A 60,948-nucleotide genomic window follows, 5' to 3' on the forward strand; every position below is an offset into this window, starting at 1 on the left:
ACCTATGTAATTAAAAAATTAAATAATATCAGTGGAGCTCTTCTATGTCATGGAGACGAACATGTGCCGGTCCATTATGTAAAGGATGGTGTGTGCTTCAGAAACCTTAACAGAAAGGTATCAATAGCTACTTGGGAGGTGCCGCATAAAAAACACAAGCGTGTGTATTTTTAAATTATTATAAAAAGAGTGAATATCCTTCATCTCATAGAATACTTCCAAAAGTTTCGAGATCTAAAAACCTAAATCGCTTCTAAACCTTAATTAAAGACAAGTTGACCCTAGAAGCTATGCAATAATTACAATGTACAAAAACTCAAAATCCAAAAACACCACTCAAATGTTAGCTGTTTTTTCTTTTCTTTTCTTTTTTTATTTTTTTGCATGAATGGCTTTTTTTTTCTGTATTTTAAAAATATTTTAAAAAAATTTTTTTTGAAATTTCTTTATTAACTTTAAATTAATATATTTTTTAGTATTTTCAAATTATTTTAATGTGCTAATATCAAAAATAATTTAAAAAAAATAAAAAACATCATTGACATGTATTTTGACATAAAAAGTTATTTAAAAAGCAACTACAACTACACTGCCAAATAAGCTCGCTTTTATTAGGCAGGAGCTGCTTCTAAGAAACCAATTTGTTACGGTATAACATGGCCGTTTGTTTTTATATTTTAAAAGATTTTTTTTAAAAAAGATTTTTTTTAATTTTAAATTAATATTTTTTATTATTTTTAAATTATTTAAAAACGCTGATTTTAAAAAATTTTTAAAAAAAAAAAATATTATTTTAATATACTTTTAAATAAAAAATACTTTTAAAAAACAATAAAAAACACAATTCCAAATAAACAAAGAAAAAGGAACCATTCTAATTGCTTTTGCGTTTTGCTCTTCAATGACAGAAGATAATAACTGTGGCTCAATATGAGACAACTCTTCCGCCATTACAATGCATCCAAAGAACCTTTAGGCCTACCCATCAGCCACCATCACTATCTGTAATTCCTCACCTTGATACAGACCTCAATGCAGGTCATCCATCCTGACTCCACTTTTACAGGACTCACATTTATGCACTTGGGAGTTTTGCACGGTTTAGACAGTTGCAAATCCGATTTCTTTTCCTCAAGTAATCAAGGGATAAACGCAAAATCATAGCGGGGCAAGGCGTAATTAGAGAAGCATAAATCATGATTTGAAATTATTAGGAGGACCTTTTGAAATGAAATTTCCTTGTCATAGATTGACCTTTCACTAGCCAAACAAATAATCAATGATGAAGAACTGAATTACAAGTGAATTAATACAATAAGTAATTAAGCTACAAGTTGCTCTTCTCAATTGGGATTGAACAATTTTGTGTTCAACGCAACTAATTTCATGAAAAGAAACCTATGACAGAGAGAGAACAGCGGAAGCAGAGTGAGAAAACAAATTAGACTTCCACTTGTACCTCCACGTCTCCTTCACCACCAACATACTCCTTCACAGCATCCCTCATATCCTCAAAACAATCACACCTGTCAAAGAAAGTAGCCAGCTTCCCCAACTCTAGATCTCCAAGATCATCAAGAAAGGGCTTCACTGGAATTGCATTTTCAGGCTGATAAATGTAGCAACTAGGATTATCATCAACAATTACCACCCTCTTCAAGTCCCTCCCCATTTCAGACAAGTCCTTGACAAACTTCCCATCAACTTGCTTGCAAGAATCCCGATAAAGCCTGTGCGAAATCACCCCCTTTGGATCAATCCTATCAAGAACCAGCGTAGCGTATTCCTTTAAACCGGCGGTGAACACCACGACCTCGTATTTAGTCCCCAAAGCCTCCAAGAAAGCATCAACTCCCGGTCGCTTCAACACGTAAAAAATCATCATTTCTCCATCAATCTTGGGCCTCACAACAAAATCAAACTCTTGGGGTGGTGGGCCTGCTTTAGAATGCACTAAGGTCTCATCAAGATCAAGAAAAACAGTCCTCTTATCAGGAGAAATCATGGGAGGTAACCGTTCGTTGAAGAAAAGCGCTCTACAAACGGTATCCTTCTCACCTTCTAGGTCATGATATTTGGACCCAGTTTTCAAGATTTTGTAGTCTTTGTAGCGGCTATTTGGGGTGCTAATGCGGGTCAATTTAGAGAAAAGCTTGGAGAGGCGGCGCTTGCAAGTGAAGATAGTTTTGTTGATGGTTGAGATGATGGAAGAGGTGGTTTTGACCGGAGATTTCCTCCTGTTGCGGCGGCGGGGGCGGGGGCGGGGGCGGTGGCTCCTAAGATCCTTCATGGATTTCGCTGGGCTTCTTTTGAGGGACATGGACACCATTTTTAATCTGTTTCAAAAATAGAGAGGTGTGTGTACAATCTTTCTTTGAGCATTTTGCCCTTTTGGGGACTTTTGGGGGGAGACATTTTGAATTTTGGTTCGGTGTAACGGGAATGAATTCTGGCTCGGAGCCGAAGCTACTGGAGAACAATTGAGTCATGACTCATGAGTGGACATGTTGAGGTGATTTTTTTTTCATGGAAGGAGATGTGTTTAATTTGGGTGTTAATTAATAATTTAACTTTGAATTTTGGTTAAAATTGGAAGAGTGTGCGAGAGAGAGGAAACAACCGTTGTCAGTTCGAGTTCAGCCCCTTTTTTATTTTATTTTAATTTTTTTAAAAAAAAAAATTGTATTCAAAATTGATATTTAAAAATATGGTAATGATTATTTTTTAAAATATAAAATAATAAAAATAATATATTTTTTTTAAAAAATTATTTTTAACATTAAGCCATCAAAATGATCTAAAAATTAAAAAAATAGATTAATTTTTTTTTAAAAAAAAATTTAGAAAACATCTTTCCAAACACATTTACCTAAATTGATATCATTTTCTTTGAATTTAGTGAGCGTTTGAAAACATGATTGTACTTGTGTTTTCCAAATAATTTAATTATTTTTTATTAAAAAATAATTATTTTATATATTTTGAATCGTTTTGATGCGCTAATCTTCAAAAATAATTTAAAATAAAATAAAAAAATATATAATTTTAATGTATTTCAACATGAAAAACATTTTAAAAAATAATCATAACCACATTCTACTATGTCATGTTCTTATCCAAGCAATTCATACTTGGCTTGATGTATTTATGCTACTGTTTTTTCATGCAATTTTAAACATTAATGTATAATTACATAGATATGAAAATAAAGAGATTATAATGAGATATTCTCACAACTCATTTCAATTACATCTAACTTTTTATAAGGGTTTTTTTTGGCATTTTATTCCCTTATTTGAGACATTATATATCTAACTCTATATTTTTTTTTCAAGGTAATTGTGGTTGCAGTTATTTTTCAAAGTGTTTTTTATTTAAAAAATATATTAAAATAATATATTTTTAAAATTATTTTGATATCAGCACATCAAATTAATCTAAAAACATCAAAAAATATTAATTTGAAGTAAAGAAAAAAAAATTAAATTCACCTTTTTTAAAAATGCTTTTAAAATTAAAAAAACAAACAATCACTAAATCATTAGGAAAACCACTGTAGACAAAAACACAGTCTATTGCATGGTGAATTTTCTCATTTATACTATCTACTTCTCTTCTCTTTAATCTATTTTTTTTTTTTAAGAAACAAAATGAAATGGAAAAAGAACACGGAATAAATCATAAATAAAATTTAAATATATGAATTATGACTTTGTCTTTGTCTTATCTACTTCTCTTTTGTTAATCTATTTAAGAAAAAATTAAACAAAAGAAAATCGAAAAGGAACACGAAAATGATGGAAGGACTAAATCATAAATAAAATTAAAAAAATATGAATTATGACTTTGTCTCTATCTTATCTACTTCTCTCTTCGTTAATCTATTTTAAAAAAATTAAACAAAATGAAATCGAAAAGGAACACGAAATTGGTGGAAGGATCTAAGTCATAAATACAATTTAAAAATATGAATTAGATACATAATTTTTGAGATATGAGGATTAATTAATTATTTTTCTTAAACTATGGGGGCTAAACTATACTTTACTCAAATTATGACCTTTAAACAATTTTTTGATAATATAAGCGACAAGAACTATTTAAACGAGTTTAATAATGCTAAAAGCTTTCATTTGGATGATTAAATGGCATAAGATCCATAAAAAAAAGAAAAATCTTTTATTGATGCAAGAAATATACTATTTGTTTTCGATTATTCATAGAATTAAGTAAAAATTCATCGTAAGCTGTTTTCTTGCTAAAGCTAATTAAAATTAAGCTTTCTAGTTTAATATTAAACTATTATTTTGCAAATATATTTATATATGATTTTCTATTTTAAATTGATAGTCCAAAATTAATAAGTTTGTGACAGCTGGACTCTGGGAGCATTTTTTATACCAAATTAGTATTTTTTTTTTAAGTTACAATATTTAATTTTTTCTAATCAATTTTTTCATTACAATTAAAAGAAAAACTAAAAGGTATTGATTTTTCATGATAGCATGTGAGAGAATGCATTGTTGATTCACACAATCTGATTATTTAACATTTAAATTTTTTATAAATAAGCTTGATAATATCCTTTCGGTTAACTTTGTTAGGATTTCTCATGATATTAAAAAAAAAGGTATAGCATTAAAATGATATTCGATTTGGTAGAATTAAATTTAACTTTCTTGATTAAACATAATTAAGTTTCCTTTCCTTTTTTTTTAAAAAAAAAAAACGTAGCTAAGGCGTGTTTTACCTTTTCTTTATATATATATATAAAACATATGATGCATTTTATTCACTACACGACGATGTATTATACATTGGTTATGCTTTTGCCGTCTCATATAATCAAAAAGCATCACACTTGAGGGTCTAGTCCATTGGTCAACAGCAAAGCTTGTCTTTGCGAAGGTCCTGGGTTCGATCCTCAAGAGTACCAGCCTGTCACTCCGCGGTGCCTTACCTGCCTACTGGGCTTGCAGGATGTTCAAATAGTTGTGGTGCGCGTAAGCTGGCCCGGCACACCCGGGTTACCAAAAAAAAAAAAAAAAAGCATCGAAAAATCAGATAAAATTCTTTAAACCTAAAACTTGTTTGAAAAAAAACTTAAAAAATTAACAACCCCCTTACAAACCTCAATTAACCAATATCTAACCTAAAAAACCCTTTAATTTTTTAGAAGATTGAAAATTCATCTTGTTTAAAAAAATCGAGTCCCGGTCTACTATTTTAGCAAGATAAAGAATCAAAAACACCTCAATAAAGCTTGTCTTACCAAATAAAATTCATTAACACCAAAAAACTATTTTTTGTTTGTTTGTTGGAATATAGCCAACAAACCACTTTTTCTCCCCCCCTTTTTTTCCAACAACTCTCATTCTTATTTTTTAAGCTTAGAGATTGAAATGTGAATAAAATTAAGTTTTGGGTTAAAAAGAAAAAAAAAAAAAACTTTGAGGACCAAAATTTTGAAAAACACACCTCATGAATTAAAAAAATGCATTTTTGTATTAGAGTTAAATTCATTCAATTTTTTTAGTGATAAAATTTAATATTATCTTGTCAAATTAAACATCAATTTAATGCCAATTTGTTTTTTTTTTTTAAAGAGAACTGCACATCAAGCTAATCCAAAAAATATTTTAAACTCCAATAGCTATTATAAGTTAATAAAAAGGTAATTTTAAAAATAAAATTTTGAAAATTAATTACTCATAATATATTAGTCCTAAAATTAATATAATGAATCTAACATATATAAATAATTGATGATCTGAAAATTAACTCTCACCTTTGTGTTTGTCTAATTTATACATGATCTAGGAGCATTTCTATTTTAGCCTCTTTTCTGTTGGTTTGGGATTGAATTGCCTTCAAATTTTAATAAAATCACAAAGGAGGACGATTAGAAGTGGTCAAAGGGCAATTATTAAGCGGGGAATTTTTTATTTTTTTTATTTTTTTGTGTAGGGACCTCTCATGTTAGATCAAGAAATTGAGGGAAATTGCCCCCTTCCTTAATATATGGTTGTTGGTTGTTGGGGAGAGGAAGAGGGATGACTGTGCGGTGGCTATGGATTGTTGATGTGGAGGATATGGAAGTTGAATTTGACGAGAATTCAGAAAAGAAAGATGGTCGGCTGTGGCTGCTGGGTTTGGGTTTATTTGCGTCAATAAAATTTTTTTATTTATGGTTTAGAGACCGTTTAGAAACGCAGTTTAATTTGTATTTTTAAAAAAATTTAAATATTTTTTTTTTTTTATTAAAAATTAATTTTATTTTATATTTTTAAATTATTTTGTTGTACTGATCTTAAAAATAATTTTAAAATATATATTATTTTAATGTATTTCTCAACAAAAAAACATTTTAAATCAACAGTTATAACCACAATCCCAAATACACCCTTAAATAAGAAGAAAAGGAAGATCCCATATTTGTTAACTCCCTTTTTTGTGATATGATTACAAAACTCGTTTTTGTGTTGATTCAAAGTAGCGTTGATTTTTTATTATTATTGTATTTTGATCTTATTAAATTCATATTTGCACGTTTAATTTGAGTTTTTTTTAGAGTTTCAAGCCCCCATTTCAATAAAATAAAAAAGAGTAACAATGAGTATAGGCTGAGAGGATTCCATTTCCACACACATGAAAAGAGAAAAACAAATTGCATCTAACAAATTGGTTGAGAAAAAAAATTATCTATGCTTTCTTGGTTTTGATTTTCTTGTGAGATCTTTGTTTTTTATTGCCCTCGTTTCTTTTATTAATATTGTATTATTTCTCTTCTGGATTTGATTTAGAAATGTGTCCTGAGAAGATTTGTTATTTTTTGACCCTATCTAAAGTGCTATGAACATTCAATAGCGTTCAATATATATATATATATATATATATTTTAATTTATGAAACAACACAGACAAACTGTAAAACAGAGTAAACTATATATAGAATATCAGGGTAATTTTTCTAAAATAAAATATAAAGAGAAACTTACTGCAATAAAGTAATTCTTAGACTTAAATTTAGGTCTAATTAAACAATCGAAGCTCAAATTTAATTTGTTATAATTCACTTAAATACTTTACAGAAATACATTAACTGATCACAGGCGATGCATGTGTCACAAACACTAGTAGAGACCAAAAAAGAAAAGAAAAGAAAAAATACAAAAAGCTGATGAGGAAAACATATATAGCTCTCCTCGGCCAAAGCAAGGGTCACAACTCACAAGAGTCTTTGCCTGCCACTAACAATAAAGATTTCTAGCGGTCAACCTTCGATCTTTAAGCATGCTAGCAAGCAAGAGTAAACTATAAGTTTTGTTTCTATGTTGAAAGTGGAAAACTAAATATTGATGGGGAATAAAAGATTATTTCTTTTAGATTAACATGAATGTTCAGGTCAGCTTAAGAATACCTTGATTAATTTTCAAGTTATAAAGTTAACAATCATGCAAGATTCCAGTAGCCTCTAGGTTTCTGAGACTCAAACTGATAATTTTTGAAAAGCAAATTGAGAATCTGACTAGTTGAATTACACCCCTAGAATGAGAAATAAAAGATTATTGTAGAAGCTAGTGAAATCCATAGTCAACAACATGAGCAGGTAGCATTACTGGGAGTGGTAAATTTCCATGGATCGATCATAAAAGCATCGAGGACACGATCAAGATTCCAATAATAACATGGTCCAGCAATCAACGGGCGATTAGTAATGGGGCATTAGTGATATGAACAGGTGCTGATCAGGATATATATGAGAGCAACCATGAGTTCAAGATCGAGCAAGCTTAGTAATAATTAAGTAATTATTATATATATGTAGTGGGATTTCTTGTCTTCATTTCAATGGAGGGAGAGTAGTGGGGGGTTGGATCTTTGCATGCGTGTCTTACATGGTTTGCTGGCTCGTTTAATCTGTTCAGTTTCTACTCTGAAGTGGATATTGCAGCATGCTGCTGTGGCCATGGTGTTTTCTTCTAGTCTCAAGTTTTTTTTCTGGAAAATGTCGTAGTTGCCAGGAGGAACAGGCAAATGGCAACGCACAAAAGTATGAAAGAATCTAAATTGGGTGACTCTGAAGAACGCAGGGAGTGGAAAATAGTGGCAAAGTGCCACGCCTTGGTGAAATCATCCTCCATGTACTTGAATAAGGTCTGTCTCCATGAAATTTTTACCAAAATTAAATTAAAAAAAATGTTGAGAGACTTAATTTATATAGTTTGTAAAGTTCGTGGACTAAAGTAAATATTTTGTGTGAACTATGAAATCATCATCTATTTGATTTTTTTTTTATTTTAATTTTTAATTTTTTAATTTTATCCTTCGTAAATAAATTTAATATATTAATGAGATGATAGATGTTGTTGTGATAATGACGGTTGAAATTTGAAATAGTTAAATGATGATGCTAGAGACTTTTTTATGAGTGGTAATGTTTTAAAAGTTATTATCTATTTTTAACTTTGATTTTAAACTTCTCCTGCTAAAAAAAAAAAAAAAAAAAACAGAGCAATTCTACCGCTAAATCAGACAAATTTCTCAGAGATGCATGAAATGCTCGCTTCCATTTTCCAGCAAATCCAGGAGGATATAGTGAAATATTCTTCCACTGGCTATTCATTGAATACACTTTCAACTTGTAAAGCTACAAATACTTAAATTTATTGAGTTAAATAACTTAGGAATTGTAATCAAACTTGAAATTAAAATGATTAATTATGAGTTGAACTAACTAAACAAACAGTGAGATTCTAGGGTTTGTGATTAGAGAACGTTTTTTAAAAATTTTGAATTATACACCAGCAATTGATCATATAGGTTTGTTTTGGAGTGTAGTTACTTTTCAAAATACTTTTCATGCTGAAATGCATCATAATAATATATATTTTTTTATTTTTTAAAAATTATTTTTAAAATCAGTGCATCAAAACGATCAAAAACAAAAAAAAAATTAACAAATAAAAATTAATTTTTTTTTTAAGAAAAGTGTCTAATAAACCATGGTTTCAGAGTTTGATGTAGATCAAACTTTACTTTTGAATCAACATTTTTTTTTATTAAAATAACATTGCTTTTTATTTGAAAACAAAACTTGCACCAACGATTTTAAAAGTTTTTTTATATGATTGGGTTGACCTGTCTCTCAAAATAATTTATCAAACTCACAACTTAACTTCAAATCAACTTCATTCTGTCCATACTGTAAAAGCATTTTTAATGGCAAAACTCATTTAGAATAGTCAAATTATTGATATGGTTTTTTTTAATAGTGTAAATATAATTTTTTTATATGCACTCTAATGGAAGAAAAAAAATTAGCAATCTATTTGCATTTTAATATATTTAATATTAATTCTTGAGATTTTTTTGAGAAAAAAGTTTAATTGAAAAGAGAATGATCTTTAAATTATCTATATTTTAATATTTGGTTTTTATATATATATAGATATTGACTTTTCTTTGATAAAAAAAGAAAAACTATTTTAGCTCTTCATTTAACTACAAAGTCACAGAAGAAAAGCTAAAAAAATAGTTTCTCTCTCTCTCTCTCTCTCTAATGTTGAAGATGCCCTTGGACCTTATAATGATCGTGATGTTCATTTCATGCCTTCTCTGTATTTCCGGTGGGTTGTTGAAGGAGCTTTCAATGCAAAGGTCGCATTTTTCAACGTCACATACACCTCCAAAGAAAATTGATGTACAGTGATCTTGAGCGAAATAATCCTTCAAGTAGAGCATAAAGGGCCGAAATTACGTGTAGAAAGAGCTGTCATGGTCAATCTTTTTTTTTTTTTTTTTTTTATTATAAAAACATAGTAAAGAAAATAGGAGTTAACAATTGTTTCTCTCCCTTGCTTCTGTATCTTTATAAGCCTCTGTAACTTCAAAATTTCTAGTAGCTTGAACTTGCTATATATATACTCCATAGGAGAAGAACAAAGCTACCACAAAGACAAAATCCTTGCGCATCTTTGTCACTTCTTGTATCTCTTTCTTGTTCTTATCTTTCCTCCCTTTTCATTCTTAGCTGTCTTTCTAGGGGTAAGTATTTGTGGTCATGGCTGAGATCGATGGGACTAATGGCAATGGAAACCATGGAGGAGTTGTTTTGGATATTAAAGATAATTATCCTTCATCTAGCTCCATCAAGGAAGTTTCTCTCTTGAACTTCTCTGTGCCTTTCATGCAAAAGGTGCTGTAACATTTATCTTCTTTCTGTGCCTGTGATCAAGCCCTGAACAAGAATGTTTGCCCTTTTCTTTAATACCCATATTTCCTATTATTATTTGATTTTCAAGATCACGCCATTTGCATACCCTCAATTTGCTTCCTCTTAATTAATTTACTCTACATCAAGAATAAGGAATCAACGTGTTCTTGGCATACATTTCCGACTAGAAAGATCATCATGCATCATGTCTTGGAATTTGTCAGACAAATGGTGTTTCCTTTTTTTTTTTATTTGAGATTGATGTTGAGGAGCTAACGTGTGCAGTTGGTAGCTGAGATAGTCGGAACATACTTCTTGATATTTGCCGGTTGCTCGTCGGTGGCCGTGAATTTGAACTTTGACAAGGTTGTGACACATCCAGGAATATCAATAACTTGGGGGCTGGCTGTGATGGTCTTGGTTTACTCTGTTGGTCATATCTCCGGTGCCCATTTCAACCCTGCTGTCACCCTTGCCTTTGCCACTTGCAAGAGATTTCCATGGAAACAGGTAAAACTATTGTATCTACCTCGTTGAAATTAGGTACACTACACGTAACAAACCTAGAGGTGTAAGAAATCTTGACGTTAACAATGGTTTTCTCTCTTTATTTTCCCTTTAAAAAAAAAAAACCTAGCTGTTTTGGTAACTGTAGCTACCTAGAACGAGAACCGTACCAAAAGGTCCTGTTTGTCTCAATATCCAAGTTTTGTCACAAACTGATTACTGGGTTGTTGAGCTGTTGATTACTAAGAAATGATTGTTAACTCGGTTTAATGGATCATAACCATCCTCTCAATAAAAAAAATGTTACATTACCCAGTTTTCCAAGTTCGTTGAGCCATTATTTTGTTTTCTTAAGGTTCCGGCTTACGTAGCCTGTCAAGTCATCGGAGCAACTCTAGCAGCCGGAACAATCCGATTAGTTTTTCAGGGCGATCAAAATCACTTCACAGGAACAATGCCAGCGGGATCCAATCTGCAGTCCTTTGTTGTTGAGTTTATAATCACATTCTACCTCATGTTCATCATTTCCGGCGTCGCCACTGATAACAGAGCTGTAAGTTCCTATTCTTATCCCAATCGTTGATTCTAAATTCAGGTCATAGAAAGCAACAACCGTATGATTGGGAAAATAGGGTTCGCAGCCGAACCTCTGGTATTCTATTATATGATTAATCAAGCTGCGTTGTGTGTCTCACGACGACATTTAAATTATATGATACCGTTTGTGCTGACAGTGATTTGGAATAATTTTTTGTTGTCATCCCCGTATTTGTCTTGTTGTTTATGCAGATTGGCGAACTGGCTGGGCTTGCTGTCGGTTCCACCGTGCTGCTTAATGTGATGTTTGCAGGGTATTAATCTAATCCATTTATCTCTATCAAGAATAATTCACAGGATTAATTGTCATTGTTGTCTAAATCATATCATGGTGATGAAATAGATGACATAATTCAGCTGAATATTCAACAAGAACACAATATTTTATACTGGGACTTGTCGTAAACAATTTGTCAAAAAATATACAACGGAGGAAGCGTGATTTCATTTTCTTACTAAATCCAAAATCCCCATTTGTGGCTTTAACTACAGAGGATTTTCAAATATTTTTCGTCAACTGTTTTATAGGCCAATTTCAGGGGCGTCCATGAATCCTGCAAGAAGCTTGGGGCCTGCAATTGTGTCCCATCAATACAAGGGCCTGTGGATTTACATCGTGTCGCCCATCCTTGGAGCTCAGGCCGGCGCGTGGGTGTATAATTTGATCAGGTACACCGATAAGCCTCTGCGGGAGATCACCAAGAGTGCGTCGTTCCTGAATGCCAAAGAACGTTCTTGAGATTGAGACTCTGGAATTTGATGTTTTTATTCCTTTCTTTTATATGGCTACTCTGTTTTCCAAGTGATGGCATGTAACTCAAAAACTTAAACAGGGAATTCTTTTTTTTTTTTTTTTTAATTAAGCTTAATGAGAAGGAAAAAGTTTCATTAATTTTGTGTCTTTTTTTCTTTTTCGTCTGTGAATGGATCCAATCTTCCAAACCTGGCTTGCATTAATCATGTCACAAAATGTAGAGGGTAATTTCTCCAAATTTAGTTCACCGTCTATAGAAATCCAGGATGCAATTATGTACCCAATTTCCATTTCTTTTGAGAATTTGGATTCCATTTTGATTTAAAAAAAAAAAAATTTGTGTTGGATCAAATTTTGAGTTAAGATTTTACATTTATAAAAGTTTTGAGAGGGCCCGATTGGTTTTCTAGATTTTGCTTTCATGTGACCGGATGTGAAAGTAACGTTTGATCAAAATTATATTTGTTTATTGAATTTTAAAAAATTAGCATGATAATACTTAATATTCTAAAAAGAACTATAAATACTATTTAATTTTTTACAGGTTTACTACTATTTTTTAATTAATGTCTAAAAAACAGTTGAAGCTAAAATATAATGAAAATACAATATATTCAAATAAAAACTCTAAAAGCAATACGAGTGGTAATTTAACTGGTTAGATTTTTAGTTTTCTTTTTAATAATTACGAGTTCGAGTTTTTTAAAACTAATAAAGACTTACATAATTATTAACTTTAAAGTTCATAAAATTAGTTAAGGTATGCGTAAGCTGATCCGAACATTCACGTTAATTAAAAAAAAAAAAAAAAACTCAAAAAGCTAAGTACCAATTATTGCTAAATCTCATCATTAAGCTAATACAAAAATCTAAAATAGAAAGCAAGCTAATACAAAAATCAATTCATGTATTATCCTCTAATCCCTCAACATAATGCTCCCTCAACTCCAGAATTCCTTAGATCTATGAGAACTGGACTCAAATCCTAGCCCCATCTCCACCGATCAAGAACCAACAGCAGCGGCCAAACAGATCAGCTTCGTCCCGCCACAAATCTGCTTCGCTAACCACCACAAAAGATCCCGTAAAAATCAAGAACCTCATCTCACAGTATTTATCTTGCAAAAATCAAGCATTAGCCTTGGCTTTCGCCTTCGCTTCCACCACTGTTGAAATTGAAACTTCCAGTGAGTGTTGTTTTTGTCAACGAGAACCGAAGAAGGTGGTGGCGAGTCTTTAAGCAACATGTGAAACCAAAATAAAGAAATAAATAAATAAAAGTTAATAAGGAAAAGAATAAATAGTTATTCATAAGATAAGATTGGAGACCATGAGAGACGTGCCTCCTTGGTATAATCCTATGGCGCAGGAGGTAGAGAAAGGAAATGCCACATCCTCTGCAAATGGATAAGAACCATGCTATCCGATCACAAGATTCTTGATTTCTAAACTTAATACTTTTACACGAAATAGATGTTTAATTGTTCTTGTTATCCGAACACATGATTCTTGTTTACTTTTAGACGTCAGAAATATTTCACGTTTAATCGTCAATATATGGCACGAGGCTTGTTTTACGACGGTTGGCTTACAAGAGGTGATCTCTTGGGCCGCCGCCTGCCGTCATGGACAGTCAAGCATCCATATTTTGAACCCTATCCACGAGGACAAATAATGGCTCCAATCAGACACCTGCCCGATATTATTCAACTAAATGAATAATATTACATTAACAAAAACTAAATGACAGTTCATTCATTTTTCCTACCGATATTATTCAACTTTGATTTTTTTTTTAAATTTTTAATATTATGTTTAATAAAAATTAAGTTTTATAATTTTTTTTATTATATTATTTTTTTAATTTCACAATCTAAATTGTAAATTTGACATGTTAACTCAAGTTGATTCAAATTTTTTTTTTTAATTTTATTTTTTAATATTAAATTTATTAAAGATTGGACATGTTTTTGACAAATTAACTTAAAGTTGACTTAGTTTATTTTTTTTAATTGAGTTTTTTTTTAATTTTATGAGTTAATTGAAAATTAAGTTTCATTATATTTTTTTTACAAGGTTATCACATCCTCATAACTCTAATATATTTAATAAATTAATTCATGTCAATCCAATTTATTTTTATCTTAATATTTTTTAAGAATATATTTTTAAAATTTATTTTAGTCAAACTATATTTTTAGTAATCATTTCATCTTTATATTACCAAGTTGGTCAAGTTTATTTAAAATTAACCAGTACAACGATGCTTTGCTTTTATAAGAATTGTTTTATATATATATATATATATATATGATACAAGCAGCTCGGTACTGCAGTAGGAGTTCTCCATATTCCCTAATGAAAGCATCTATAAATTTGAAGATTAAATTCTAGAGAAGGATATTGGCTGAGATGCTCATATAAGATGCTTTTGTTTACGAATCAGTAAGCAGCTAGCCAAGTGGTCTTGAAACAATCATGCACTGACCAAATGCAACTCTCCAGCAGCAGTTTCTGGGTTCCCTAAACCTCAAGAACATAGCATAGCTGCAAAGCTTGGCACCGAGACAATCATGCATTCTTAATTTTAATCCTTAAGAAAGCTGTTTAAAAGATGGTTATCAGATCAGGAACTAAAATCAGCATGCCATGCGAAGAACACGAACACTGGGCAACCAGATGTCGTCCAGACCACAATTCGCCGAGGAAAGAGCAAGATCTCTATGCTCACACTAATCTATGGAGGCCATTTAATCAGGATGGCCAGAGAAACTGACGTTCACATCATGATAAATGCCTGTCAGTTTATTTTCAGGCAGAGTGCTCGAATCAGAATTCTAAAATTTTCAAGCAGGCACGTCACCTTCCCTAAAACCTTTTGTCTTCTACGCCAAAGTCTGGGATTCAGAAACGTAGCCAGCAGCAAGAGGTAAAACCTTAAGAAAATCCAATAAAATGCGGATAGGCTCGCTTTTGGATTTTAAAATGCATGGATGGATGGCTTTTGGTGGCAAGGGTTTTCCCATCAACAGAGAGGAAGTCTACACAGACACAGATATGCAAATGAACAATGAAGCAAGTCAGAACAAGCACCCTGAAAGATTAAAGAAAATCATATCTGCCTTTTAACTACAGGCCATGATTAGGAACAATTTATGCAGCATTTCTACAAACAGAACACGGTAGACTCTGTAATGTGTATCAGGATCAAACCTCATTATTCCAAGATTCTGTTACAAGATAGCCTCTTCTTATTAGAGGTCCTGCCAGAATGGAAAGGGGCTCCAAAAAGACAAGGTGAAAATAAATATCACCAAGTCCTCTGCCAAAATGGAGGGTACGTTGCTGCCACCTTCACTTTCATATATTGTTAGCAAGGGCTTTCATGCTAACGAGAGACAACCAAAATTCCTCGACAGTCTTCTCCAAGTTAATTTGCTTAATATTATCCCCCCAAGTTCTCAAATGGCAGTATCAGTTAGAAAACATATTTCAAACAAAACTGGTAAAGCTTAAAGCATTCTAATGCAGGACAGTTTCACACAAAAAAAAATGTTACTAACACTGCAGCTTCCTTGCTTAATGAAACAAAAAGTACCTGAAAGACCCCAAGATTCCGGTAATAATCAATTAATAATTAATGAATGTAATTTCAGGTTTCCAAACATTGAGGATGCAAGAACAATAACATCGACCTTTAAATCGTTGATGAAAATTTCAGTGTTTCAATGAAGCGAAGTTTCCAAACATTCTAAATGGAAATCACAGGTCGATACATTATTTTCAATGTTTAAGGTTTATATTAACTTAAATGTTTTTTTTTATGTTGATTTGGGTTGTTTATTAAAATTATTGAAAATTTTCTTTTATAAACTTTTACTTCAAAGGAAAAATTGAATAGAAAGAGCTGATAATAATGTTGCAATTAGGATTTGGGAGAATTACGCTGAAATTAGATAAGATCAAATTCAGGATAATTTCTTTTTATTCAAAATATTAAAATTTTATTTTTCATTTACTAATAGATAATTAATTTGTACCATATAGCTAGGTTGTATGATTTTTGGTACGAAACACAATATAAAGTAAAAAAAATATGCAAAAAAAAAGGAGCTTCCATGCTAGAATGATGTGAGGGTTTAGAAGGATTTTAGATTGTTGTATGTCTCAGAGGCTATATGGACATAATACATTCAGAACGTGACATCCATGCATTTCACCCGACGATTATTGTCCAATTCAGAGAACCTGAACTGACATGTTAACGGTTCCATTACCACACACACTTGTGGCTCTATTATGTTTGTTTCGCATGCGAAGTGGATTGTAAGATTTTTTTTATTACATCCATATTTTTTATTAGTTGTTTTTTATAAATATATTTAACTAACAATATTTTTTTTATTGTATGGCTACAATTCTTGGACATGAGCCAAGTTTGATGAAGTTTTTTATTGAAACACATGTGCGGAGTGATGACCGCCAAAAAAAGTTATAGCAGTTCATTAATAGCTCAACACTTTGTGGTATGTTGGTTTTCAATCATTTTTTTCTTAAGTTATTATTTCTTTAAATTTAATAAATTTATTTTTTTGTTCCAAGATACATATAACATTCGATTGAAGGAGAGATACATGAACGATCATTTGACACATCCGGATATCAATTTGGATTTATGGTTGGAGTTAGGATTGTCTAGTAACCCTAAAAGAAATTAAGTGTACGAACTCTCTTAACACTACAACCAAGAACTTGCAAATGACCCGTAATGCTTCGATCCTTGGATGCTCGCAATCAATTCTAAACATTTAAATTCTAGAGTTTAAGTCGATGTTAGACCAACGGGTATAAGATCAGACGACCCATCTTAATGATAAATATGAATGACTCATTGTTGATCATGAAGAACTTCGCCAATTGGTAATGAAGATGAAATCATAAGTGGGTGGTTCATGTGTACCTTCTAATTGGCCTCACAGTCCCGACGACAATCAATTTGTTCCTTCTTCAGCGCTATCTCTATTTTAGATTTACTATATTTGAACGTATAACTATTCAAATTTGAAATAAATGTGATAAAAATCAGAATATTTGATTTTTATACTAATTTATTTGATTTTAATTATTTTTCTATTTATGTTCAATATTTTTTTTTAAATATTACATATGGGATTACCAATGACACAACTTCGTCGATATATTCCAGAGAATTGAAAAAGAATTACTGCAAATACCACTATTATTGATGGGATTACCGACGGAACTAGACCGTCGATATATTTTAGAGAGTTGAAAAAGAATTACTACAAATACAATTGTTATTGTTAACGCACCGATGAAATTATAAATAATATTCTATTGGTGATATGTTATATTTATTGATGAATATATTGATGGAATAAAACTGGTAATTTTTTTGGTGTGCTTTGTCTGATTATAAACCCATCAATATATTTATTATTAATGTACTCATTGACAGTTTATAAATTATCAACGAGAGTTTTTTTTATGGATTTTTTTTATCAATGAATCTGTCAATAACATATATATTCGATGGATGGACTGCTAATATAAATACTAAGAAAAATTTCCGTAAGCAAAATTATTAAATCCGGTAATGCTAGAGCTCTCACTTTGTTGTTTTCTATCATTTTAAATCCTTGTTAATGATATAATTGCCTTGGTTTCAGGCTCTAATATCAATTTGTCCAGAACTAATCTTAGAAGTATAGAAAATAGAATTGAGAAATAGAAGAAATGAGAAGAAGAAGAAGAGAAATTCTGCAATACCGAAAGCTCATTCAATTTTCAAGAAAGTGTTCTTTACAGCATTGTTCTTATTTATACTGATTCTCGATAGTGCCACGTGGTGTTTGGCAGTTCTTCTTGCACGCGCGGCATGATTTTACCCGTACGATCCTCCAGCTCTTGGCTTTATCGTTCCAGGTGAACAGATAATCATAATAATTAATGATTCGAAAGAGACCAGTCAAAAGAAGAAAAACATTACTTTAATATAAACGACAAGGGAGTTCAGATTTTATTTTATTTTATTTAAAAAAAGGACACGAGAGCTACTATTTTATTACAATTTGCAAGCTGTTAATTAACAAAAGATTATTTTTTTTATTATTGTCGTATTTTATTTTTAATTGATTGTGTGAAACTAATAGTAACAATGTTGAGCTTTTGTACTCAGGTATTTTGCAGAGTTGATCTGCGCCTGGAAATGGTCACCAATAAAGTTTGTATAACATGATTTTTTTTAGTCATATTCTAAAAATAAAAATTATTTTTTGATAAGTAATGTCATGTTGTTAGGTTTATGTTTTGATCCGTTTTTATGAAGAAATTTTTTGAGTTTTTATGTTTTTTTATATTTAATCTGTATTGGTTTTGAGTCTTTGTTTTGGGTTTGTTTTTCAAGTCAACCTAGTCTAGTCTACCCAATATGGTCAACCTAGTCAGGTTTATCTAGAATGGTCAACTCGATTGAGTCAACCTGATCGGGTTAAAATCAAGCCAATCTCTTATACCCTGTTTGGTTTGTCATTCTTTTTGTTAAGGTTTTTTTGGTTTAAGTGTGTGTTTGGCAAACAACTTTTAAGCCTAATTTGGGTAGTTTTTTATTTCAAAGAAATTAGGGTCTTGCCAAACATAATCTTACAAAAATACAAAAAATATAAAATATAAAATATAAAAAAATAATATATATGGTGTGTTTTAGTATTTTTATATGGAATTAAAAAAATTTGCATTCACTTTGTAGTTAATAACCAGTTTATTGAATCCATGAGAAATTTGATCAATATTTTATTAACCCCTGAAATTTTAATTCATAAAATTAATGGTCAATATTCTGGTATAAATGTTGGACCTACAAGTAAATTAATATTTAAATATCAGGAATTAACTAGAAAATTCTCATAATTATTTTAGATATTCACTAATTTTAATTGGGAGTATTGTTTTATCGTAAAATATGAATTTCAAAATCATTTTCACAAGAATTCATTTAGGAAGCCCATAATAAATTTGAAATGCCAAATTTATTTGCACGAGTGAATCTTTATCCTTAGTCATAGATAGATTATCGGTTAAGAACCCATTAAAACCTTTAAATCTCACAATACAGCTTATCTTAAGTAAAGTGTACTAGAGATGTTAATACATTCTCTAGCCATAATCAATCCCTTACCCTTGAAATTTCGAATAAGATCATTACACCTGACTTTCCTAGCAACCCTAAATCAAATAATTAGGCGGTGACTCCCTAACTCTTTAATATCGGGTGTCCATGTGTGACAAATAATTTAAGATGAAATAAATTAAAACAATTTTGAACTAGATTATGATTTGTAAAAACATATTTTTTTTTATAAAGAAAAGTAGTATAAGTTAGAATTGGTAAAGTAAAAGTTACAGGTTTATAAAAACAACTTTAAAATTTTTTTAATCAAACATATTTATAAGTTTTTTTAGTGAAAAATTGAAAAGAACTAAAATTAAATTATACCAAACATAAAAAATTTTTAGTTTCATCCAAATCTAATTAAGTTGTCGGCCATAAGAGCTTGCTTTTATTTGGTAAATGAAACGGGTGCATATTAATCTATGTTAAATTAGCAAGAACGAATATTTTAAACTTATCGTATAAATCAATATACAGAGACAACGTGTTAGCTTGCTTTTACCGGTGGCTTTCTCCCGGTTAAAGACAGTCAACTCCGTACAATTATTTTGAAAAAGGAGACAATTACAATAAAATTTTAAGAAAATGATATGAGAAAGTTTTGAATAATAGTGCTATTTAACACAATTGTCATTTAGAATCTTATTTTTCAAGAGAATCACTATTTGGAATAATATTTTTATGTAACTCGCAATTTAAAATTATAAGCTTAACACAATCGTGAATTTAAATAGTGATTACATATTACAATCGTGATTTTTGAATTTAAATAGTGATTACATATTACAATCATGATTTTTGAATCATGGTTATGATAGGTATATAATCTCTCACTTTTCACCATGGTCACCACTCCTGTGAAAAGAAAAAAAACCCTAAGAACCAAAAAAATCAGAACAAAACTAGCCTCTAATGGCAAAAAAAAGCTTCAAATCCTCCACCAAAACACCAAATCAACTTTCCCTTATTTTAATGAGTCTTTTTATTGTTTTTCTTGTTCCAAATCATTGACCTAAGCTTCTGTTAACAGCTTCCGTACCACTATAACTTGTGGAACGGACACTTAGATATCAAAAAATCAAGGTCAAACAGTTGCATTGTTTCTTAATTTTATGGGTTTTATTATTGAATTGAGAAATTTTGTGTTTTTATTTATGACTATATGTGTTATGTTTGATAATTATGTGTTTTGTTGGTGTTGAGATAATTTTGGATTTTGAATGTTTTATTTTGTGTTTTTAATACAATTGATGTTATTTATGGAATTAATTAGGTTTGAATTAGATAAATTAGGGTTTAAATTGATTATGGGGTTACTTTCTATATTTAATAATATTGCTTGAATTGAGATAAATTATGTTTTAATTGATGTAATTAGATAGAATTTTAATCAATTGATTTTATTAATAAAGTTATGGTCAAAATCATAGCAACTAGAGTTTGTATTTAATTTTGGTTAAAATTGTTGTAATTGGAGATTTTATTCAATTGAGATCATTTGGTTTTTAATTGATGCAATTAGATGTGCTTTCATTGATATTATTAAGGTCAAAATAATAGCAATTAAGGTTTGCGTTGAATTGTAAGATAATTTGTTTGTGATAAAATGAGTGTTCTTATTTTACAGTATATGTCTTCAAACTTCTTTATATTGTGTCATTATAGTGGTACTATTGTTTATAGTATGAATAATAATATCACTTCTATTGATGAAAGTATTGTGTTCTTAAATATTACTAGAGGCATGTCATTAGATACCAAAAAAGTAATACGTGGAAGACTTGGGCTAAATTATAAAGATGTTGAAATAATTATTATTTAGAGGTGTCTTGTTGGGGAACATTAATATTTTCTCATATCGATCACATGTTATGTGAATTTTAGAAATATAATGGAATTGATCGTTCAAAGTGGAACAAACATGGAGTTGTATGTGAGTAGTTGACCTAAACTTAGAAGCTGGTATAATGTGAAGCATTTATACTTAGGATGACCATGAATTGAGTCTAAACATGTCATGCTTGTTTAGGTTTTGAAGGTTGAGTTATAACTTTCATTATGATACAAGTAATATGCTATTGATAATACAAATTATATTATTTAGATTAAAATTATTTTTCATTGAAACCTTATTTAATAAGTTTCATTGTTTATTTATTAATAAATGATGTGAGAGAAGATATTTTAAAAATAATCCAACCCATGTTTTGTCATTTTATTGTAATGAGTTAGATATACAATAGTCAAATTAGGTATGTTATAATAAATTGCAATGTTGATGTTGAAAAATGATGAGATAATTTTTTTTTATGTTTGAAAATAATGAGAAGTAACATTGAAAAATAATTGCTTGCTCGAGTCCAATTGAAATTTTTTATATTGAATAAATGTTGAGAAGTAATTATATAGGTTAATGTTGATAAATGATGAGAATTATTTACATTGATGTTGGTAAATGATGAGAAATAATTGTTTATATTGATATTGAATTTTTTTTATATTGAAAAATAATTGCATAAGCTGACGTTGGACAATGTTGGGAAATAATTGCATAGAATGATGTTGATAAATAATAAGAAATAATTGCATTATTGATATAGAAATTTTATAGTGTTGGTAAATAATGAGAAATAATTGCATAGGTTGATATTGGTAAATGATGAAAAATAATTGCATTATTGATGTTTTAATAGGATGTGTGAAATCCTTATTTAGAAGATGAAATGTCAGTTGTTCTTGTTATATGCATATTGACCATGTTTTTATGGACATTAGTTGTCCCTTATATATTCTTTGAGCTTGTCGAGATACATTACCTAAGCCATGTAATGCAGCAATTTAGTTTTAAGCAACATTTTTAAAAAAAATATATTTACGAGCGATTAGTTGCATTCCATTAGTTGTTTAAATAGGTACGCTAATTATAATTATATGATTCGCCATCTCCAGTAAATCATTACACCAAACCTAGTGTAAGTTCCTCCACATGAGGAGATAGAGTATGAGCCACATGGACGTCAGATTCAAAATGTTATAAGTATTTGTTACTTTTTATAAACTTGAAAAAAAAATGTTGCATTTTTTTTTATAAATTAATAATTTCTATTTGCTTCATGTTAGGTTGAACATTTGTTACATGATAGTTGACATGTTGTGGTTGATCTTAATGATCTCGATGATGATGGATTTACTTGTTATCATGCATCTTCTTAGTTTGAGATATGTGTATTACACTTGACCTATAAGGAAAGACATCGAGTTTATATGATGTGTGTCTTAGATGATGAGATCACATAGACGGGTGAAAGTCATATTATTGATGAAGTTAGTCATAGAATACATATATAGGCTTAAATGTATTATTATATTATGTAATTTTTTTAGTTATGAGTTATTTTTATTTTTATTACTTTTGTAATATTGTTTTAGTTAATCATCATGTTGATTTTAATGTTGTCTTACATATTATGCATTTTTATATTTATTTCAGATAAACATGATTTAAAATCTTTAATTAATAGGCAAATATATAAATAAGTTGTTTTAAATCTCAAATCATCCATTTATAGGTAAAAAAAAAAAAGCACATTGTTATGTTTCGTTATTGTCATTATTAATTATCTTTATAATTAATAAATAAAAAAATGTTTAAAAATAACACATTATTATTTTGAAATTATAATTAATAAATAAAAATAATGTTAAAATATCACACTCTTCATTGTGGATTCGAGGTTCAATAATTTATGGTTTTGTTTGGACTCTAATTGTAATGGTATAAGCTTTGTTTTGTATAATATTTGGGTTTGATCCTAGGCTAAAATTCTGCTGTGATAACATAATGATTATTCATGTTAGCGTCTATATTTTGAAGAATTGTTATTACACAATTGTAAGACATATATTATGATAGAGTGGCTTATTAGAGTCATGTCTTATTTGATGATAACAAAAACTTTTAGATTTAAAAATATAAAGTGGAAAAAAGGCTTGAAGAATAGAGAATTAGAAAAAGTTAGGTTTTTTTTTTTTTTTTTATTGAAAATACTTTTTTTTTTCGAGAATGCCTCCCCTTCCAAAATTCTGCCTTCCAATATTATAGACAGCCTCTCTCTCTCTCTCTCTCTATATATATATATATATAATATATATATATATATATAATATATTCCATTTGCTATATCTTGAAATGTTTTACCTATCGGTAGAAGACAGCAAGTCCGTAAAAGGCTGTTTACGGACGATGGGGGTTTTTTTGATTTGTTTTATTAATAAAAAGCAGATTCTCTTCCACTACTCATTAATGACCAAACAAGCCAACTTGCAGGTAAACACGTCTCCATGAATCAGGATAAGCATCGAGTGGTTGGTTGACGACTAGCCATGCTAGATTTTACATATTCACCTACAAACAAAAATCTTTTTTATTTTATTTTTTATTTTTATTACAAAGGATTCTCTGTGGAGCTCCTTTTTTCAAGAGGGGAGTAATAATCATTATTATTATTATACAAACCAAGCAATAAAGTGGAACTAATTTGGGTTCCGCAGCCTCCTCTCCTCGTAGGGGGGAGGGTCCTACAAGTGATATTAACATAACGCGGTTTGTTGTCGTCAACGTAAAATAAAGGTACCCTACGATTGACCCCGAGTTGAATTCCACCATTACATAAGTGCTCCTCCTTTGTTTTTTCCCTCTTTTCTCCTTCTAGCAGTAACATACTACTCGACAACCCTACGATTGACCTTTTCTTTTTTTACCACCTTACCTCCTCCTCCTCCTTTCTTCTTCTTCTTCTTCTTTTTTTTTTTTTAAAAAAAAGTTCAATAAATAAAATATATATTCAAAATAGAATAACTAATATATATATATATATATATATATATATATAAAATATATATATATTTAAAATATTATTTTCAAGCATAAATTATTTAAAAAAAACAACCTTTATTCTAAAATAGTATTTTAAAGATAACACTTAGGGGCCGTTTGGTACTGCCGGTCCAAACGGCTTTTTGCACAATTTCAATTTTTTTTTTGTTAAAATTAAGTTCGGTTTGTACTTTCTAGATCGTTTTGATGTGCTGATATTAAAAAATTTTTAATTTAAAAAAAACATTATTGGCATATTTTTCGGCACGAAAAGCTATTTGAAAAATAACAGCTACCACACTTCCAAACACCCTCTTAAAATATTTAGTTTCCCAACATGACGTACTTGCTTTAACTAATTTAATTCTGAATGATATAGTTGGAAAGGTTGAATGAAAAAGAAGCTGCTACAAGGAAATTGATGGGTGGGAAAATCTTAAAACCAGTCATAAAAAGACAATCATAGAAAAAGAATGAGCTTGACAAATACTAAATAAAAAAGTATACAAAGGCGATATTTCACAATAAAGATAAACTCCTAAAGTCAAGCTAGTTGCAGTGGGCGTTCAAAAATCAACATAAGCAAATTCAGATCTGCGTGACGATTTTTTATTTTTTAAAAGAAAACACTTGCTGTATTCGCAATGTGGCCATGGTTTTACTATATGGACGTAATGGTTATACAATTATTATAGAGGGACACATACAATCTTAGCTTGGCAATCCTCACAAAAGATGAAACAAAAATGACTATGAAGTTCTCTTCCTCAGTGCAGAAGAACCCAGACAAGAACAGACTTTACAACCTTTTAAGCATATTTTGGGTAGTACAAATGTCTTTTTCCCTTAGATATGCCTTCCTCATATCAGTTCTAACTTTCATTTGCTTGGAGACACCAAGGCTGGCTGCTGCTCGGCTTCCTCAAGATGAGGGTATGGATTATTTTTTTTTTACCAATATTTGCTGTTTTCTTTGGTAGTAGATGATATTGTGATGTCAAGAGTTTCTTTGTGATATGATAAGAACACAGTAGAAGAACCTTTAGTTTTTATGACTGTAGTAGTAACTTGTATCTCTGTCAGATAGTATCTAGTGTCTCTATTGGGAGTTTATGGCGGAGGTCAACGACATTTCTCAATTACGAAACAGCCCAAGTATCCACTACTTGAGGTGAAGTTATGTTAACGGTTTCATGAAACATGGGTGCCTATAAAGATTCTGTCATCTGGGTTACAAGAGAAGTTCTGTCACATAAAACTTACAATTTCTGCTCCAATTATTAAGGTTTCTGCAGGTTATAGTTATTAGTGATACTCTGCTAGAAACTCCCTGTACATTTTGTTCTTAAGGATTCAAAATTAGATTTATCACGCAAGAATTACTAACTTTGGTTGTAAAACGGAAAAGAAAGAAGAAGATGATGAAGAAAAAGGTTGGCTAGTCTGTAGTCGTGAGTTCTATATATGCTGGAATCAATATCTTGAACTGATTTTTGTTTCAAAATGTGACCTTGCAACTATTGTTTGTTTGATCTAGTGGATGCTTTAAACCTAATTACCAAGAAGTTGGGCGCCAATGGCTGGAATTTCAATGCTGATTCTTGTGGAGAAAATCTCCCTCATGTCCAACTGATGGATCCTGACAAGAACGTTACCTGTGACTGCGAATTTGCGAACAATACCTGTCATATTACTTCCCTGTATGTTTTCTCTCTCTGAATTGAACTTTGAAAGAAATGCGAGGACTTTCAATCTCCACTGCTCCTTTATTATCTGTATAGAGATGTGAATTGCCCCAGCTCATACTAGGATTCCGACAGTGTTTACTATAATAAAAATCTATTAAATCTAGATAGATAAACATTTTTCATAAGAAATAGAATGTTGATGGTTAATTCATCTTAAAACAGGTGTAAATTTATTTTCTTTGTAATTAGTCCCTTGCAGATTTATTGTGTGTTTGTGGTGTTACTGGTTTCTATATATAGGTGCATGTCAATAAAGCTTCAATTTTGGATTTTGTTATCCTATGGATTTCAGGAAGTTCAAGCGTTTTAGCCTTGCAGGAGAACTTCCTCCTGAACTCGTTCAGCTTCCTTATCTTGAGAGCATGTAAGCATGTGTCTGAAAAGAATAAATTATGTTTGCCTTGGTTGTTCTTTCTGAGAGAACAACAGGGGATTCATGTAGCAGTTTCTTTTCTTATGCACTTTTCTTTGTGTTTCCTGATCATTTATGAAATAAGAAATGATTTATGAGAGTTTTAAACTCGTTTCAACTGGTTTGCCAGTGATCTTTCTTACAATGAACTTGGTGGGTCTATACCAAGTGAATGGGCTTCATTGCAGCTAAAAAAGATGTAAGCTTTTGGTTTCTTCGTATCTATCTCCGTTTTAAACAGGCAACATATTGGTTTAACTAAGCAGCATTAGTGCAGTGCTCTTCTAGCAAACCGGTTATCAGGGAACATTCCAAGGTATTTGGGGAGCTTTACCAGCCTTGCATACTTGTAAGTTTTCATATTCAGTCTTACTGGGTTTTTTCTTGACGCCATCTGATAAATTATATTTGAAAAAGTTGGCCTGGGTTATAGTTTCTTATGAATTTGTAGATTATATCTATAGTTGCTGAACAGCAAAATTTCCATTTTTTCTCTCATCATCAAACACCGATTTTTCTGTACATATGCTCAATGGAATTGTGATGTGCCAGTGTCTCCAATTACTTTTCCCTTCTGCATTTATGGAGATATGAGTTCGTTGGAGTATTTTGATACAAGGAATTTTACTAGCAGTTTCATTGAGTTTTTTAACAGGGACCTTGAATTAAATCAATTTTCTGGAATGATCCCGCGTGAGCTTGGGAAGTTAGTTAACCTTGAAACTTTGTAAGTAGTTTCATGGATGACTGTTTCTTTGCCTGTTCTTTGACTTTCATCTTGCCGCCGGAGTGTTTTTGGAGATTGATGTCAATTTCTCTTGCAGGATTCTATCCTCCAACAAATTGGATGGAAATTTGCCAAAGGAACTTGCTGAGCTGAAAAACCTGACTGATTTGTAAGCATTTCTGAGTGAAACCTCTATCACATTGTACATTATTTAATAGGAGTGAAGTGTAAATGATCTTCAATCCACAATGCAGTAGAATAAACGATAACAACTTCAATGGGAGTATACCAGATTTTGTACAGAACTGGAAGCAACTTAAAAGACTGTAAGATTTACATCTTTCCATTGATACTTTATTCCTTTTCAATGTTATGAATTGGGGTATATAGGAGGAAAGTTAACTTATTTTGAGGCTCTCAAAGTTCGTTGATTGATTTGATTAACTGATCTATTTCAGAGAATTGGTAGCTAGTGGACTGGAAGGACCCATTCCATCCTCCATCTCTGCTCTGAAAACATTAACAGACTTGTGAGTGAAATTTCTTGATTATTCAACTGCAAATAGTCAAATAATTTATGACGTTATTTTACTTAGTGAATACTGTATTATTGAAGGAAACTTTCACAATGGCATATTAAATTATTATTGTTTTGTAAGCGTGCTTGCCATTTTATGTGCAGGAGGATCACTGACATAAATTTCACAAATCAGTCATTTCCTGATCTTAGTAACATTGTAGGCCTCTCGCGGCTGTATGTTCACTTCTAATTCCCAGTTCTGTTTATGAGTGCATACAATTAGGTTACCATATGACCACCAGATCTGACATAGTCATTGTTGGACTTCCAGGTTGTTGAGGAATTGCAATATATCTGGAGAAATTCCTCCATACATCTGGGAAATGAGTGAACTGCGAGTTTTGTAAGCAATGCTATGATTACTAATTTTTTGATGAGTGTTCCATTATGTTTTTTAAAGTGTCTTTACCATAAATACATGCTTGAATAGTGAAGAACCTCCATGTCATGCATGAAAATGTCACAAACTAAGTATTCTTGCATGCTGAGTGGAACTCGGTGCTAATCAGTATGTGCAGGCTCATTACCTCAAGACAGAAAATAATTAAAACGTCTGTATATTTATGTGTCCAGCTAATTTATGCATGTCATAGAGCCAACTAAATCTTGGGGAATATGAATAGATGCATTCACGCCTCAAAAACTTCCCCAGGAACATTTGTGATTTGGACATGTGCAAACAGTTTTTTTTCATCTGACATATCAGAAAGGAAGCACTAGGCCTCGAATTCATATGCATTTCCATTCCTTGCAGGGATCTCAGTTTTAATAAGTTACATGGGAATCTTCCAAATGCTATAACCACAGAGACACTGGTATTCATGTAAGCAATGGAACCTCTAGATTATAGCATTTCATAGTATGTTACTTTGCAATGTCCATTATACTAACTACTCCTTGCTGTCTGGATCAGCTTTCTAAGTGGAAACCTCCTCACAGGAAATATACCAATGTTTAGGAAAGGAATGAGTGTGTATGTATTTTATCTCTTTGTCTCTAATACTTTAAAGATTCTTTTATTCATTGAGGAACTTATGCACATCCATCCTTGTAAAGCCACAAAGGTGAATGCACGTTTTGCGTGCATTTGGTTTCATTGAATTTGTCATGATATCAGACTACTATCTACAAATGGTGGTGTTAGAACACTAGTATCTATCCAATTGAAGCTGCTGTGCCACTATATTTTTTTGGAATGTCTGTCTCTATGTCTGTCTCTGTCTCTGTCTCTGTCTCTCTCTCTCTCTCTCTCTCTCTCTATATATATATATATATATATATATATATAAGCTCAAGAATTAGAACTTCTTTAATATGATTTGGCTTTCATTCAATGAAATTAAAAGCTTTCAAAGTAAGAAATGATAAAAATAGTAGTTAATTTCTTGGAATTTAAGAAGAAAAGATCGAAATTATAAGATCCCAAAGTGTTTTTTTTTTCTTTTATTAGAGAAAGGAATTCTATAGATGCTATTGTTAGAAAGCACTCTCTTTGATTGTCCAAATTCATATATCTTCATAATTATACATTAGAACCACAACATATTGACAAGAAGGTTCTGTTTTCTTTCTGCACGCAGAGATCTTTCCTATAATAATTTCTCACAGCAAAGCTCTGGGAAGCCTGCTTGTCAACAGGGAATGTAAGTACCTCTCTCTATCTCTCTCTCCCCCCATGTCTATGTGTGTGTGTGCGCGCTCTTGCAAGGGTTGAAAAACTCTCTGCTTCTTTATATTTCTCGTTCTTCACTGTCATATGGGAGATCTCAGTACTGCATTAACTATTATTCCATTTTTATTGTACTAGGGATGTAACTCTAAACTTGTTCCGAAGTTCTTCAATGGGAAAGGACATGTAAGTTCCATTTCCTGATTTCTTAAATTACTTACTCATAATATAAACTAGATTTCCTATGTACTTAAAAATTGGTATGACATCTCCTTGTGAAAATCTCTTCTCTTTTGTGCAAAGTTGACCATACATAATATCTCATATAATACTAATTCGTTTTTCGCTTCACTTAACTAGAGGAGGAGCATGCATGGATGATCTCACTTGTAATAAGTGTAAGTATGTTATTCTGAGATTTAATGTCAATTCATTATAGTGATCATATTTCCCTTTCATAAATTAGGCTTTAGCGGATTCCTTGATCAATTGCTTTTTTATAACACAATATAGTTATCCTCTGTGATTCAACTTAAACGTGCCATGATTGTTTTCATGGATCGTTCTCTCCATATGCATTGCAGCAGAAATATTAAATAAGATAGCTTTTTCAACAAGACTGGTGAATTAGTTTAAATCCGATAGTGTTGCAAATTTTTTCCATGTTATCGAGTGGAGGTTTCTTAATGTGAAATGGTGATGAATGTTAGAAGCATCGGCCCCGGGAAGCCGATCGATTGGTTCAATTAACAAGAGATGGCTAGTCTTTTAATATAAACTGTCTTAATGGAGCTTCATAAGCTTCTTTTAAGTTGTCCTTTTTCTCTTAGCAGACTGGCACTCTATGTACATTAATTGTGGAGGACAAAATGTTAAAACAAATGGCAGCACATTTGAAGGAGATGCAGCAGCTAGTAGCGGTGCTGCAATATTCTATCAGAGTGAGGATGAATGGGGAATTAGCAGCACCGGAGACTTTATGGACGACAATGATTTCCAAAACAGAGCTTATATTGAAAACATGTCATCATTAAATATCAATGAATTGTACCAAACAGCACGCGTTTCTCCAATTTCACTCACTTATTATCATCGTTGTTTGGAAAATGGGAATTACACTGTGAGTCTACACTTCGCTGAGATCAGATTAAAAAATGATAATACATATAACAGCCTTGGAAGACGATTATTTGATGTCTATATTCAGGTAATTAATTACATGATCTGTAGACTGTGAATAGGTTTGAATAACACAGTATCACAATTGAGAGTTGCAATATGTAGCTATTTGCATACTGATGCATTGATTTTGTGCCGTGTTGCTTCAAGAATTCATTTTAGAATGCTAATTTTCAAAAAGAAATAGCATTATTTAGTTCTTTGTGTAGTGGATGACTTGCTACTCACAATAAGATCATGGTTGTCTGTCTGTGTCCTGTCACCGCATAAGTCCAACAATTTCAAACTAGGTTGTTTCGCTGAGTTACTTTCCTTTGGTCTGATGTTTAGATGCAAGATATTTATTTCTGTCCAAATTAATGCAAATAAATTGTTTGTCTAACCAATGCAAATGAGGTGCTACTGCTTTGTTTTTGTTTTTCAGAATAATCTAGCTGAGAAGGATTTCAATATAGAAGTTGAAGCTGCAGGGGTTGCCAAGCCAGTCACAAAAACACACAATGCTTCTGTCACAAATAATATATTGGATATCCGCTTATATTGGGCTGGCAAAGGGACTACAAGAATTCCTGTTAGTGGAGTCTATGGCCCCCTCATATCAGCTATCTCTGTATATCCCAGTAAGAAGTTCTTGCCTTGGTATCTGCTCTTATGGCTAATGTTGTACATAGTTAGTAGTAGATGATCACATTCTCAAGAACCTCAGAAGTTCAAAAAAAGAACCTCAAGAGTTTGTGAGATGAATAGGCTAGCTTTCTTTTTCTGGTCAGTGAAAAATGTTCTCAAAGAGAAGCAATAACTTATGCTAGCCAGAATGCATGATGCTCTAGCGTGCCGTTCTAATTAATCAACAGCTGAGATAAATTTAGAGTTTTGAAGAGCATTAGGTTCTCCTGATTTAATCATTTTCAGATACTTTCATGAAAAGATATGAACGCTGATCTGTTTTTACAAGGAGAATAAAGCTTTTACTCAGCACATTTTCATAATTAATCAGCAGCTGAGATAGAACTAGAGTATTTCTTTCTCTTTTGCAAGCTTTACAGTTTTGTATTAGCCTACTTACTTACTTGGTGTTCTTTTTGGCAGACTTCAAACCACGTTTTTCGGGAGGGGGGAAGACAAGAACTGTACCAATAATTCTTGGAGTTGTAGGCTTTTGTCTCGTATTCTCAGCATTGGCTATCTTTTGGTGGAAATGCTATTTCAGAGTAAAGAAAAAAAGACAAAAAGGTTTGGGCTATTTCACACGAATATTTTTTGCTTTGCCTTGGATGATTGTTAGATGTTTATGTGTTGATTTGATTTAAAATTTGACATCATGGGGACTGCGGTCTTTGTTTTACGGCCAAAAAAGTTTTCTACAAATCAGACTTCTATACCGCAGCCTGTTTGTGTTCATTTCAAGATTCTTAGTCACTGTTCGAACAGTGTTAATCTAGTTTGGACTTCCTGCATCAAAACCAAGTGGATAATTTCCATATCAGTAAGTCTTAAGTGCTTAAAATTGAAAGAAGCAAAAGAGGAGAAAGATAGAACCAAGGAGCACAAGAAAAGAAGCTGAATAGGAGAAGAAAAGGAGCGGAAGAAGAGAGGAAAATTTAGGGGAAAAATTAAAATTCTGCAATTTTTTTCTCAACTCATTAAAGTTGTGTAACATGTAGAAAAATTACATCATTTGAATAGTAAAACCCTAAACAAAATCAAATGTAAGCTTAAAACCCTCTAAATAATAAAAGTTCAACAAGAAAACATAAATTAAAATCCAATAATAAAATTCAATAACATGCTATGTGCCTCATCTCCTAACCAAAGAGTGATGGTTGAGCTATTCTTCGTCGTTTTCGTTCATATATATATATATATAGTCCATGATGCCCATGTGGTGTCCTCACCAGCTCTCCTAGAGTAGGAGAAACTCAATCTTGTTGAGTATAGTTTAAAAGTTTTTTGGTAGCAGCAGTTTTTTCAAATAACTTTTTGATGCATGCCAATAATATTTTTGACATCAGTACATCGTATTAAATTTAATAAAAAAATTTGAATCAAGTTTGTTGTTTAAGTCGGCTTCGATAATGCTCACAGATCAAGTTGTTGTGAAGTCTTTGTAGCAATCCAAATATAAGTTTGAATTTGGTTGTCTTTTCTATGAACTAGGATTCTCTGAATCCAATATTAATATGTTTTTTTTATGCCAATGATAAAAAATAATAGGGTAAGAATCTTAAAAGAATCATTAGGGGTAAAAGTCTTTTTATATATAATAAGGTCATTTATGTTAAAAGTAGAATTAATATCAAAATTGATGCAGATTAATAACATAATTATCTGACTCAATCATTTATAATACTTTGAATGGTTTAGCACTGTTGACTTCCTATTTATTATTGATTTCTAAAAGACACTCTTAAGGTCTAATCTATATTATAAAATAATCTTCAACTTAAGTGCATCAAAATACTTATGTAAATTAGCTTGAAATTTGTGTTGTTTACTACTTACTTGAAATTTTATTTTTCATTTTAACATGTAAATTATGAACTCTACATACAAAAGACTTAGTTGACTCAAATATCCTGTAACATCAGGAGACATGGAAAGAAGATCTACAAGCTTTTTATGTTTGTAACTATAAATACTATATAACTGAAGGGTGTGGAGTGGAACAAACATATTTTTCAAAACCTAAATAGATATAGTTTGAACATAACCTAGTAACTTTGGATTATCTTCATCTTATCACGTGGAAGATGTAAAGGATTAAGGAGTTCAATATATCATTTACAACATATGAAATGTTGAACGTCAACATAGGATTAAGGAATAGGTAGTTTAAAAGTACTAATATTATAAGACTCTTCTAAGACCACACTTCTTTAAACATTTTCACTAAAAAGTTTCTTGAAACTTAATCTCGTTTCTCCATACTCATTTGGCTCATTGTACCATGTTATTTTTTTTTCCCATCCTCTTTATCTATGTCACTTAAAATTCTTGGGTCTTAGGTTTTACACTTGATTTCTATAATCTTTATATTTATCTACATTCATATATAATTAGATGACAAAGTGTTTAATGGTATAATTAATGGTAATATGATCAAAACTTTAACATTTAGCACATTGAACCTTTAAACTCGATCTAGACATTTTCTTGATGACTTTTTTGTTTTTATCTTTTTTAGAGGGTTTTGCGTATCTCTAAAACATGCTAACTAAGAGTTTTTTAAAATCAATTTCTGATCTACCCATGATTTATTTAAATTATGTTAATGTTCTTGTTAACGAATTTATATTGGAAAATAAGTTCCAAGAAAGTTTTAATGCGAAAAAGAAGGTTGGGTTCCAGCACTCGTATCAGAATTTGGTTTATCTAGTCTTCCCTTCCCTCCCCCAACATCTGAAGTGGTCGTGGCTTATGAGTTTGAGCTGGAAGACCAGGAAAGGCAGCACGCTTGGAGCCATATTCATGGGGTATTACTTAGGACGGACCTGAGACCTCGTCGGAATCGAAATCGAGCGAAGGAAAGGCCTTGGCTTGACTTCCTATGTCCATGGATTTCAGTTTTAATTTGACTTCAAATATGCTCGTTAACCATGTTTTAAACAAAATTTTCAACACTATAAATGTGGGTTTGTGGATGGTGGGTGGGGTTGTGGCGTTCTTGTAGGCAAATTCAGGTTTGAGAAGTTGTTGTCATGATGGATCTTTGGCGGCGTTGGTTGGTTTTATGTTACATGGCTAGGGCTTGGGACAAAATAAACATAAGGATTTGTTTGACTACGTTTTTTATTGGCAATTTGCACAAAATAAGCAAAGAAACACCAAAACTTTTAACAAAAGAACACGATTAATTTTGTTTCATTTGATGTTTAGTTGTAGGAAAAACTAAAAGCCTTGTTCTGATACCAAAGCAAAGCTGTCACAGAGAAAATTGAAAGAAGTTAGAGAGGAGAAAGATAAAGCCAGCAAGAAAAAGAAAATGAGTTGAAGAAAAAAAGAGGAGCTGAAGAAGAGACAGGGAGAGAAGTAGGGTGGAAACCAAAAGTCTTAACTTTTTTTCAGTTCATAAAAAAATGTTTAACATGTAGAAAAATTAAATATAAATAATAAAAATCTAAATAAAATCAAATTTGAACTTAAAACCCACAGCATAATAAAAATCTAATAAAAAACATAGATTAAATTCTAACAATAAAACTAAATAAAATTTGTGCTTGGCCAATTTTATTTTCAGATTGTTTAAAATTAATAATTCTTTTTATATTTTTAGATTATTTTAATATGATAATATCAAAAATAATTTTAAAAAAAATAATAAAAAAATATTATTTTGATGTGTAACACTTTAAACCACAATCACATTTCCAAACACTCTTATATGATTTCTTTTACCTACTATGTGCTAAGACTTGCTACGAGTATGATCTCTCAATCATAGCATATGATGCTTGTCTAATAGTTGTTCCTGGCACACGGCAAGCAAATCATGAGTTGATTATTCAAGCTCATTTGACTTGTCAATAAGGAAAACAAAATAGGGTCGCCTTTAGCATTGTTATAAAACAAACTTAAGGTTTTGGTACGAATTCATGAAGTTGTTCATCCGATTTCTGTTTTTGACAGGTCTTGAAGGAATAGAAATCCAAACTGTTTCTTTTACCTTAAAGCAAATTAAAGCTGCCACAGGCAATTTTGATCCGGCAAACAAAATTGGAGAAGGTGGATTTGGACCAGTTTACAAGGTATTCTCCAGGGATTTTCTATCTTTTATTTGTCATTATGAAGCCATGAATGTATATTTCTTCGAAGACTGTACTGAAGATAGTATATATTTCCATGACTGCTATGCAGGGCATGTTACCTGATGGTACTGTGATTGCTGTGAAGCAGCTCTCATCTAAGTCAAGTCAGGGAAATCGTGAGTTTTTGAACGAGATCGGTGTGATTTCATGTATGCAGCACCCACATCTTGTGAAACTTCATGGGTGTTGTATTGAAGGAGATCAACTGTTGTTAGTGTATGAATACATGGAAAACAACAGCCTTTCTCGTGCTTTGTTTGGTAAGTACAAATAATAGTGTCATATAAAATAAAAGAAAATTATGGAAATTGCACAGAGGCAAGTGATGTTTTAGTTTTCAGAAGCATTGTTTCCTTGGATGATTATGCACAGGTCCAGAAAATCAACTACATTTGGACTGGAAAACAAGGCAGAAGATATGCATCGGAATCGCCAAAGGCTTGTCTTTTTTACATGAAGAATCAAGACTCAAGATTGTTCATAGAGACATCAAAGTCACCAATGTTCTCCTTGATAAGGATCTCAATCCTAAAATATCTGATTTTGGATTGGCTAAACTAGACGAACGAGAAAAAACCTATATCAGCACCAGAGTTGCTGGAACTGTGTAAGTCACTTCTTTCTTGCATATTCTAATTTTGTTTGGCAAAAATGTGTTGTGATTTTTTAATTTTAACGAACAGTTCAACATAATTTTGATGTGCAGAGGATATATGGCACCGGAATATGCATTATGGGGTCGTTTGACATATAAAGCAGATGTTTACAGTTTTGGAATTGTGGCCCTGGAGATTGTGAGTGGGAAGCATAACAAGAGTTGTGGGCCAGATGATCAATTCTCTTGTCTTCTAGACTGGGTGAGTCACAGATATTAACATCTGCTCATTGTATTTCTTGAAGTTTCTTCTAGTGACCCACCTTAATTTTCTGGGGTTATCACAGATACTTATTGAACTCCTTAATTTATGGTTTTTGTTTTTGTTTTTGTTAATCCCTTTTAAGTACTTTCATTCTCTTTAAATATTCCACTCATTTAGAGACATCACATCTGATTTGAAGACCATTGAACAGAAAAATTTATCTCTAGTTAGGTCAATCAAATTCCTGTAAGATCATTAAGGACTGTAAAGGGAGTGTTTTTACAAGTTGATAAAATTCATAATGTAAAGGTCGAAGCTTAAATTTGCTAAGTGCAACATCAAATGTGCACATCTTTGCTGCTATAAACTAACGGGATTTGTCTGCATTTCAGGCCTGCCATTTAGAGCAAAATGGAAACCTGATGGAGCTAGTGGATCAGAAGCTGGGATCTGAATTCAACAAGGTAGAAGCAGAAAGGTTGATAAAAGTAGCTCTCTTGTGCGCTAATGCTTCACCATCACTAAGGCCAATCATGTCTGAAGTTGTTAGCATGATAGAAGGAACCAGGATCATACCTGATGTGATCCCTGAACCACATAGTGAAGATTTGAGGTTTAAGGCCATAAGAGGACAACACGAACGTATTAGAAGTAGTTTGAGAGGCAATCAGAACTCTAGTTCGATCTTAGATAGATTGGATAACAACAGTTCCCATGTGCACACAGATGATGATGATCCATATGAAACCGATGAAGAGTTGAATGCGAGGTTTGACACTAGGAGCAAACACTATAAACAGCCAGACAGCCGGAGTGAGGTTTCAACATTGTCGGAAACAGCCGTTTCCTCAACTTGTGTTCATGATCCTTTTGATATCAATATAAGCTCCTGACAATGTCCTTGCCTATGTTTATAGACATTCCTTAATGTACAGAAAATAGAAGATCTTGAGCCTATTAGGACCATCAAATTAATTTGTCTCCTGAATAAACAAGCAGTTATGAAGTGAAATAAAAATAAATTTCACTTCATAACTGCAGTGCAATCCCAAATGTGGCCTCGTTAATGTGTTTTTCCTTCTTCTTGGTGTCTGTTAATAATGAACCCCTTCTTTATTCATGCTCAGAAAGCCAATTGAGTAGATTCTTTCCTTTCATCTATATATTCCCCTCGCTTTGAAGTTGTTTTTATAATGTTAACAGGCTTATTTATCATCGATGAGCAAGTATGGATGCATGTCTCGAGATGCTTTTTCTTAAAAATATTTTCTACGCTCATTCTCCTGCCACTGCCAGCATGTGTTCTTGTAAGCCTGGAGAGATGATCAATAACAGGCAATGATGCCAAGTGCAAAACTTTCTGAATAATGGGATGCCATTTCTGGGCTGACGCGAGTGCTTCTTCATCCCATTTGCTTCTGCTGTGATTTAATGCTTAAAGTATGACAAAACACCTTCTATGTATCGTAGAAGGTAGGATTGTTGCTTCTTGCTACAAATGGTGAAACCCTAGTTTTCTTCATGTTGAAAAGAATTGAACAGAACTGACTTCGTTCGTTGGCGACTTGAAGTTTGTATGTTGTCTCAATTTCAATCTACTCCAACATCCTTACACTTTTAATCCAATCAGTTCCCACATATTTTATTTTTGTTGCAGTTTCCTTACCTGTCCATTTCTGTCAGGATTAATAACGAGAAAAAAAGTGTGTATATTTCATTTTTATTTTTTTGGAGTTTATGAAATGGCCCAATATCACTCCAAAAGTAAAGAAAAAACTAAACCATTTGAAATTAATAAAAAAATAATAAAACATTTCTTAGTAAAATAAATAGGATATAAGACTTGAGAAAAATTAATGAAGTATAAACTAAAAAAAGAGAGAGTTTTATTTACCCCTCTTCATAAAGCATTATTCATTGAAATAATTTTTTGTTTTTTTTTTTTCAATTAATTTTTTTTGTTTAGTTTAGTTCTTTAATATTATTATTTTTATTTAGTTATCATACTCTTATGATACAAATTCCAGATTTAACAAGTTAACGTGTTTTGACATTTTAACACTTGTTATATTGGTCTCATTACTTGGATCACGAGTCTTTCAACATTGACTTAGGCTCCATGATTTGTTTTTCATTAGGTTATCATAGTCTTATGACTCGGTAATGATGTTTATTAGTTAACTTGGGTTACCTTAACTTAAATTTTATGTCATTTTTTAATTTTTATCATTTAACATTAGATTCGATAGAAACGATTGAAAATTGAATTTTATAATTTGTTTTGACTTTCTCTTTATAGGATTATCTTAGTCTCAAGACCAAAGTTACAGATTTGATATGTTAACTTGAGTTAAATTAGGTCATTGGTTTTTTTTTTTTTTTTTCTAAAAAGTTATTTCAGTTTAATGACCTCGATCATGAATTTTGCGAATTGATCCAAGTTGTTTTTTATGTATTTTTTAATTAATTTTTTTAATTTTATTTTTTAATATTTAACTAATTAAAAATTAAAAATTTTAATTTATTTTGTTTTGCGAGTTATCTTTTCACATACCCATGTTATTAGTAATATAATTGTTTCGCCATCCCCTTTGAGAGGAGACATTCCTTTCAAAATCAAGGGGCGAACGCTTTGTGTTTTATAAAAATATTTAACAGAAAAATAGGGCTTGTCCGGTATTTAGTCATGAACTTGGGCTGGGCTGACGTTAAGCATTTAGGGCTCAATCCAATCTAACAGCGAGAAGGAAACTAGGGTTTTAAACGCTCCCTCGTATGCTATTTCTGCAAAGCTTAAAACGAGGGAAAGAAAGGAAGGAGGAAACCTTATTGGTGGCCGGCGGCTTCTCTCCCAAGCACATAAAAAATGGTTACTTTCAGGGTATGTATGTGACCTTAATTTTCTTTTTCTTTTTTTAATTATTCATTAATACATCTAAAGATGTTTGATTGATTGTGGAGTGAAACAGTTTCACCAGTACCAAGTGGTCGGGAGAGCACTTCCAACAGAGAGTGATGAGCATCCTAAGATCTACCGGATGAAGCTTTGGGCCACTAATGAGGTCCGTGCCAAATCCAAGTTTTGGTATGTATCTATTTTCACTTCTCACTTCTCACTTCTCACTTCTCTCTCAACTATTTTTCTTTGCTAGTTTTTTTATTATTTGCTAAGTCCGTTTGCTGATTATAGGTACTTCTTGAGGAAGCTTAAGAAAGTCAAGAAGAGCAATGGACAGGTTCTGGCAATCAATGAGGTATGAGAGCTGATTTGGGATTTTTGTTAGGATTTTCTTTGTTTTTTGCATTGTTTTATTGTTTAATTGCCTGATTTAAAATGATGGTATTGACAAATGAAGTGGTGGTGAGTGGTGACTGTTGCTTCTTTTGTAATGCATGTGGACTTGCGGTGTTGAGTTGCCCATCATTAGGCTTTCTTGAAACAAAGAATGATTTGGTGAAAAGGGATGGCTGTTTTTGTTCATTGTTTGTAAATGATTCTTTGAATGATAAAAGGGGCTGCAGCCTCAGTCTACAATCATGGGCATGCAAAAGAGCATTATTATATACAATGAAAAAAATGACTGTTTTGAGATCACATGGCAGAGTCTTATGGATTATACCACATTGTCATTCTAGTCAATGCTTTAGTAACCACCAGTAGGATGGTTACATGATTCCTTTAGTGATATAAATTAGGACGTTGGCTGTGGAGGCTCATTTGATGATGGTTGGTTAAAAAAACAGAGAGAATTTGTACAAGTGTTGATACCACTAGTATTCCACTTTGTAGACTTGGAATTAACAACCATGTGAATCTAGATTCTGCAAATTTATAGTGACCCTTGCATATCTTCTTTACGCGGTTATGAGTCTCTGATTTTGTCAAATTTTTATATAGGCATGCCCGTGGGCATGTTGGTTGGTTCAGTTTATTAGTTATGACAGTCAGATTTGTGGCTTCTAGGCCTTGCTGTCTCTCTCAATGTTTTCTCATATTTGAAAATGGGGGTTTGATCTAAAGTTGAATCTAAGTTAAAAAGGGTATGAAACAGCCCTGTACATGCTTAGCACAGTTCAAGGCTAATATGATGGATGTCCAGGTTAACTCCTTAGAACTATGCCAAGGCTTTCAATGAAGAGTTTAGATGAAGTTGCACTAACGAAATTCTTTGAACTTGTAAGAAATTAGACTAAAGTTTAGTAACAATTTGCTTGGCTTAACTTGTAACTGAGCATTTTTTTCTGTCTATTGTCATGCTTTGTGGCTTGAAATACCTGCATTTTTCTTGTGTTGTGTGGATCCCACCAACTTGTAAAAAAGTATTGATTGGCCACATCAACTCAATAGTGCATTGATTCAAGTGGGTGTATGAAAATAAGCATTTTTTTTTGTTTCTTCAACTACTAATATTAGTGTGTTAGAACCTAAATGATAAACCTAAGTTTTACAAGTACCGTTGATGTGTAAAGCCTATGAAAGGATAACTTGGACAGATTAATTTTACTTGTGTTTGTTATCTCCTACATAAGTGCATTTAGATGATCCTGATTTTGATGTTACATTGATGAATATTTTAGAGCTCTTTTGCTTGATGCTTGTGTGGGCCAAATTTCCCTTTAATTAAGATGAGGATAATGTTGAACTGAAGAGAGAGTTAAGCTGGTAAAATCCTTTTAACAGGAAATGGGCTTCTGTGTTACCCATCCATTCCAATGATGTTAGCAGCTTGGAATTATAATTCCTCATCTCTGATTTAGACGCGTCCTTTTTAGCACCATTTGTGGTATTTGTAAATGAATTGCCTGGTGTAAGGACAGTTGCACTGGCTTTTCTGTAATTTTGTTGCACCTTAGTGTTGCAAGCATCTTCAAATAATTATTTTCTGATTGTAGATTTTTGAGAAGAATCCTACCAAGATCAAGAATTATGGAATATGGCTGCGATACCAGAGCCGAACTGGTTATCACAACATGTACAAGGAATACCGCGACACAACTCTTAATGGCGCTGTTGAACAAATGTACACTGAGATGGCATCTCGCCACAGGGTGAGGTTTCCATGCATCCAAATCATTAAGACAGCTACCATCCCAGCCAAGCTTTGCAAGAGAGAAAGTACCAAGCAGTTTCACAACTCCAAAATCAAATTTCCATTGGTGTTCAAGAAGGTTAGACCCCCATCCAGGAAGCTCAAGACAACATACAAGGCTTCCAGGCCCAACCTGTTTATGTGACGTGGTTCGTCATTTTGCTGGTTCCTCAATATGTCAACTTGTTAGATTGAATAGTTTGTTGAACTAGAGCCAATTGGACATGATCTCTTTTTTGAACTTGTTACTTCTGGAGATAAATCTGCATTTGTTGTTCACTCTTTCAAGTTTTGAATATCATGTGGTTTGTTAAGTTGCCTATGCGTTTTGAGGTTGCTTATTTAATGTCATGATGAAGCCTTTTTGGGGGCGTTATGTTGGCATTGCCGTGGAATTGCTAGATAGTGGTGCTTTCCCAACTCAGGAAAAGTGCTTCTTGTAGCTCCTTGAATGAACCTGGAGCACTTCCGAAGGTCATTTTTATTTTCAAATATGGTGCAGGGGAAAGAAAAACCTAACTAAAGCATAAAACATAAAATCATAATTCTGTGGTAGAAATGTGATGCAAACACTTGTAGAGGCATGGTAAACATTTCTCTGTAACATGGGAGGTGCTAAAAGTTTTGAGTTGTTCGGCAATGGCCAGGTTTAAACCGTTTTCTCAGTTCAAATTCTTGGGGGAGGAATGCACTTGTGGATAAAAGGGAGTGCTTACCTGAACCGGAACCTCATCTCATGGCGTCATGACATGGATTTGATGAATTGTTCTGTCCATTTATACGAAATATCATATACACAAGATTTCTCAATACACGCACGCGCGCGCACACACAAGAGTACTCTCTCACATTTATGTCTCTGTAACTTGCGCTCTCATATTTGCTTTTGCAACAAAACAATTCGAGCAGCAATCAAATTGATTAGAAAAGTTCCCTAAATTGATAGATAATAATATATGCAATAAAGTTTAGAGATTAGTCATGAATGGTGGCTAATGCCATAACAAATTAATTCGCCATCATTAATAGCTAGAAACTAGATAATTGGCATGTATTATGTTATAGGAATGATCAATTTTTTAAAACGTAAAAGAAATATTTAAATATTTCTAACATGTTTTTCAATAAAAAAAATAATAAACTTAAAATATAATGCATATTAAATGACAACTTTTTAAATATTGATATGCTAAATGCTGAATGCTATTTATTACAAAAATAATATTGAAAAAAATTACAAAACTACAGATAAAGAAAAATATTTAATGTTAAAATCAAGAAAAAAAAAATCAAAATAAGACCGATATATAACCTAACATAAAGAAAAATGATAAAATTTATGAAACACAATTACCAAAACAATTTAATATTAAAAGATAAAATTAAAAAAATAAAAATAAAATTGAGTTGTTAAAAGATAAAATTTTTTTTTTAAAAAAATAGTATTCCAATTAATAATGCTTTATTTACATGGCTTTGAGTGATTTCAAATCCCCTTTAGTGTTTTGTTAATAATAATAATAATAATGTTTGAAAAGTAATGTTTGTTCCAAAGTAAGGAGGAAATTGAGAATTGTAGGGAGAAAAGAAGATGGGATAGTTGTCTTCCATCCCAGAAATAACCAGGAAGGAACAACCCACCCCACTAATCAAAGCTTTCGCTATCACCTCTGCAAACGTTTGACCTTAAGTCCAAAAGCAAAAGAGCTTGCTTGACTTGTAAGTAGTTAGTGTAATCTAAGGCTGCATTTCACATTATTCTTCCTCTTGCCTAACTTTGGTCAGAGTAGTTAGCTGCTTGCTTGTAAGTACAAAACAACGTGATCAATGCTTTCTTAAACCGAAGACAAGTAAAACAAGAAACGTGAATGAATGGGCTATCAAATGTATTATTATTATTATTATAGATTACACTAAATGATGTGGATGAATACGGTATATTTGCGCTCTTTATCCACTCATTGAAACACTGCCAACTTCTTGTTTATTTTCTAACAACTCATTTTGGTTCTTTAATTTTTTCAGGCGATTTGATCATAATTAAATTCTAATTGCTTTTGATTTTTTAGTAATTACAAATTAAAATAAAAGGAATTTAAAAAGACATTAAAGAATTTTTGGGTTGGTTTGTAGTAGTCATTTTAAGTTTTAGTGAGCAAATAATAAAAACTATAAACGATGTTTTTTAATATTTTAACGTTTTTGAGTTGAAATGACTTAAAAATATATATTTTTTTAGGAAACAAAAACACTAACCCTATTTTCTAACCATTACAGTGGTGATTAAAATTTTATTTTGCATGGCACGTCATCTGCTTAGAGCGGATGATATGTAGCTAGCACTTTTTTTTTTTAGAACGCTCTTTTTAAAAAAAAATTATAAAACCAAGCCCAGCTTAGGTATGGGCTTAAAGTCCCACTTACATGTTTAAGCTCTTCATTATAGTGGCCTAGACATGTTAGGCCATAGGCTTACGGAAGTCTTAAGTTTTTTTTTTTTTTTATTTTTTAAATCAAAATATAAATTTCAAGAAAAAAATATTGAACTATGGTTAAGTTAATGAACTGGATCACAAGTTTGACGAGTTAAGGCATAACACCTGAGTATTATTTTTTTTTCTAATATTTTTTTTTAATTGATATAATTTTTTAAAATAATTTTTAAATTCATATTTCAATTAATATTCTCATCTGTTCCCCCCCCCACTTATTTCACCTTTTATTATATATATATATATATTTATATATACTTATTTGTTAATAGTGTCACGAGCATTTAATTTTTTGAAAAGATTATCCAATTCATCTATTTTTTTTTTTTTTTATCTTTCGTGTAGATGAAATTTATTTTTTAAAATAAAAAATATTTATTTTTAAGATTAATATTTCTAATATGTGCAATCTTGAAAAATATTTTTTTTTCCTTTTATTTTATTCAATTAATTTAATATGTATATATATAAGTATTATTGTTTGATTGAAAAAAATAAGTTTAATAAATAAATTCAACAAACATAATTGGATAAATTTCTCATCTTGCAAGATTAAATATCTTGATTTATATATATCTCTCAATTTTTTTTAGTTTTATTTTTAGTTATCGCTAATACTAAAACATGCAATCTTTTTTATTGTAGACAAAGCTTTGTATACACGCACTCATAAATTATTGTTCTCTTACTGTATATTTTAAATTTTTTTAGTTTTAGTCCTCAAACATTTATTTTTGGTGATTTAACCCTAAATTGAACATTAATTAATTATGATTTCTTAGGTGAAGGAAACATAGAGTGATGGAGGATCTAAATGACAAAGGTAGCCAAAATGGTGATATGTCCAAAGTTTTTTTTTTTAAAAAGTACTCTTTGGTCCTTAAGCTTTACAAATAATATAATTTAGATCCTTTTGAACATCTAAGATTCAATTTTGGTCATAAACTTTATTTTCCTTATATTTTAGTCACATAGTTAGAGAGAGGAGAGAGAACTTGCTTAAATTCTACATTATAGAGAGAAAATTGACATTTACAATGTTTTTAGTCATCAAAATTATCTTGGTATCAATGAGTTGCTTTTCAGTGAGATGGATTTTACTTAGGTGTTTTTAAGCATTAGAAATGCCTTAATAAATAAATTCTAAACTTAGAAAGAGTTTTTGTTTTGGGTCTATTTCAGTTTTCTTCTTATGTTTTTTTTTATGGATATTTATGGGTTTATCAAGGTATTTAGGGTCTTTTCTAGGTGTTTTGAGTTTTTTTTTTTTTAAAAAAAAAAACATATTCAAAATTGGATTTCTAAGCAAACAAACCAAGAACCCTGATTTTTCATCTACTAAAATTTTATGGCTATTATTTTCAAGTACATCGCAAAACAAGAATTGGTGTGAAAAGCTAACCTACTCTTTAAACTACCCAAATACCATCTTTATTTTTTGTTTCTAAAACCATACTGCAATATTTCAAGCTTTAAGTTCTAGGTCTTGGTTGGAAAATTAGTTTTTGAATGACATGGATTGATTCAAGCTAACAACTCAGACCTATAACTTGAAATTTGGATCTAGTCACATGAACATTTGGAAGAATAATGCCAGGTGTATTAGTATGTCTAAATGGACCTACTAACTATTTATAAAGTCTATACTTGCTTTAAAGTCCAAATAGTATCCACTTTTTAAATTAGTTTTTGTAAAAACACAAGAATCATGCTATTCATCTAACATATCATCAAGTTTGAAAATGGCTTTACCAACATTTTACCATAATATTATTGATAGCATGTAAATCAACACCCATCCTCCAAGTTCCATCATTTTTAGACACAAGCAACACCTAAACAACATATGAACTTATGCTTTGTCTTATGTATCCTTTTGACATTAACTTCTCTACTTGCCTTTGAAGTCCCTTTGTCTCATCAAGGATTATTTTGGTAAGTTAGTAAGATAAGAATAAATCTCCAGGTACTAGATCGTTTTGATGTTTAATTCTCCTTATCGATAGCAAACCACTAGGAATATCTTTGAGAATACATCTTTAAATTCTTGTAACAAATAAACATATAACACTAGGAAGTTAATGATCAAGTTTGTTAGTGTTAAAATAAGCTTTTTGTATAAAAGTACAATCATCAACTTGTTAGAATAAAAAAAAAAAACACTTTTGATCTCACTTTTTTTTTTTATATAAAACTTGTATGTTTCTTTATTTTTTTTCTTATGCCTCACCTTATTTTCTTTCCCCTTTAAGCTCACAGCCTCACCAACATTTTCACTCCCTTTTGTCCTTTCCTTGATTTTCAGTCCCCTTAGCCTCACTTTCCTTTTTTTAATTTCAATGGGTCTTCGTATACCTATTTTGAAGAAAATAAATGAATCATATGCATATGAATCACATAACACAAAACCTCATCAGAATACTTCCCAATTGAAAAATGACATAAAAACCTATTTTGTAACCTTTATTTCACCATATTCATTCAATCATTAAAGCCTATAAGGTCTATGATATTTAATAGTATTTAAATTCAATCTTCTAACAATTGTAGTACTAGAATTTTATTAGTACAACTCTCACTATCAATAATCATACTACATACATGTTATTAATATGATATCTTGTATGAAAGATATTATCTCTTTGCTACTCCAAATCATCTTTCTTAATCTTAATATTTAATGCACGCTAAATAACAAACAATTCCCTCTCAACCAGATACTCCACATCTCATCACTAATTCCTTAAGTGATGACATCTCATCATTATTATTGTCACTTTAGATTCAATCTCATCGTGATCCTTTAAAATCATAACTCTTTTATTTAGACATTGAGAAACTATATGTTCAACCTCTAAACACCTAAAACAATTAATATCATTATTATGAGGAGGTTGAGTATTAAATTTACCTTTAAAATCAATATCGATCTCTTTCTTTGTCTTAGATGATCTGGCCTTAGCACCCATAATTGGCTTAGCTTAAGCAACCATATCTCTCTTATAATTCAACCTCCATGATGAAAAATAACTTGAATTACCTACTTATCATATACTTCTCTAACATTTCAGTTGCCTTTCCACTTTCGTAGCCATGTGAACCATATCCTTTAATTCAATATATTATTGTAATTTAATAATATTGGCAGCAATTCAATCTATTAAAAACTTTTGCAATTATCACTTCTCTATCTTCCACTACATTAGCTCTAATCGTGGCAATCTCCATCTTCTTACGATAATCTTCTACACTCTTAGAACCCTAAGTTAGACTTTGCAACCTCTAATATAACTCATGGTAATAGTGTTTTGTAACAAAACTCTTCCTCGTAATTATTTTCATCTCCTCCCAACTATGGGTCTTTTATGTTTTCTCCTTCTACTTAAACAAGCTGATCTCACTAAATTATAACATAATCAATAGATTTAATGATGAGTTTTACCTTCTTCTTCCACTCTAAATAAGCTTCAAGATCGTTTTTATCTTGCAACACTGGAATTTTCATTTTAATACTCTCCAAGTTTCTATCTAAACCATTATAATACCTAAAATCTTGAATTTGACCCCAAAAATTGAATTGATTACCTTGATAAAATCCATTAACTTTTCAGTTTCCAGGCAACTAAAATCTATCCTCTTAGGCTAAATGAAGCATAGTCATAATCAACTTTTTCCCATTCATTTTCATCAACAAACTTCATATATAGATGGTGCAGCTCGCCTTTTTGGCCTTCTAACATCCTGACTTTTTTGAATCGACACCTCTTATAACTAGCAATTATAGCCTCTTATCATTCCATTTGGTCTTGCACTTCACCAAACCTTGTATTCATCATTTCAAACTACTGTTGCATGACTTATAACAAAAAAATATGATTTCAAGGTGATGCTTGGTCTTCAAAAGACATCGTTAAAATTTTAAAAACATGTTAGTAATAAGAAAAAAATGTCCTCACAGACTCCCTCATGTGTTTACGCTCTAATAGATGTCAAATCTCGTGTTTGATCACTCAAATATGTCTTTTTCATGATAATATGATCATCTTTTCTACTTTGCCTCTTGTTCTCACCCTTTTTAGCTATTTAAAGAATTTTAATCTTATACAACCAAATAAAAACAACTTACTAATAAAATCCCTTAGTATTGAGCTTAGTAATACAATCAAAAAGCAAGAAAATAACTACAAACTACAAAGAAAATGAATTACAAACATGAAAACACTAAAGATTACAAATTAGATACAAACATGATACGAAGATGTAAAAACAAAAGCATAAACATTAAAACTAATGTAATATGACTCATTTAACCCAAAACTATATTCAAAATACTAATATGACCAAATATAACAATAACAAATAAAGAAAAATTGTGTTGACATAAACTGACTCAATATGATTTGTTTTGTTATTTTAGAATTATTCAAACCTTAGTACGTGTCCCAATAACCCTAAAATCAAGATTTGAAATTGAGAAACCAAAAACCTAAAGAATATCATATTATAAGTGTATATCTCTTACTTTCCGAATTCAATCTTTTATAATTTAAAGCCCACGACATAATTTTTTTTATTTCACTTCTTTTTATTTATATATACATTAGTGGCTTTATTTTGATAGTAATGAAATCCAAAGACTTTTTTTATTTAAAAAAACCTATGTTGCAATTTTAGAATTGAAGAAAAAACACTAAAACAACGTGAAAACTTAAAGATAAAGAGATATAATTTAATTTTAGAGTCTTGCTTTATTAAAATTGATACGAGCCCAAATGATAATAACCTTTGAACCCACATACAAGAAAAAAACAACTCAAGAAAGCTAAAATTAAATTTAAGAATAGTAAAAACTCAACACAATGATTATTTATAATAGGTAAACATTCCTAAAAACAGCTGAAAAAAAAAATAAAAGAATACTAATCTAAATAGAAAAAAGAATCCTAATCATTTAGAAAAATAATGTAAATCTTGTAAAACAATAGCTTATATCTAATAGCTATAATACTTTAATTCTATATAAAAAGGCTTTAGAAACTTTTGGAAAAATCTCATCTTTCAATTCAATGACTAGATAAAAAAAATATGCTTGTTAGTGTTAAATTATGCATTATAAAAAATACAGCCCAAAACCAAGTTAAAACTTGTATAACTCTTGCCTAAATCGCATTAATTAAAATATGATCATTCCTTTGTTGAAGTGTAAATTGACTTGGCCCCGCCGCCCCCCTCCCCCCTCCACACAAACACACACACACACACACACACACACACACACACACACACACACATTATATATATATATATATATATATATATATATGCAATTGTTAAATAAAAAGTAAAAGGATCAAATATGAATGGACAAAAAAAAGTTGGTTTGTTAAATGAGAAGTAAAAGGATTTAATTAAAAAAAGTAATTGAATAAAAAAATATAATAATTAAAAAACGATCTGAATGAAAAAATAAAAAGAAAGTTGAGGTGATATTAAATAGTGTTTTTACTTATATATAAACAGTTAATTATTAAAAGAATTATGGCAATTTAAGTTGTTTGGAAACCAAACTCGAAAGCCAGTTGTTTTGCAATGCAAATTACAATATGGTCTTTCGCATGAGCATCGTAATGGAAGATTTATCTCTATAATAAGAGGTCTACAAAACATGATAATATTAATATATCAGAAACTTCTTTTAATAAAATCCCAGACACCATCATGATATTTGTTCGGCATCGAGTTTATAATAGAGTATGAATCATCATAAAATATAATATAATGCAGCAGTCACAAGTCAATATATTTACCTGGTTCCACCAACAGGAAGGGGTGATCTGCTCTTAGCTGATTCTATGGATTTGCTTTTATTTCCATTTGTACCAGAAAAGAAAAAAACAGTAGCGTTTAATAGTCAATAATACATAAGACTGGCAGACAGACACGGCCAGTCAGTGTCCATGTCATGCTTACCTTAAAGTAATTGATCTGCTCATGTCATGGTGTCCTCTCCTGTACTGGCAAAATATTCCACATCTTCTTTGCATTTTTCTTCCCTTGTTTTGATTTGTCTACGGAACCAGAATTTTCTCGGAAACCCCTACTGCAACACCGTTATTAGCTGCTTGGTACTAAAACCCAACTGAATTTCTTGCCTTCTTTTTGTATTTTCTTTAGAATTAGAAAGACAAAATATCTCTCTTCTTGATCATGCATGCTGGGAAGTTCTTTGTTTTCTTGATTGTTAGTCTTACTAGCTGCTTGAGGTTGCCGACGTTTCCTGAGGCAAAGCTGGTCCAAGAAGAAGGTATGTCTAAATTTCTTTCATTATGTTTGTCGCAGATACTGTTTTTTTAGTTGAAATGGGACTTCCTGGATTCTGGTTTTTTTGTTCTCTGGGATTCATTGATGGACCCACTTGCTTGGTATTCAGGTGAAAATGTGTGGAAATGGTAAAAAAAAATAAAAAAAGAATCTTGAGCATTGGGTTATTTGTGATTTATAGGCTGTTTTCTGATGGAAAAAATGAAGGAACTTGGAATTTCGATGTTCGGGTTTTGTCCTTTTGTCATTTATAGTAAAGTTTTCTGTTTCTTTTTTTTGAAAAAAAACAGTTTTTTTTTTGCCCCCTCACATGAGCTTACATTCATGTATGTGCACATATCTTCAAGCAAAAACTGAGCCCAATGTCTTCTAAAGTGAATAAAAAAAAATGCTTTTGCATCATAGAGCTTTGCAAATGTAGGAATTTATATACACATAGCTCTTACTCTTAGCTACCTTGTATCTTACAACATCGATTACTGATATGATGCTTATCTGTCCATGGATGGTATTTAGTTGATGCTCTCGAAGAAATTGCACGAACATTGGGTTCTAAATACTGGAAGTTCAATGCTGATACTTGCGAGATTGAAATGGCTGGAGTAACTCAAGTCCCACCAAAGGACGCTGAGCAAAGGATAGATTGTGAATGCAACAATGGGAACAATACTGATTGTCACGTCACAAGAATGTATAATTCCCTCTCTTGCTACTAAGAAACATTATTTTTGGATGCTCCACTTGTCTTCTGATAGGAGGCCTGGTCTTATTCAATACATATTTTGTGTTGTTCTTGCTATGGGTAGAAGATGCATATATCCATTGTTGATTATATGTTGTTTCTCAAGTTCACACTTTCTTTATGGGAAGTGCTGCATCTGAGAAGTATTATTTATTACACGGTATTGTATATTTGAATGTATACTCATATTTCAGGGAGCTAAAACGTTATAACCTTCCCGGAGTGCTTCCGACTCAACTTTTTAAGCTTCCTCGCCTCCAAGTAGTGTAAGGGCCTCTTGAAATCTTTCCCTATCCTCTTTAATGTTAATATTCATTCCCGCACAGTTTTATTTCAAGTAATTTTCCTTTCAAGCGCAGTGATTTTGCTTACAACTACCTCAATGGTACTCTGCCACGTGAATGGGCTTCAATGCAGTTAACTTCAATGTAAGCTCTTGTCGACTTGCAAAATCTCTTTCCTTCATTATCAATTATATTCTCCTCCATAATCAACATATTTCATGCAGAAGTGTTGTCGTAAACCGTTTGTCAGGGGAGATTCCAAAGGAACTGGGAAATATCACCACTCTCACCAACTTGTAAGTTGCAAGCTTATGCTCATCTTTTTAGTTTTCTTTATCTGGACATTATTATGGAGCCTTGATTTATATGCATTTCCATACAATCCAACAGCTTTGGTGTGTTCATATGTTGCTATAGAGATATGTAATACTGTAATTTCTGTCGCATCATCTTAGAAATCTCAAGAGCTTCTGTTTTGTTTGCCTTTTAATCTTTATTTTTCATCAGGTCCCTCGAAGCAAACCAATTTTTTGGCACAATTCCCCCTGACCTCGGAAAACTGATCAACTTGCAGTCATTGTACATCTCGTTTCTTCCTTGTTATTTTAGTTTTTTTCTTCTTTATTTACATTCTAAAACTTTGTTCAAGGATGGAAGAGCATGTATTCTGATGGTTTGTTTCTCTGATAATGTGCTTTCAGGGGGCTGTCTTCCAATCATTTGTCTGGAAACTTGCCAGTTTCTTTTGCTGGACTAATAAATCTAACAGATTTGTAAACTTTTGTAATTCTTTTCTCTTTAGTTTAGACCTAAATGTTCCTGTGTTATTTGTGCCATATTAACAGCTTTTGATTGTATAATGCAGTAGGATAAACGATAACAACTTCTGTGGAACCATTCCTATCTTCATACAGAATTGGAAAAAGCTTGAAAGATTGTAAGATCCCCAATTTACTATAAGCTCCAATTTTCAGTTTCAAAAAGGAGAACCGTGAATACATGCTCATTTTCTAATTTCCATTCTTTTAAATTTGAATGATTGAAGAGAAATGCATGCAACTGGCCTGGAGGGACCCATTCCATCGAACATTTCTCTTTTGAATGATTTAGCTGAGTTGTAAGTATAAATTTTATTTGTTTTCATCTATTTGTCTTATGTGAATACTTTTCTGTTTATTGATTAGATTAACAGTTAGGCTCAACCTGGCACGCTATATGCAGGAGAATTAGTGATCTAAATGGACCAACTCAGGGTTTCCCTATGCTCAGCAATATGACAGGCATGATCAAATTGTATGTTGACTTATCATATCATCATACAAATTGAAGGAGTGAATGCCTTTTTCATTGAAGTTGGCCAATTTTTAACATGATTTCATTATGTATACCAGGACTCTGAGGAACTGTAACATTTCTGGGAAGCTCCCTGCATACCTGTGGACAATGAAGAGTTTGGTAGCATTGTAAGTAAGAAATGTGTAGCTTCTTAAACTTGCAGTATTTGCGTCATCTTCTTCTATGCTGTCAACTATGTATGCGTGCAATGTTTCTCTGATTGTCCAGAATAGCTTCACTTTTGGAATCTATCAATATGCTTGACAAAGAAAAACTGGCACCTATATTGTCCTTTTGATTCTCAACTTTGAGCAGCATTGACTATTTCAACTGTTGTTTCATGAACTCTGAAAGAGTCTGTAAATCTTTTCCATGTGTTTATCGATTATAGGAACTTAATAATAAGAAAGAAGGGAGAATTTGATTGGAATTATAATGGGAAAATTGTTCTAAATGTTTTGGTGGAAGGAAAATAGACAGTGTATAGAGGGGCTTGCAAACTTAATTATAAGATAAAACGAGCAAGTGGTGCAATAAGCTTTTAATATGATCACGAAAACGGTTCATACTAGCAGTCATGTATGTCCTATGTATCTGTTTGATGTAAAGTTATTCACATTTTTAACTTTAAAACAACCGGTGGCTTACAATTTGACATTCAGAACTTAGAATTATAAGGAACTGAAGGTCTAAATTATTGTTCTTGTCGAGTGCAAAATTTGTTTGTAAGAACCTGGTATAATTTGGAAACCCATTGTATCTCTGTGTGTGTGTGTTTTTTCCCATTAAATTCAGTAGGCCAGATAGCATGTCGCTGCTCTCCTGTTGTTTGTTCCTATTTGCATAAGGTCACAAATTGGTATAAGACATCGAACTGAAAATGCAGTAACATTTGCTTCTTTTTGTTGTTTGTTTAATATTTTACATGGTTGAAGAGTTGATGTTTGTTGTTAGGAGCAGGAAAACAGCTAACATAATGCTAAGAAATATAAAGATAAAAACTTTGGTTTTGTTTTTGGATTACTTCTGGTTTATCTTTCTCATAATGAAAATTTATGACCTATTCATATTATGATCATTATAGGGATGTCAGTTTCAACAAGTTGGTTGGAAAAATTCCAGACACCATAACTGCAGAACGCCTGCGATTCATGTAAGTCTGGTTCAAATTTCAGGTTACATTTACTGAAATTTTAAAGAAACTCATTCCAAACAAAATTAAAAATGATAATTTTTGTTTCGTGAAACATGATATCCATAAATGAAAGAGTAATCCGAACTTGTCTCTTGAAGGACAAAGCTGAAGTACATACATACTCTTAAAGCAAGCAAACATATTTATCGAAGTTTCATGATTGTATTTGCTCCCTGGTTCTGGAGTCTAGACCTTTTTTTTTTTTTTTTTTTTATAAAGGAGCCGTTCAGAACAAGGGCCCTTGTCAAGGGAGACTTGGAGTCTTTTCTTTTTTTCAGGATCGTGTCTGAAATCTCCAACCTTGTGGTTGCAAGCTCAAAAATGTTAGCATTACACAAAATAATAGTAATATATCATAAAAATCCAGAAAATGCAACAATTAGACTTTTATATTGGATCTTTTCTAATTACTTCAGATATAGCTTACTAATATTGGCTGTTACTTTTTTAGCTTTTTAACTGGCAACTTGTTAAGTGGAGATGTACCAGATTCAATCTTGAAGGACGGGACCAATGTGTATGTATCTTGTCTGATGCTTGTTACAGATTATTCTTTATCACATATCATTTGTTTACTTTTTCTTCAAGGTGCTTAGCATTTTATTGCTCTAAAGCTCTTATAATCTCAATTGACTTTCTTGTGTAATACTTGTGTGCAGTGATTTGTCATATAATAACTTTGCATTGCGAGGCCCTGAGCAACCTGCTTGTCAAGAAAACATGTGAGAATACTATTAAAAGTTTTCCTATATATTTCCTGTTTGATATATTCTGGGAATTGATTTTTATTTTACATGTTCTTTTGATCTTACTAGGAATTTAAACCTGAACTTGTTCCGTAGCTCTTCAATGGGAAACAGCTCGTAAGATGCTTTCTCCAGATGTTTTTGGTTTTGTTGTTTGTTTGTGAACCAATTGAGAAATGATGGAGAAATTATAGAAGCTAGCATAGATTTTTCTGAATCCACTGTGCATGTTATTCCTAATTATTTTCATCTCCGCTCTTTGATATAGTTTTATTCAGAATCCCCTATGCATATGTTATGCTAAGTTATTTTTGTTCCTACACTTTAATAGAAGGAGAATTCTTCCATGCAAGGGGACTTTCAGCTGCCCTAAATGTAAGTACATGTTATTATGAAGTTTGCAAACCAGTGATGTCCATTGCTCTACATTTCCTTCTGAACTTTATAAACTACTTTTGTAATTTCTTTGTTAACTCATGCATGAAATTTTGAATCACCTTCCAGTGCTTCGTGCAAATCTCAGCTGATTCCAGAAAAAACTGAACATAAATAATATAGATTGTAAACCAAATTTTCCCCTTTACTTCAGAGGAAGCATTTTGATTAGATTTCTGGTTTTTCACTTAGTTCAGAAGAATATGCTATTTACATATGTTTCTTTGGCCTGTCTCGTAGCAACCTGAGGCTGCCTCTTATTACTTCTTCAGTACAACTAGTTGAATGACAAGTATTTAAATAAAAGGAATATATTCTGCAGTAGCATTGTACATAATGCACAAACACTTCTTGCCCTAGCACAATCCAAAAGTAAATGATCTACAAATTCAATGGTTTCTTGTTACATAAAATCTTTGTTTGATAGGATTTTTCTCTCCTCTGAAGATCTTCTGCCATGAATATCCTTCTGCCATGCTACTTTCCATGAAAGGAAGACACTTCGGATAAATCTATAATTGTCCAGACAGCCTTCCATCAAAATTTGCATTCTGAGTAAGATTACCCCTGCATGTCATCTCAGGCTCACATTATCTTTAAAACTAGAGACCAACTAAAAGAAATGTTCAGAATCAATTGCCCAATCTTGTGCACTCCTGAACTATATGTAAACAGAGGTTTACCATTTACTTGGATAGAACTCATCAAGCATCTCTCTCACTAGCACACTCAAAAAGATTTAAGAATTGGGCTTTTACCACACCAGTATCATGCCTAATCAACGTAAAATCCTCCCTTCGTTCATGATCAAAGTGATTTATAGATTCTATACCCTATTTAGCAACAATAACCAATCTCCATTTTAATTATTATCCATCATGGACATCAAAAACCACTTTCAATGACTGTTGTCAAGTGTTTACTCAAACCTACTATTTTGAAGGAAGCTTAAACCCACCCCACCCCACCCTCTCCTTCAACTAACTGTACATGGTATTATATTGCTCCTCGTAGTACCCTCTAAATCTCCTTCAAACCTTCTCAAGCCAGCTTTGGAGTAAAGGAAATAAGGTATTGCAAAAACAGTCATTAGGGAGATCTGCAAGGATGCTGATCGGCTAGCATCCATAGCAAAATGTCTGTATCATTTCTCTGCAACACTAAAAATATTGTTGAGTTGTGACACATTTTCTTGGCACTTGTATATAAAAGGAACGGCCCTCCAATGGAAGCACAAAACATTACTGTTCATTGCAGGAAGGGCCATTATTAAGCGTAGTGGAAAGAGCTGAGACCTGTAACCAAGAGCTTACAGGTTTGAGGCATGAAAGGCATATCTCATGTAGAAAAGCTGACAGTGACGGAGTTTTATCTATGTCCTAACCGCAACTGGAAAAATGGTCCCCTGTTTTAGCAAACAATCATACAAAATCGTCGTGCAGTAATAAATTGGGCTATAATAATTATCATTTCAGCCTGCACAGGTGTAACAACATGCGCTGTAACGAGTAAACAATGTACTTAAATTGCATTCAAGCATGTGTAATCAATTATATGACTGGAACATATTGAAATAAATAAAATGCTCAAATGTCCTTTATCTTCTCTCATTCTGTTTCTTTGTGGGCAGATTCAAATTGTTTACATGTTAACAGTGGTGGAAAGGATGTAATCATCAAGGAAAATAAAACAACCTTTTCATATGAAGGAGATGGAGAAGAAGAAGGTGGCGCAGCTAAATATTTTGTAAATGAGCAAAGCTTCTGGGGGTTTAGTAGCTCTGGAGACTTCATGGATGATAATAATTTCCAAAATACTCGCTATACTATATCTATGCAATCATCAACCCTCCCTGAATTATACTCGACAGCTCGCATATCCCCAATTTCTCTTACCTATTTCCATTATTGCTTAGAAAATGGGAACTACACAGTAAACCTTCACTTTGCTGAGATACAATTTACTAATGACCTGACGTATAGGAGCTTAGGCAGGCGTATCTTTGACATTTATGTTCAGGTATGTAGTTACACTAATGTGAAACCATGCATTTTTTTTTTTCTGTTGTTGGAAGGAAGACTTAACTGGACTGCTTTATCTCAGGAAATATTGGTTTGGGAGAAATTCAATATTGAAGATCAGGTTGGCAGTGCTGAAAAGCCTTTAGTGAAACAAGTATTGAATGTCAGTGTGACTGATAATATGTTGGAGATCAGATTCTATTTTGCTGGGAAAGGGACGACAAGGATTCCTGATAGGGGAGTTTATGGTCCCATCATATCAGCCATCTCTGTGTTTTCTGGTATGTCATTTGCTTTAGATTTATTCTTGATCATATAATTTCCAACAGTCCTGTACATATGATTGCTTTAAAACCAGCACCACTGAACAAAAGCAGAAGATTTTAGAGCTGCATCACACATTTTTGACATGTCTCGGGAAGGAAATTTTATGTTGTGATTTAAATCTCCGATCTGTGTGTGTGATCAATTTTCCTGTTTAATTGGCAGATTTGAAACCTTGTTCAAGTGGGAAAAAGAAGGAAACTGTTTATGCGGTTGCTGGAGCTGTTGTAGCATCATGTCTCATTGCCATTATACTAGGAATCCTTTGGTGGAAAGGCTACTTGCCAGGAAAATGGTGCCGGAAAAAAGGTAATACCTACCCGGATTTGTGTTAATAGTTTAATAAAATTCCATTTTGCATCCATGTTTGGCAGATGTCGGAAGAATTGTATGTGGGTATAACTTGCATAGCTGTCTAACAACCACAGCCTCAAATGGAGTCCTTATTCTGGGGTGAGAGTATGAACTAGCTACAAACAAATTGAGATTTCTTTACTATCATCATGCATGCACATTTAGGGAAAAGGTTAGCCAAAAAGGCATCAAAGTTTCATGGGCTTATCGTTTTTTTCTGATACGAGTGGCTTCAATACTTCACCTCAAGATGATTATGCACAAATAATTGAGAAAAAAAACTAGTTTATGTGATAGTTTCACTGTGCATTGTATTGTGCAATGTGAGTGAAATCATTGTGGGTTTCAGAATTGTTTTTTTTTTTTCTTTAAACCTCGCTGTTTTTTGAGGTTTGGGCTTGATAGTTTGTTTTGATTTGATTTTTATGAGGTTATTGCATTGTCAAAAAAATATCTTTACTTGCTCATAAAAATAACTTTTAATCCTACCCACACAACGTATACATTTTCAAGTTTGACTTGCATGATAGCTCATAAAGATGCTTTTCTGAGGGAAGAAAGGAAGCTTACTATAGACATGCTCATGTTGGAGGACGAGAGATGCCTTTTCAACAGGGTTTCATGGTCTTCTCAGTATTACATCAAAAGACTGACAATTCATTGTCACTTGACGCCCTGTCTCCTACTTGAACAGATGCTGAAGGACTTAATTTTCCAAATGGAACATTTTCTTTGAAACAAATTAGAGCTGCTACTGATGACTTTGATCCTTCTAACAAGATTGGAGAAGGTGGTTTTGGTCCTGTATACAAGGTACTAGGCAAAAGTTATCAGCTTTCCCGTTTGGAGTATCTTCTGCATGCGTCTCTCTTTTTTATGTCACAACAACATGAAGTTTTTGATAGAGGCCAGCGTGCAGGGTCAATTACCTGATGGTACTGTAATAGCGGTGAAGCAACTCTCATCAAAATCAAGGCAAGGAAATCGTGAATTCTTAAATGAGATGGGCATCATTTCTTGCTTGCAGCATCCGAATCTTGTGAAGCTGCATGGATGTTGTATTGAAAGTGACCAGCTATTATTGATTTATGAGTACATGGAAAACAATAGTCTTGCGCGTGCTCTATTCGGTGAGTGTTCATCATATGAAATGCGCAATTTCATCTAAACTATTATAATGCTGTAATTGAAAGGTTCATATGGATAGCGTTTTAATTGAGCAAGCCTTGTTTTCTTCTTGGATGATTTGTAGGTCATGAAATCAATCAGCCTAACCTGGACTGGCCTTCAAGGCTTAAGATCTGTATTGGGATAGCTAGAGGTCTAGCTTTTCTCCATGAAGAATCAAGATTTAAGATTGTTCACAGAGACATTAAAGCTACAAATGTGCTACTTGATGGGGATCTGAATCCTAAAATATCCGATTTTGGATTGGCCAGGCTTGATGAAGAAGAGAAGAGCCACATCAGCACCCGAGTTGCTGGAACCATGTTAGTCACCACTTGCTTTAATAAATGAAAACCTGAAATTTCTGGTATCTTGTTCCTTTTCAGTGTTAAATTACAGGAGTTCTTTATCTCGATATGCAGAGGATACATGGCACCAGAATATGCACTGTGGGGTTACTTGACCTACAAAGCAGATGTTTACAGTTTTGGGGTTGTGGCTTTGGAAATTGTTAGCGGGAAGAACAACAATAACTATATGCCAAGCGACAACAATTGTGTTTGTCTCTTAGATTGGGTAATCTTCTTCCTGTTCTTAATACATTGCCCTTATGTTGTAGCTTGCAAGACTCAATGAGGAAGTTTTAACTTACGCATGTTGCAGGCCTGCCATTTGCAACAAAGTGGGAGCTTGATGGAGCTTGTTGATGAGACGTTAAAATCTGAAGTTAACATGAAAGAAGCAGAAATTATGGTTAAGGTAGCTCTCTTGTGTACAAATGCATCCCCGACACTGAGGCCTACAATGTCGGAGGCAGTGAGCATGCTTGAAGGACGAATGGCTGTTCCTGACACAGTTCCAGTACTTTCATATACCGATGATTTGAGGTTCAAAGCCATGAGAGAACTCCGTCAGCATGAGCAAAGACATAGTTTCAGTGGGAGCCAAACACAAAGGTCAAACACTGTTCAAATGTTTAGCTCTTCGTCTAAATCTGAGAACGCCAGTTACGAGATAGGCTCAGAACCAGAACTCTAATCATGTTCCAGAGGATTATTTGGGGTTCTTAACAGCTGGGATGTGCTGGCTCTGTAGCTGTTGTGATGTTGAGTTTCAGCTATTTTTTTGAAATTTAACTCGCTGGGACCGCATCGTTCACCATAAAAATCTGGTGAGGAATTCATTGATATGACGTAAAATTTTATGGTATATATATGTACTCTTTTTTTTTTTTTTTCCAGGTTGTGAAAAAGAGGACTGGTTTGAATTTTTTTATATATATTAAATTACAAATTCATTTTATTCAAATTTATCATACGGTTCTGTACACACTTGAATTTTTTTTTTTTTTTTTTTTGAAGTTGTCTTCCTTGTACATTTCTATCATTTCCTAACTGCCAGGTTTTCAATTTTTTTTTAGAATAGCTAGTATGTCTCATTCTAGTTCAAAAAAAAAAAAAAAAAACTGAATATATTTCATCTCACTCAAAATCTCAACCTCTTTCAGAAATTTCCATCCAAATTCTGGTTGATCATTGTTCTGGTTCTATTTTGGTCGTTGTTTTGATTCTAGTTAATAATGTTTTTTTTTTTATATTTTTTTTAAAAAAAATATTATTCAGTTTTACGGTATTAATTATATCTTTCAATTTGATTATTGAATCAAGTTAAATTTTAATAAGGAGTCTTTTTACATATTTTTATATCTCAGGTTAAAATTTTAGGGTAATCAGAGTTTGAAAAGGCCTCTCAAGAGATGTTTAATATTATTCTTGTAATTTTATTCAAAATTCATAATTTTGTTTAGAAATGTCATTATATTCTTTTTTTTTAGATTGATTTTTTCTTAATTTCATCATTTAACAATAATGAGATTATTGATAATAGGAGTTTTATAAATTTTTTTTATTTGCATTATTTGAGATATCATGGTTTCAACTCGAGTAACGAATTTAAAAATTAATTCAGTTGATATAGGTCAACTTAATATGTTATCGTCTTAATATTTTTTTTATAAAATTTGAATATTTTTTTTTAATCAAACAATATTCTTACTACTTATCCAGATTATATTTGGACTCGTTGAATTGATCGAGTTATATTGAATTCAACTTTTATTTTTTTTATTTATGTTTGAAATTTGAAATTATATAATTTTAAGTTCGTTTAGATTTGAATTAAAATTATATTTATTGAATTATATATATATATACACCTACACACATTAAAAAAAAACGATACAAATTTGAAATGGAACGCCAAAATCCTTCGTAACCAAAGCATACAATTCCAATTCAAAAAAATAAAACACATTGACGAAC

The 60,948-nt window shown here is 31.9% G+C and overlaps 5 protein-coding genes across 8 annotated transcripts; 4 read left to right on the forward strand and 1 right to left on the reverse strand.

Moving 5' to 3' along the window:
• Positions 1 to 1,221: 1,221 nt before the first annotated feature.
• LOC118030369 (uncharacterized) lies at positions 1,222 to 2,507 on the reverse strand. Its single transcript, XM_035034446.2, has one exon. The coding sequence runs from the start codon at positions 2,327 to 2,329 to the stop codon at positions 1,442 to 1,444; it is 888 nt and encodes a 295-aa protein (XP_034890337.1). The 5' UTR covers positions 2,330 to 2,507; the 3' UTR covers positions 1,222 to 1,441.
• Positions 2,508 to 9,823: 7,316 nt separating this feature from the next.
• LOC118030370 (aquaporin NIP1-2) lies at positions 9,824 to 12,174 on the forward strand. The gene is made up of 5 exons (XM_035034447.2): positions 9,824 to 10,197; positions 10,501 to 10,725; positions 11,078 to 11,275; positions 11,512 to 11,573; positions 11,848 to 12,174. Exons 1-5 carry the CDS (start codon positions 10,063 to 10,065, stop codon positions 12,056 to 12,058), a joined length of 831 nt encoding a protein of 276 aa, XP_034890338.1. The 5' UTR covers positions 9,824 to 10,062; the 3' UTR covers positions 12,059 to 12,174.
• Positions 12,175 to 24,603: 12,429 nt separating this feature from the next.
• On the forward strand, positions 24,604 to 37,278 carry LOC118030371 (probable LRR receptor-like serine/threonine-protein kinase RFK1). Of its 2 annotated transcripts, XM_035034449.2 has the most exons (24): positions 24,605 to 25,074; positions 25,679 to 25,841; positions 26,182 to 26,253; positions 26,432 to 26,500; positions 26,579 to 26,650; positions 26,957 to 27,028; positions 27,126 to 27,197; positions 27,283 to 27,354; positions 27,487 to 27,558; positions 27,711 to 27,782; positions 27,880 to 27,951; positions 28,363 to 28,431; positions 28,522 to 28,581; positions 29,189 to 29,251; positions 29,416 to 29,463; positions 29,638 to 29,675; positions 30,111 to 30,484; positions 30,881 to 31,076; positions 31,546 to 31,689; positions 35,083 to 35,201; positions 35,311 to 35,521; positions 35,634 to 35,868; positions 35,968 to 36,118; positions 36,514 to 37,278. In XM_035034449.2, the coding sequence occupies exons 1-24, from the start codon at positions 24,888 to 24,890 to the stop codon at positions 37,012 to 37,014; spliced, it is 3,204 nt and encodes a 1,067-aa protein (XP_034890340.1). In that variant the 5' UTR covers positions 24,605 to 24,887; the 3' UTR covers positions 37,015 to 37,278. The 2 variants fall into 2 exon arrangements, with proteins under 2 accessions (XP_073264684.1, XP_034890340.1); XM_073408583.1 differs by lacking the exon at positions 26,957 to 27,028 and having other exon boundaries at positions 24,604 to 25,074.
• A 1,565-nt stretch (positions 37,279 to 38,843) lies between these two features.
• On the forward strand, positions 38,844 to 41,525 carry LOC118030375 (large ribosomal subunit protein eL20). Its single transcript, XM_035034455.2, has 4 exons — positions 38,844 to 39,002; positions 39,091 to 39,206; positions 39,312 to 39,375; positions 41,015 to 41,525. Exons 1-4 carry the CDS (start codon positions 38,988 to 38,990, stop codon positions 41,354 to 41,356), a joined length of 537 nt encoding a protein of 178 aa, XP_034890346.1. The 5' UTR covers positions 38,844 to 38,987; the 3' UTR covers positions 41,357 to 41,525.
• Positions 41,526 to 49,527: 8,002 nt separating this feature from the next.
• LOC118030372 (probable LRR receptor-like serine/threonine-protein kinase RFK1) lies at positions 49,528 to 59,914 on the forward strand. 3 transcript variants are annotated; one of them, XM_035034452.2, is made up of 24 exons: positions 49,528 to 50,007; positions 50,541 to 50,715; positions 50,961 to 51,032; positions 51,126 to 51,194; positions 51,278 to 51,346; positions 51,558 to 51,629; positions 51,752 to 51,823; positions 51,916 to 51,987; positions 52,096 to 52,167; positions 52,272 to 52,343; positions 52,442 to 52,513; positions 53,470 to 53,538; positions 54,032 to 54,097; positions 54,240 to 54,302; positions 54,396 to 54,443; positions 54,658 to 54,701; positions 56,392 to 56,780; positions 56,865 to 57,063; positions 57,272 to 57,415; positions 58,155 to 58,273; positions 58,380 to 58,590; positions 58,713 to 58,950; positions 59,050 to 59,203; positions 59,291 to 59,914. In XM_035034452.2, exons 1-24 carry the CDS (start codon positions 49,911 to 49,913, stop codon positions 59,663 to 59,665), a joined length of 3,033 nt encoding a protein of 1,010 aa, XP_034890343.1. In that variant the 5' UTR covers positions 49,528 to 49,910; the 3' UTR covers positions 59,666 to 59,914. The 3 variants fall into 3 exon arrangements, with proteins under 3 accessions (XP_034890343.1, XP_034890342.1, XP_034890344.1); XM_035034451.2 differs by having other exon boundaries at positions 49,529 to 50,007; positions 51,275 to 51,346; XM_035034453.2 differs by lacking the exon at positions 54,396 to 54,443 and having other exon boundaries at positions 49,529 to 50,007; positions 51,275 to 51,346.
• Positions 59,915 to 60,948: the final 1,034 nt, after the last annotated feature.

This window comes from Populus alba, chromosome 4 (assembly GCF_005239225.2).
Source record: "Populus alba chromosome 4, ASM523922v2, whole genome shotgun sequence".
Taxonomy (NCBI): Eukaryota; Viridiplantae; Streptophyta; class Magnoliopsida; order Malpighiales; family Salicaceae; genus Populus; species Populus alba.

Bases quoted from the DNA above. Each gene is read 5' to 3' on its own strand.
- LOC118030369 (XM_035034446.2), bottom strand. From the start codon at position 2,329: ATGGTGTCCATGTCCCTCAAAAGAAGCCCAGCGAAATCCATGAAGGAT.
- LOC118030370 (XM_035034447.2), top strand. From the start codon at position 10,063: ATGGCTGAGATCGATGGGACTAATGGCAATGGAAACCATGGAGGAGTT. The intron at 11,276-11,511 runs GTAAGTTCCTAT...TTGTTTATGCAG, and splicing joins TCGCCACTGATAACAGAGCT to ATTGGCGAACTGGCTGGGCT. The intron at 11,574-11,847 runs GTATTAATCTAA...ACTGTTTTATAG, and splicing joins CTTAATGTGATGTTTGCAGG to GCCAATTTCAGGGGCGTCCA.
- LOC118030371 (XM_035034449.2), top strand. From the start codon at position 24,888: ATGACTATGAAGTTCTCTTCCTCAGTGCAGAAGAACCCAGACAAGAAC. The intron at 27,952-28,362 runs GTAAGCAATGCT...CATTCCTTGCAG, and splicing joins ATGAGTGAACTGCGAGTTTT to GGATCTCAGTTTTAATAAGT. The intron at 28,432-28,521 runs GTAAGCAATGGA...TGTCTGGATCAG, and splicing joins ACAGAGACACTGGTATTCAT to CTTTCTAAGTGGAAACCTCC.
- LOC118030375 (XM_035034455.2), top strand. The intron at 39,207-39,311 runs GTATGTATCTAT...TGCTGATTATAG, and splicing joins CGTGCCAAATCCAAGTTTTG to GTACTTCTTGAGGAAGCTTA. The intron at 39,376-41,014 runs GTATGAGAGCTG...TTCTGATTGTAG, and splicing joins AGGTTCTGGCAATCAATGAG to ATTTTTGAGAAGAATCCTAC.
- LOC118030372 (XM_035034451.2), top strand. From the start codon at position 49,911: ATGCATGCTGGGAAGTTCTTTGTTTTCTTGATTGTTAGTCTTACTAGC. The intron at 50,008-50,540 runs GTATGTCTAAAT...GATGGTATTTAG, and splicing joins AAAGCTGGTCCAAGAAGAAG to TTGATGCTCTCGAAGAAATT. The intron at 51,347-51,557 runs GTAAGTTGCAAG...ATTTTTCATCAG, and splicing joins ATCACCACTCTCACCAACTT to GTCCCTCGAAGCAAACCAAT.